We start from the raw sequence: 72089 nt of genomic DNA, 5'->3' as shown, positions 1-72089 counted from the left end.
ACAACGGGAGAATCGCCATTCCGACTAGCTTATGGGATGGAGGCAATGATTCCTGTCGAAATAGATGAAGGGTCACCCAGAGTCATCTTCTACAACGAAGAAGGTAACCCGCAGGCACAAAAAGAAGAACTCGACCTCCTCCCCGAGGTCCGAGAAAGGGCCCGGATCCGAGAAGAAGCCTTAAAACGGCGAACGGCCCTCAGATACAATCAGAAGGTAATAAAACGAAGCTTCTCCACTCACGACCTAATTCTAATCCGAAATGACATCGGAACACAAAAGTCGGGAGAAGGAAAGCTAGCCGCAAACTGGAAAGGACCCTACAAAGTAACAGAAGTCTTAGGAACAGGCTATTATAAGATATCCGACCTAGAAGGCAATGAGCTGCCCAGGGCCTGGCACGCCTGTAATCTAAGACGGTACTACAGCTAGAAAAATTTGACCCGAGGTGTACTCTTTTTCCCCTACAGAGGGTTTTTTAATGAGACACCCGGTCAAGTAAGGCACCCGACCTAGTCAAGGGTAAACACTCTGTAAATATTCTTTCTTTTTTAAATACCAATCAAATCTTATTTTCTTTTGTTCTTCCTCGTGATGAAACAAATCCTGAAAAAGTACCCCGCCAAGGCGCATTAATTTATGCTCGACAAAACGCAAAAAATCATTTGCCAAAAAGACCGCACAAGGTCGGCAAAGATAAAGCGACGAGGTTCAAATTAATGTGAGAAGTTATAAAGTAACTCTGAAAAGGTTCAAAAAACCAAATAAAAAGAGATTACAAAAATAACTTAAAAGGCCGACCAACGACAAGGTCGGACCCAACAAAGGGAAGTACTCGAAACACCCGAGGTCCGAGGAAAAACCCGGATCCAAGAAAGAAGCCTTAAAGCGGCAAAAGTCAAGATTTCGAAAACGCTTACTAAAAAGTTGCTATACAAAAACAACTAAAAAGTACAAGCGAAAAAACGAAATCAAAGGAAGAGGCAAAACTAAGATTTCGAAAACGCTTACTAAAAAGTTGTTATCCAAAAACAACTAAAAAAGTACAAGCGAAGAAACGAAATCGAAGGAAAGAACAACACGGAAGTTTCAAAGCGCTAGCTAAAAAGTTGTTATCCAAAAAACAACTAAAAAGCATAAAAGCGGAATAAAAAGTCAAAGCAAAACACCGCATAATAAGCTAAAAAGTTACTACAAGTAGCTAATAGCAAAAAAGCATCCAAAGCGTTCACAGAAACCATCCAAAAACAAAAGAGCCCACAGGCCGGGCAAAGAACCAAAAATAAAAAGATTACAGAGGATCAAGGTCCTTTCCGGATTCCACATCGGTAGAAGGCTGCGGAGGAAGAACCATAGAAATCGGGACAGCCTTGACAGCACCATCATCTCGGCTTGAAACCTCCACACCAGATCCATCCCCGGCCAAAGGTGAAGTCGGGTCGGCAACCGGAACCTTGGGGTCGGACACCGGAACCTTGGGATCGGACACCGGCACCTCATCCTCATTGGGAGCAGGAACAATCTTTCCCTCCACAACAACGTTATCCGTACTAAGTAAGCTCAGATCCAGGTCAGAAGCAAGAACCCGGACCTGAGCCTTCAAATTCTCGAACATAGCATCCATACCCTTAGCCACATGGCCTTCCAGCTCGTAAAAATCATCCTGAGCAGATTGCAACTTCTCCCTTGTCTCCACAAGCTCGGCATATATACGAGTATAATTCTCCGTCGCCGCCTTCGCCATCTCCTCGGACGCTTTCGCTGCCGCCACAGCCGCGGTAGCTTTAGCTTTCTCCTTCTCCAAAGAGGCCTCCAGCTCCGTAATCCTAGCAGCCTTCAGCTTACTAAACTTCTCGAACTCGGACTGAGCCTTCTCAAGTCGGGAGCTGGTCGCGCCAATGGGGGATTTCTTGAACTCCCGGGCAATAGCAGCATGAAGACTGGCCATCCGAACACAACTCCGCGCCATATACTGAAAATGATGCTCCATAGACACGTCATCAGTAGAGATAAAAGTCTGAGGGAGAATATGCTGTTCAATCCAACCAAGAGCATCGAAATCCTTATCGTTAAAACCCGCAAGCTCTTGAGAGGTCTTCTGCTTCTTGGGAGGAGGACCCGAGAACGGGGGAGGAGAAGAGGTAGCAGGCCCGGAGGTCGGAGGGTCTTGATTTATAGCTCGGAACTGGGGAGTCGGAATAGTCTTCGACCGAGTCTGAACACCCACGGTAGTCTTCTGCGGAGAAGATCGAGCAGAAGCCTCAGCCTCGATATTTCGAGCAGCCACAGACTTCTTCGTCCGACGAAGGAACTTCATGGAATCCGCCTGAGAAGACATCTCTGCAGAAATATAAAGAAAAGGATTACCGCAACAGAAATTCAACCAAAAACAAGCAAAACAACAATATTGAAAAAGAAGAATCTCGGAGAGGTCGGGAAACTACCTAACTCGGAACGGAGAAGGCTTGGATCCCCCAACATTTTCTTCGTATCCAAGTGAGGTGCCCGACCCCATAAACTGCTCACCACACCCACAAAAGCCTGCTCAACCTCATCTAGACTCTCAAAAGTATACTTAGCAGACACTACATTCTCCTGCCAACAAAGAGGAAAAGAAGGCTCCCCACTCTCATCCAGAAAGAAAGGTCGGACGTCCCCAGTAGCCCGGACCTTGAAATAAAAGTTCTTGAAATCATGAAAGGACTCATCATAAAGGGTACAAAACTTCCTTCCCTGGTTAGCCCTAAAAGAGACCCAAGACACCTTCCCCCCACCCGACCCCGGCTTCGTCAACACAAACAAATAGGAAAAAAGAGAAATAGAGGGAGCGACGCCCAAAAACTGACACAAAAGTTGAAACAGCTTTAAAAACGCCCAAGAATTCGGATGGAGCTGCGTAGGGGCAAGGTTACAAGACCACAACACCTCGGACTCCAGATCGGTAAAGGGAAGTCGGACATTCAGCTTAGAGAAAAAACAATCATAAGCATAAAAGAAGAGCTTCTCGGAACTATCTAAAGGCGGAAAGCACACTCTCTCCTCGGATTCCGGGGCTACTAGTTCATAATCCCTCTCAGACTCTCTATTCTCACATATGCTACAGTGCCTACGGAACCTAGCCAAATATTCAGAATCTACCACAGAAGGGACTTTTAGGGGAAGAGGGTCTACCCAACCAAGACCACTTGGAATCTTGGTCGACATCGCTTGAAGAACCTTTCGAGACATGAAACTCTTACCTACAAAGAAGAAGTACAACAGCAAGCAAAAATCACATAAAGCAGACAGTGAAAAACCCGTTCAGCCAAGCAAGAAACAAAGTACCAGAAAAACAAAAAGAGCCCCCCCCCCATATGCAAACAAAGCAATGGCGGCGCCTCTTTTTGGGGCAACCCAGGCATAAAGAAAGAAGAAACAGACAAAGAACCACACAAAAGAACAGAAAGCATATGTGCGCAAAGAAAAAAGACGGGAACAAACCTGGAAGAAAGAAAGAAGACGACGAGCTCCGAAGCAAAGGAGAACGAAACGGCGGCACAGAGGAAACCCCGGAAAGACGCACGGAAAGATTCGGGGAAGAAGAACAAAGAGAAAGAAGAAGCGGTGCTCGAAAAAGAGATGGCGAAAACTTAGAAAAACAGGAAGGAACAGAATAAACGAAGAAAAAGGAAGGGAGCAAATAAATAATGCCTTCACAGAGCCCGAACGGAAGTCGAGGAGAAACGGTAAAAAGCAATAAATGCAGGAACGGCCATTTTTGAATTTTGAAAAACAACTATGCCCGAGCTCGACCTCCCCAAAAAGGACGAACTCGGGCAGGGGCACTGTTCATACCCTGACCGAGCTCCTCCAACTCGGCAAAATCCATGAAAGGTCCGACCTCGTCCCAAAGCCCACGCCTGAGGTCGGACCTCGGACAAATAAAGCCAAGAAGGCCCATCAAAAGGAACGAAGCCCAAAACCTAAAGGCCGAAAAAGCCTAGGAAAGGCGGTTCCGCAAAGATAGAGGTAAAACTCCCAAAAGATAAGATAAGAATATCTTATCCAGGGAAGATCACGACCAACTACTATAAATACACTGGAGCACCCAGGTATGATATACATTCCACATTCTACACATATCTGCTTGGACCCATGCTAACTTAAGCATCGGAGTGTCATTGCAGGTACAACCACCAACCGCCAACACCTCAAGCTCGGGTCCCTGACCCCCACCTCGGGCATCTCCAGACGACCGAGCTACACGTTTCAGGTAACCCCCGGAACAATAAGTGAGAATGATGATGAGTGTCACGGATCATCACATTCATCAAAGTTAAGTGCAACGTATATCTTGGAATAAGAATAAAAGAGAGTTGAATAGAAAGTAATAGTGATTGTATTAAAACTTGAGGTACAGCAGAGCTCCACACCCTTAATCTATGGTATGCAGAAACTCCACTGTTGAAAATACATAAGTGAAAGGTTCAGGCATGGCCGAATGGCCAGCCCCCAAAACGTGATTAATAGTCTCCTAAGATGAAGAATAAAACAAAACTGAGACCAAAGATGTCTAATACAATAGTAACTTATCCTATTTATACTAGACTAGCTACTAGGGTTTACATGAGTAAGTGATTGATGCATAAATCCACTTCCGGGGCCCACTTGGTGTATGTTTGGACTGAGCTTGATCTATCCACGAGCTGAGGCTTCTCTTGGAGTTGAACTCTGAGTTATGACGTGTTTTGGGCGTTCAACTCCGGATCGTGACGTTTTTCTGGCGTTTAACTCCAGACAGCAGCATGTACTTGGCGTTCAACGCCAAGTTACGTCATCAATTTCCGAATAAAGTATGGACTATTATATATTGCTGGAAAGCCCTGGATGTCTACTTTCCAACGCCGTTGAGAGCGCGCCAATTGGAGTTCTGTAGCTCCAGAAAATCCATTTTGAGTGCAGGGAGGTCAGATTCCAACAGCATCAGCAGTCCTTTTGTCAGCCTTTTTCAGAGTTTTGCTCAAATCCCTCAATTTCAGCCAGAATTTACCTGAAATCACAGAAAAACACACAAACTCATAGTAAAGTCCAGAAATGTGAATTTAACATAAATACTAATGAAAACATCCTTAAAAGTAGCTTAAACTTACTAAAAACTACCTAAAAACAATGCCAAAAAGCGTATAAATTATCCGCTCATCACAACACCAAACTTAAATTGTTGCTTGTCCCCAAGCAACTGAAAATCAAATAGGATAAAAAGAAGAGAATATACTATAAATTCCAGAATATCAATGAATATTAATTATAATTAGATGAGCGGGACTTGTAGCTTTTTGCTTCTGAACAGTTTTGGCATCTCACTTTTTCCTTTGAAGTTTAGAATGATTGGCTTCTCTAGGAACTTAGAATTTCGGATAGTGTTATTGATTCTCCTAGTTAAGTATGTTGATTCTTGAACACAGCTACTTATGAGTCTTGGCCGTGGCCCTAAGCACTTTGTTTTCCAGTATTACCACCGGATACATAAATGCCACAGACACATAACTGGGTGAACCTTTTCAGATTGTGACTCAGCTTTGCTAGAGTCCCCAGTTAGTGGTGTCCAGAGCTCTTAAGCACACTCTTTTTTGCTTTGAATCACGACTTTAACCACTTAGTCTCAAGCTTTTTACTTGGACCTTCATGACACAAGCACATGGTTAGGGACAGCTTGATTTAGCCGCTTAGGCCTGGATTTTATTTCCTTGGGCCCTCCTATCCATTGATGCTCAAAGCCTTGGATCCTTTTTACCTTTGCCTTTTGGTTTTAAGGGCTATTGGCTTTTTCTGCTTGCTTTTTCTTTTTCTTTCTATTTTTTCGCCACTTTTTTTTCGCAAGCTTTCTTTTTCACTGCTTTTTCTTGCTTCAAGAATCAATTTCATGATTTTTCAGATCCTCAATAACATTTCTCTTTGTTCATCATTCTTTCAAGAGCCAACAATTTTAACATTCATAACCAACAAGATCAAAAGACATATGCACTGTTCAAGCATTCATTCAGAAAACAAAAGTATTGTCACCACATCAATATAATTAAATTAAATTCAAGGATAAATTCGAAATTCATGTACTTCTTGTTCTTTTGAATTAAAACATTTTTCATTTAAGAGAGGTGAAGGATTAATGGAATTTATTCATAGCTTTAAGGCATAGTTACTACATACTAATGATCATGAAATAAAGACACAAAACATAGATAAACACAACATTAAAAACCGAAAACAGAAAGAAATAAAGAACAAGGAATGAATCCACCTTTAGTGGCGTCTTCTTCTTGAAGGACCAATGATGTTCTTAAGCTCTTCTATGTCCCTTCCTTGCCTTTGTTGCTCCTCCCTCATTGCTCTTTGATCTTCTCTTATTTCTTGGAGAATGATGGAGTGCTCATGATGTTCCACCCTTAATTGTTCCACATTGTGGCTCAAATCTTCTAAGGAGGTGTTGAGTTGCTCCCAATAGTTGTTGGGAGGAAAGTGCATCCCTTGAGGCATCTCAGGGATTTCTTGATGATGAACTTCCTCATGCATCTCTTGAGAACCGTGAGGGATCTCTCTTGCTTGCTCCATCCTCTTCTTGGTGATGGGCTTATCCTCTTCAATGAGGATGTCTCCTTCTATGATAACTCCAGCTGAGTAACATAGATGGCAAATAAGGTGAGGAAAAGCTAGCCGTGCCATAGGTGAGGGCTTGTCGGCTATTTTGTAAATTTCATTGGAGATGACCTCATGAACTTCTACTTCCTCTCCAATCATGATGCCATGAATCATGATGGCCCGATCCACAGTAACTTCAGATCGGTTGCTAGTAGGAATGATGGAGCGTTAAATGAACTCCAACCATCCTCTAGCCACAGGCTTGAGGTCCAGTCTTCTTAGTTGGACTGGCTTGCCTTTGGAGTCTCTCTTCCACTGAGCTCCTTCCACACATATGTCCATAAGGACTTGGTCCAACCTTTGATTAAAGTTGACCCTTCTAGTGTAGGGGCGTTCATCTTCTTGCATCATGGGCAAGTGAAACGCCAACCTCACATTTTCCGGACTAAAATCTAAGTATTTCCCCCAAACCATTGTGAGATAATTCTTTGGACTTGGGTTCATACTTTGATCATGGTTCCTAGTGATCCATGCATTGGCATAGAACTCTTGAACCATTAAGATTCCGACTTGTTGCATGGGGTTGGCTAGGACTTCCCAACCTCTTCTTTGGATTTCATGTCGGATCTCCGGATACTCATTCTTTTTGAGCTTGAAAGGGACCTCAGGGATCACCTTCTTCTTTGCCACAACATCATAGAAGTGGTCTTGATGGCTTTTGGAGATGAATCTTTCCATCTCCCATGACTCGGAGGTGGAAGCTTTTGTCTTCCCTTTTCCTTTTCTAGAGGATACTCCGGCCTTAGGTGCCATTGGTAATGGAAAAACAAAAAAAAGCTTATGCTTTTACCACACCAAACTTAAAATATTGCTCGCCCTCGAGCAAAAGAAGAAAGAAGAGAAGAAGAAGAAGAAGAGAATATGGTAGAGAGGGAGAGGTGAAGGTTCGGCCAAGTGAAGAAGAAGGGGTTGTGTTGTGTGAAAATGAAGTAGAATGGAGGGGTATTTATAGGGAGAGGGGGAAGTGTGGTTTCGGTCATTTAGGGTGGGAATGGGTGGGAAAATGGTTTTGAATTTTGAAGGTAGGTGGGGTGTATGGGGAAGAGTGGATGGATGTGAGTGGTGAATAGGTTGATTGGGAAGAGGAATTGAGGTGATTGGTGAAAGTTGTTGGGAAGTGTGACATGGGGAAGAGTAATCACAAAAACTAGGATTAGGAGGTAAGGTGGGAATATTGTAGGTGGGGATCCTGTGGGGTCCACAGATCCTGAGGTGATCCTGTGGGGTCCACAAGTCCTGAGGTGTCAAGGAATTCCATCCTTGCACCAAATAGGCATGTAAAATGCCTTTGCACACCATTCTGGCGTTTAAACGCCCATTGGTGCACGTTCTGGGCGTTCAACGCCCATGTAAAGCATGTTTCTGGCGTTGAACGCCAGTTTCATGCTTGTTACTGGCGTTCAGCGCCAGTTTTTCCTCTCTGGGCACATTTCTGGCGTTCAGCGCCAGAATGGTGCTCTGTTCTGGCGTTGAACGCCGGCCAGATGCACCTTACTGGCGTTGAACGCCTGCCTGTGCGTCCTCCAGGGTGTGATTTTTTTCTTCTGCTGTTTTTGATTCTGTTTTTAATTTTTTTGATTTTTTCGTGACTCCTCATGATCATGTACCTAATAAAACACAAAATAACAATAAAATAAAAATTAGATAAATAAAATTTGGTTGCCTCCCAACAAGCGCTTCTTTAATGTCAATAGCTTGACAGTGGCTCTCATGGAGCCACAAGGTGTTCAGGTCAATGTTGTATAGTTGCCCACACCAAACTTAGAGTTTGGATATGGGATCTTAACACCAAACTTAGAGTTTGGTTGTGGCCTCCCAACACCAAACTTAGAGTTTGACTGTGGGGGCTCTTCTTGACTCTGAACTGAGAGAAGCTCTTCATGCTTACTCTCTTTTGTCACAGAGGGATGGCCATGTGCTTTAAACACAAGGTAGTCCCCATTCAATTGAAGGACTAATTCACCTCTGTTGACATCTATCACAGCTTCTGCTGTGGCTAGGAAAGGTCTTCCAAGGATGATGCATTCATCCTCTTCCTTCTTAGTGTCTAAGATTATGAAATCAGCAGGGATGTAAAGGCCTTCAACCTTTACCAACACGTCCTCTACTATTCCATAAGCCTGTCTCAATGACTTGTCCGCCAATTGTAATGAGAACAAGGCAGGTTGTACCTCAATGATCCCCAGCTTCTCCATTACAGAGAGTGGCATAAGATTTATCCCTGACCCCAGATCACATAGAGCTTTTTCAAAGCTCATGGTGCCTATGGTGCAAGGTATTAAGAATTTGCCAGGATCTTGTTTCTTTTGAGGTAGAGTTTTCTGAATCCAAGAATCCAGTTCACTAATGAGCAATGGAGGTTTATTTTCCCAAGTCTCATTACCAAACAACTTGGCATTCAGCTTCATAATAGCTCCTAAGTATTGATCAACTTGCTCTCCAGTCATATCTTCATCCTCTTCAGAGGAAGAATAGTCTTCAGAGCTCACGAATGGTAGAAGGAGATTTAATGGAATCTCTATGGGCTCTATATGAGCCTCAGATTCCTTTGGATACTTAATAGGGAACTCCTTCTTGCTTGAGGGACGTCCCAAGAGGTCTTCCTCACTAGGATTTTCGTCCTCGTCCTCCCTTGTGCATTCGGCCACATTGATCACATCAATGGCCTTGCACTCTCCTTTTGGATTCTCTTCTGTATTGCTTGGGAGAATACTGGGAGGAGTTTCAATGACTTTCTTACTCAGCTGGCCCACTTATGCCTACAGATTTCTAATGGAGGATCTTGTTTCACTCATGAAACTGAAAGTGGCCTTTCACAGATCAGAGACTATATTGGCTAAATTAGAAGTATTTTGTTCAGAATTCTCTGTCTGTTGCTGAGAAGATGATGGATATGGCTTGCTATTGTTCAGCCTGTTGCGTCCACCATTGTTAAAGCCTTGTTGAGATTTTTGTTGATCCTTCCATGAGAAATTTGGATGATTTCTCCATGATGAGTTATAGGTGTTTCTATAAGGTTCACCCATGTAATTAACCTCTGCCATGGCAGGGTTCTCAGGATCATAAGCTTCTTCAGAAGCTGCCTCTTTAGTACTGTTGGATGCATGTTGCCATCCATTCAGATTTTGAGAGATCATGTTGACCTGTTGAGTCAACACTTTGTTCTGAGCCAATATGGCATTCAGAGTATCAATTTCAAGAACTCCTTTCTTCTGAGGTATCCCATTATTCACGGAATTCCTCTCAGAAGTGTACATGAATTGGTTGTTTGCAATCATATCAATGAGTTCTTGAGCCTCTTCAGGCGTTTTCTTCAGGTGAATAGATCCACCTGCAGAATGGTCCAATGACATTTTCGAAAATTCAGAGAGACCATAATAGAATATATCTAATATGGTCCATTCTGAAAACATGTCAGATGGACATCTTTTGGTCAGCTGCTTGTATCTTTCACAAGCTTCATAGAGGGATTCACCATCTTTTTGTTTGAAGGTTTGAACATCCACTCTCAGCTTGCTCAGCTTTTGAGGAGGAAAGAATTTATCCAAGAAGGCAGTGACCAGCTTATCCCAGGAGTCCAGGCTATCCTTGGGTTGTGAATCCAACCATATTCTAGCTCTGTCTCTTACAGCAAAAAGGAAAAGCATGAGTCTGTAGACTTCAGGATCAACTCCATTCGTCTTTACAGTCTCACAGATCTGCAAGAACTCAGTTAAGAACTGATAGGGATCTTCAGATGGAAGTCCATAAAACTTGCATTTTTGTTACATTAAAGCAACTAGCTGAGGTTTCAGCTCAAAGTTGTTGGCTCCAATGGCAGGAATGGAGATGCTTCTTCCATCAAACTTGGACGTTGGCTTTGTGAAGTCACCAAGCATTCTCCTTGCATTATTATTATTTTCGGCTGCCATCTCCTTCTCTTGTTCGAAAATTTCTGAAAGGTTGTTTCTGGATTGTTGTAATTTAGTTTCTCTTAATTTTCTCTTCAGAGTCTTTTCAGGTTCTGGATCAATTTCAACAAGAGTGCCTTTTTCCCTGTTCCTGCTCATATGAAAGAGAAGAAAACAAGAAAAGAAAGAGGAATCCTCTATGTCACAGTATAGAGATTCTTTTATGTTAGTAGTAGAAGAAAGGGGTAGAAGAATGAAGAAGGAGATTCGGATTTTTGGATGAAGAGAGGTGAAGAGAAGTGTTAGTAATTAAATAATTAAATAGAAGAAGAAAAGAGAAGGGAGATTTCGAAAATAATTTTGAAAAAGGATTAGTAATTTTCAAAAATTAAATATAAAATAAGATTAAAATTAAAATTTAAAACAATTAAAAATAATTTTTGAAAAAGGGATGAGATATTTTCGAAAATTAGAGAGGGAAAAGTAGTTGGGTGGTTTTGAAAGAGATAAGAAACAAACAAGAAGTTAGTTAGTTGATTGAAAAAGATTTGAAATCAAAATTGAAAAAGATAAGAAGATAGTAAGTTAGATAAGATATTTTGAAATCAAATTTTGAAAAAGATAAAATTTTTGAAAAAGATAAAATAAAAGATAAAAAGATTTAATTCAAAAATTTTAAAATTATTTACTTCACTAACAAGAAACTACAAGATAAGATTCTAGAACTTAAAGATTGAACCTTTCTTAACAAGAAAGTAACAAACTTCAAATTTTTGAACCAATCACATTAATTATTAGTGAATTTTCGAAAATATGATGTAAAGATAAGGAAAAGATTTTGAAAATAATTTGAAAAATATTTTTGAAATTTTCGAAAATTATAAAAAAAATAAAAAGATATGATTTTTGAAAAAGATTTTGAAAAGATAAGATTTTTAAAAATGAAATTTTGACTTGACTTGTAAGAAACAACTAATTTTTAAAAATTTTTGACCAAGTCAACCCAAAATTTCGAAAATTTGGAGGGAAATAAGGAAAAGATATTTTTTTATTTTTGAATTTTTAATTATGAGAGAGAAAAACAACAAAAATACTCAATGCATGAAATTTTTAGATCAAAACAATGAATGCATGCAAGAATGCTATGAATGTCAAGATGAACACCAAGAACACTTTGAAGATCATGATGAACATCAAGTACATATTTTTGAAAAAATTTTTTTTATGCAAATAAAACATGCAAGACACCAAACTTAGAAATCTTTAATGCATGGAAAATATGAATGCAAAGATGCACATGAAAAACAACAAACAACACAAAACAAGAAAACATCAAGATCAAACAAGAAGACTTACCAAGAACAACTTGAAGATCATGAAGAACACCATGAATGCATGAATTTTCGAAAAATGCAAGAAAAAATTTTTAAAGCATGCAATTGACACCAAACTTAAAAATTGACTCAAGATTCAAACAAGAACACAAAATATTTTTGGTTTTTATGATTTTATGATTTTTTTGGATTTTTATTAATTTTTTTTCGAAAATATAGTTTTGAAAAACGAAAAATAAAAGAAAAAAATTTTGAAAAATATTTTTGAAAAGAAAATTACCTAATCTGAGCAACAAGATGAACCGTCAGTTGTCCATGCTCGAACAATCCCCGGCAACGGCGCCAAAAACTTGGTGGACGAAATTGTGACTTATACTTTCACACAACTCGAATAATCCCCGGCAACGGCGCCAAAAACTTGGTGGACGAAATTGTGATCCATATTCTTTTGTATTTGTATGAAATCATTATTATGGCACCAGTTGAATTCACAACTCCGTTCAACTAACCAGCAAGTGTACTGGGTCGTCCAAGTAATAAACCTTACGCGAGTAAGGGTCGATCCCACAGAGATTGTTGGTATGAAGCAAGCTATGGTCACCTTGTAAATCTCAGTCAGGCGGATTAAATAGTTTATGGTTTTCGAAAAGCAATAATAAACAGAAAATAAAGAGGATAGAAATACTTATGTAAATCAAGAGTGGGAATTTTAGATAAGCGTATGGAGATGCTGTGCTCCTCTTGAAACTCTGCTTCACTACTCTCTCTTCCAATCCTTCTTACTCCTTTCCATGGCAAGCTGTGTATAGGGGTTCACCATTCGACGATGGCTACTTTGTATCCTCTCTGGAAAATGGTCCTCTGCGCTGTCACTCGCATGGCTAATCGTCTGGAGGCATCACACTGGCCGAAGGCTACATCCCATCCTCGCAGTGAAAACTACGCTCACGCGCTCTGTCACAGCACGGCTAATCACTGGTTGGTTCCCGCTCCTGCTGGAATAGAATCCCTTGATTCTTTTGCATCTGTCACTAACGCCCAGCAATTGCAAGTCTGAAGCACGTCACAGTCATTCAATACCGGAATCCTACTCGGAATACCACAGACAAGGTTAGACTTTCTGGATTCCCAGGATCCTACTCGGAATACCACAGACAAGGTTAGACTTTCCGGATCCTCATGAATGCCGCCATCTATCTAGCTTATACCACGAAGATTCTGTTGGGGAATCTAAGAGATATGCGCCCGGCCTAAGGTAGAACGGAAGTGGTTGTCAGTCACGCGCGTTCATAAGTGAGAATGATGATGAGTGTCACGGATCATCACATTCATCAAAGTTAAGTGCAACGTATATCTTGGAATAAGAATAAAAGAGAGTTGAATAGAAAGTAATAGTGATTGTATTAAAACTTGAGGTACAGCAGAGCTCCACACCCTTAATCTATGGTATGCAGAAACTCCACTGTTGAAAATACATAAGTGAAAGGTTCAGGCATGGCCGAATGGCCAGCCCCCAAAACGTGATCAATAGTCTCCTAAGATGAAGAATAAAACAAAACTGAGACCAAAGATGTCTAATACAATAGTAACTTATCCTATTTATACTAGACTAGCTACTAGGGTTTACATGAGTAAGTGATTGATGCATAAATCCACTTCCGGGGCCCACTTGGTGTATGTTTGGGCTGAGCTTGATCTATCCACGAGCTGAGGCTTCTCTTGGAGTTGAACTCTGAGTTATGACGTGTTTTGGGCGTTCAACTCCGAATCGTGACGTTTTTCTGGCGTTTAACTCCAGACAGCAGCATGTACTTGGTGTTCAACGCCAAGTTACGTCGTCAATTTCCGAATAAAGTATAGACCATTATATATTGCTGGAAAGCCCTGGATGTCTACTTTCCAACGCCGTTAAAAGCGCGCCAATTGGAGTTCTGTAGCTCCAGAAAATCCATTTTGAGTGCAGGGAGGTCAGATTCCAACAGCATCAGCAGTCCTTTTGTCAGCCTTTTTCAGAGTTTTGCTCAAATCCCTCAATTTCAGCCAGAATTTACCTGAAATCACAGAAAAACACACAAACTCATAGTAAAGTCCAGAAATATGAATTTAACATAAAAACTAACGAAAACATCCCTAAAAGTAGCTTAAACTTACTAAAAACTACCTAAAAACAATGCCAAAAAGCGTATAAATTATCCGCTCATCACTGCCCCGACGCCAGGCAACGCGAACGCGTGGGTCACGCGGACGCGTGACCTGGCAGGAACGCAACCCGCGCGGCCGCGTCACTCTTCTGCGACCTGTATGGACCAGAAAGCGCTGGAAGTGACTTCTAGGTTGCTTTTGACCCAGTTTTTAGCCCAGAACACACAGATTAGAGGCTATAAAGTGGGGAAATGCATGCATTCATAATTATTCACTCATAATTCACAATTTTAGTTTTAGATGTAGTTTTTAGTGAGAGAGGTTCTCTCCTCTCTCTCTTAGGATTATGATTTAGGACTTCTCTTAGCTTGTAAGAGTAACTCTCGATCCAGGTTTTTATGTTCCTTTGTTTTTAAGCTTCCCTTTCACTTTATTTATTTATTCCAGCATTTGAGTTAATTATTTACTTTTATAATTTAATTTATGAATTATTCCATGTCACAGATTATTGTTTGAATTAATGATAATTGAGGTATTTTCAGTTTATGATTGCTTGCTTTTATTTACGTTACCATTGCTTTCGATCTGAAGATATTTTATTCCAGCAATTTACTTTTTCCCCCTTTTGGTCTTGGTTAAGAAATCAGTAACTCAACAGTTATCAAACTCAGCGTAAGTGATAATCGTTATCTTGCTAATTGAACTGAACTTCAATAATCCCAACTTTTTCTTAGGAAATAAATAGGATTCGAAGGTCAAACTAATTAGTCCCTTGACTTATCTTTGCTTCAAAGGTTAACTAAGTAGAATTAAAATACAACTTTCATTATTGTTGAGAGGGATAATTAAGTTGGACTTCTAATTTCTCTCACCTTGCCAAAAGTTGCTTTACAGTATTTATTTATTTTAATTGCCATTTATTTTACATGCCATTTATATTACTTATTCCTCATTCTTGAAACCCCGAATTCACAATCTCCATAGCCAATAATAAGAACATACCTCCTTGCAGTTCCTTGAGAAGACGACCCGAGGTTTGAATACTCGGTTAACAATTTTTAAAGGGGTTTGTTACTTGTGACACCCAAACGTTTGTACGAAAGGATTTCTGTCGGTTTAGAGACTATATCTACAACGCAACTGTTTTTATGAACTTCTTTACTGGCAAAAATCCTAACGTCAACACCTCTAGAAATTAGCTTACGAAACAAATAATATAGTACAAATTATAGCTTTCAATTAATAAAATTCACTGTTCCTTTTAAAAGTTTAAGAGTAGAATTTTGGAGAAATCTTTATAATTTAAAAGTATATTTAATGTGTATTTTAAGAATATTAATCATTATATGTATATTGGTTTTATAATATTTTAATTATAACTAATTTTTCATATTTAGATTTATTGTTAATTTACTATATTTTATTTGAATTTAAATTGTATTCTTAAATATTAAATTTTCAAAAATTAAATGAATCTATTCTGCAAAATAAAAAGGCAAACATTAGTTATGAGAAAAATATAAATCCTAAAGTTACAAAAAATTAAGTGATCATAGTGGTGGTTATTGGTAATATACATTTTCTTTTAAAGGTTGAGGTTCTAGATCTTGTATAGGTACTGTAGGTTGGGGATTGCCATCCATTCTTTGAACGTTATATACATGTATTCTTGATTCTATCTCTAAAAGTTGTCTCATGCTTTGTACATGTAAGTAATGCATCCTTCTAACATAATGAATGCGTTTATTCTTAATAGTTTGTCTAGCGGTTTTTACTGATTTTTTGGTTTTAATTTGTTGTAGAAGCTTTTTGGTTCTGATTATTTTCTTGTCCATCTTTTTTATTTCTACTTTTAATTCCGAAGATTCAGTTATTAGTTCTCTTATTTTTCTATCTATTGCTATTACTCTTGTTTTCATATTTCTTCTAACTAATTTTAAAGATTTAAGCCTTTTATGAAATTCTTTCATATTACAAGAACAATAACTGAGAAAATAAAGAAAAGAAAAGAAAGATAGTAAGCTTACAGAGATGAACTTGTACTTTTATTGCTTGCAAAGTTGATACACTTCTTGAAAATGATTACAAATACTTGGAAAATTTATAAAGTAAGAAGATATAAGAGTAGAGAGATTTCTTGAACTTTCAAGTTTTTGATGATCTTGAATGAGTGAGGCCTTTGGTATTTATAGACCCAAAATGGTGACTATTTGGGTACTATTTGCCGACAGTACTGTTTGCTTTTACTGTTTGCCGACATTTACTGTTTGCTTTTACTGTTTGCCGACATTAACTGTTTGCTTTTACTGTTTGCCGACATTTATTTTTTACTTTTTACTTTTTACTTTTTTACTTTTTACTTTTTTTTTCATGATTGGGCTTTTACATTGATTACATATACAGTAATTTGTTACATTTCAAATGGGTCTTGTGAGTCTTGATAGTAATGAGCTGAGCTGGACTGGACCTCTTCATCTTCTCCAAGAGGCACGGTCTGTATTGCTTGTAAAGAGTTTTGAATATCTTCTTCTGAAGTTGCTGCAGCTAAAGCTGCCATAATTTGTCTCTTTTGTGCTAAGAATTGAGTTTCTTTTTTATACGCTATTTGTTCTTTGGTGGTGCTTGAGGCTGTTGTTGCTGGACGCTTTTGTGATGCTGTTAACCATTGATCAATAGCTGCTCTTCTTAGCAAATTTATATCATATTTGTTCCACCATTTAATTTTTATTACTCTTACTAGATATTGTATGCTTGGAGATTCTTCATATGCTGCTGAATCATATTCCCAGGTCATAATCCAGCTTATTCCCATGGCTGCTATGAATGAAATAAAATTATATTCTTGTAGGAATGATGATTTGCTTTTAAAATATTCATATGCCATACTGGCTTCTTTTGAGAAGAAAGCTTCCATTGGTCCAAAGTTTTGGAACCATGCTTGAAACCATTTAGGAAATTGTAATGATATCCCCTTTCTAAACCAAATGAACCAGGAATGGGGACTTGGTGATAGAAATAAAATATGATTCCAGGCTTCTTGGTAATCATATTAGGTATAGTTCTGAGGTTCAAATTTTAATGAGAAGCTTTTAGACTGATATGGGGGTATTTCCCACTCTTGCAAGGATAATATTTTTATAATTTTTATTTTTGAATAAATAGGCTGCTTAATGTTGGAATCTTTGTAATGTGTTAATTCAATGGATCCGGTGTCTACTAATATGAATTCATAAAATTTTTGGGTTTTTTGTGGGTTAATAGGAATATAATGGAAAGTATTTGGGAAGATGGTCTTGTATAAGGTTTTTCTGTCTTTCTTGAACCACTCTTTTTCAATAGTTAATATCTTCATAGGATTGGGTTTCTCATAATAAGGAAATTGTTCTTTCAAGGGTTGAGTATTATAGAGGTCAGATGGTTGTAATAATGTGAATTTATTATTAGCAGTAATTATAGGGCTCTTAGAAGGTGATGGCGATGATGGTGCTGCTTTTACAACCTGTGACATTGTCATAGGCCTTAATGATAATTGTTTTGCTGGTACAACCGTAATAGGTAATTTTGTTTCTTTTATTTGGTCAAAAGGTTGACCATAATCTTCACTGGAGGCTGCTTTTTGCTCCATTCTTTCCCTGCAAAAATTCTCTAGTAAGAAAGTCAGGGAGTGAATTTAGTTCTCCTTTTATATGTTCAATAGTAAAATCAAAACATGATAAAATAGCTTGCCATCTTGCAAATATTTGTTTTGAGACCAAATTTTTGACATCATTTTCTAAAACATTTGGGGCTGCTTTACAATCAGTTCTTATTAAGAAGGTTTTATTAAATAAATCTTTTTGAAATTTTGAAACACATAATACTATGGCAAGTATTTCTTTTTTAACTGTTGGATAATTCTTTTGAGCTTGAATCCAAATTCCTGAATGATATTTTACTATTTGTTCTTTTGAGCTATTAGGAGGTATTTGTTTAAGAATTCCTCCATATCCTAATTCTGATGCATCTGTTTCTACAATTAGTTTAGCCGAGGGGTTTAGTATACTTATGCAAGGTATTTCTTTTACTGCATTTTTTATTTTTATTATTATAGAAGTCATTTCTTTTGTCCATGGAGGTGGATTTTTTCTTAATCTCTTATAAAGAGGTTCGCAAGTAACTCTTATACCAGGTAAGAATTCTGCTACATAATTTAAACATCCCAAAAATCTTTGTAATTGTTTTTTGTCAGTTATTTCATTTGGAAATTTATCTGCAAATTCAATAGCTCTTTTAATAGGTACTATGGTTCCTTGATAAATTTCATATCCTAAGAACCTTACTTTAGTTGTAAAAATTTTCATTTTCTTTTCTAATAAAACTAATCCCTGCTCTTTTATAATATCCATAAATTTTTCTAGATGATATATGTGTTGTTTTATTCCTTTTGAGTATACTAATACGTCATCAAGATATACTATAGTAAATTCTATATGCGGGTAAAATATATTATTCATTATTTCTTGAAATTCGCTTAGAGCATTTTTTAATCCTTGAGGCATTACATTCCATTCATAATGTCCAAAAGGTACTATAAAAGCTGTTTTATATCTATCTTCCTCTTTTACTGCAATTTGATAATATCCTGATTTTAAATCAAATTTTGAAAAGATATTTGCTTTATTTAATCTTTTAATTAAATCACTTTTATTTGGTAAAGGATATCTAATCCATTTTAATACCTTGTTTAGAGGTTTATAATTGATAACTAATCTTAGAGCACCTCTTTCTATTTCAGATGCTTTCATCACATAGAAGCCTGTACAACTCCAGGGTGATTTTGAAGGCCTTATTAGTCCCTTATCTAGATATTCTTGTATTTCTTTTTTACAGTATTCTAGATACTCTTTGTTCATATGTATCGGTTTTGCTTTTGTTGGTATATCTTTTTCATTAAACCCATCTTCATATGGTAAAGCTATTTCATGTAATTTTCTATGTTGAAAAGCTGTGGGATTTAAACTACATAATTCTTTTTTAATTTTTTCTTCAATTGCTTTTATTTTATCTTGTATTTCTGGAGTTTGTAATTGTTCTTCTATTCTTTTATGTGTAACTTCTTGGTTTAAGTAGTTAATTTGTCTTGTCTTCCTTTCTATAATATTAACTTGACGCGGTAAGTGTTGTAAAATTTTCTCTAGGCTCAAACAATTAATTTGTCTTGCTTCTGTTTCCGTTACACTAACCTGTGTAGATAGGTGTTGTAACATATTAAGTTCATGTTGTTTTGGTCTTGTGAGAAATTCAAAATGGACAGGATGATTGGAGATTCTTGTACAAGTTATCCCGTCGATGTCGACATTAAAGGGATATAATAATAAAGTAAAAGGATTTCCTAATATAACTTGATGAGATATATTTCTTGCTAAAAAGAATGTAGTGGCAAAGCATACCCTATTTTTACAAATTTTTGCTTTAGATAACTTATAGTCTATAGTCATTTTGTCATTTTCTGCCATTAAGACTCTTTCTGTAGTTTTCTCATAATATTTTGTGGGTATTAATCCTTCTTGTATACAATTAACATCAGCTCCTGAATCTACCATAGCTATTAAATCAAATTTTTCTTCTCCTACTATTAAAGTTATCGTAGTGAACCATTTTTGACTTACTAATAATGTTAAAATATTTATATAATTTTCTGTACCTAGGTTAATATAATTCTCGGGAATTGTTATATTACTAGTCCCTTCATTATTTTGCAAAGATTGTTCTTGGATTTTTATTATGTTTTCCCCTTCTATTTTTAATAATCTGTAGTCCATATTAATGTTTTGTTGTTTTAATTCTGAAACTTCTCTTTTTAACTTTTTTATCTCTTCTTTGAGAGAATTAAGGGAAACTTCTTCTTGTGGGTTTTTAAAAACGATTATAAATTTCTTTTATTTCTATTGGTCTTATTTCTTACTTACTTTCTTCTTCTTTCTTAACTAATTCAGCTAACTGTCTTATGAACTCATCTCTTAAGGGAGTATCTTCTAACTTGTCTATTATTTTGACCAGGGTAGAGGTTTGTTCTCTAGTTAAAACATTTACAGTTTTTTCACAGTTTCTACAGTTACATAATCCCATTCCTAAACAATTATTATTATCCTGTTCCTCCTTTCCACTATTTCCTCCTGAGCTCTCTTCTTCTGACATAAAGTCTAACTGTTGTATAAAATAGTCTTCAGTTTCAGAAGAACCCTCATAACTTGATTCTTCTTCTGACTCTGAATTGATTAGTATAGCTGTCAAAGCATGCTTAATTTCTTTATTTTCTATTTTATTTATTTTTTGTTCTGTCGTACACTTATTAGCATAATGTCCTTGTTTTTTACATTTCCAACATGTTACTTGTTTTTTCTTATTAGAAAATTTAGGTTTTCCTTTAGGGGTTTTATGAAATTTTTTATGATATTTATGTTCATAATAAAGGGGTTTGTCTATATTATATTTAGGTTTTTTATAAAAAATTTTCTTTTTACCTTTATGCTGCCCACTAGGTGCTTTTTCAGGAGTTATTCCATATTGATAGCAGAAAGTGCCAAGCTCTCTTTTTCCCGTGATACTTTCTTGTTTTATTTTCTGTTGTATCTTGGTATCTGTGCATACTTCTATACCTGTTTGTACTATTATATTATGCAATTGTCCAAAGGTTAATGAATTATAGGGAATCTGGGTCCCAAACTGTGTTTGTAGTTTTTGTAATACTTTTTCAGAGAATAATTTTGGTAAGGCTGCTACGAATCTTTCTTTCCAGAAAGGCGCATGTGCATCATCTCTTATCATAACTTTTGACATAAAAACATCTTTATACCATCTATAATCAGACATAGTTGGACATCTTAAATTCATTAATTGAGTATGTATCCTATCTTTAAAAATACTGGGATCTCCTACAAAATTTTTAATAATGGTATATATTAATGTGGATGTAGCGTCTGGTGACTGATCTTCTTGTTTAATACTATTAATAATTAATTTTTTTTCTTGGAGGCTGAGAAAATTATCCCACCAACCTTTTAATTGTCCTGTAAATCCTTGGGTTATCATAATTGCTGCTTCTTTATCAGAGGCTTTTCTCATCTTATAGGCAGTTGCAGCCATAGTCATATTACACATTTGATCTAAAATGGCTTGTTCACTTAATCCATCTATATTCCATTCTACTAAGTCTGATCGTGAAAAACTATTTTGTACTAATTGTGTTCGTTCTTCTAGGCCTACATCTACTGGTGATGGTCTAGGATAATAATTTCTGGTTTTAGGATAATCTCTTTTATAGGATATTTTATTTAGTTCTAATTCTTCTTCCTTTTGTAATGTATTAATTGTTAATTTTCATAGACTAATACTTCTAAGTTTTTCTTTTAGTTCTTCAACTTCTGTTTCTACTTTAGATTTTAAGCTAATATTATCTAAACTTTGTAATTTATATATAGGTTTTTCTATGGGTTTTTCTAACTTAATAACTTTTTCCATATTTTCCATTCTTCCTAACTGATTTTTCATTATATCTAACATGGTATTAGTAAAGTTTAATTGCTGATGTAATTTCTTAATATCTCTTTTTTCTATATTTCCATCTGCATTGCTATCTTTATAGGGTGTTGCTTCAACTTCTAAGTCTTTTTCAATTGGTATTTTAATAGTTTCTTTAGGAGGATATTCAGATTCTATTACTGATCCTGAACTTATTTTCCAAACAACAGTTGGTTTTGTTAGAGGACATAATTTTTTATCGGGTTTAGAGTGATAATTAACGTACCAATCAAAGAAGTATAAACTAATTCTATTTTCTTTCATAAAATCATAGAATAGTTCTCTTAGTCTAATAACTTCATTTGCTGAATGGTTGGTAAAATACCAATCTCTTAGTGATTTATTATAATTAGCATTAAAATCTTGTCTTATCCACTCTTTATCAATCTCAAATGGTTCTTACTTTATAATTACTAATAAAACTTGTGATTCTCTTGGATCAAATTCTGAAGGTGATTTATATACAGCAGTGGCTATATGTGGCCTTTTGTTGTCAATTCCTACAATATCATCAATATTTCCTATTGATGAGTTATCTATAGAATTTCTATGACTAATAGTTTCAACATTATCAGGAATTCTTAATGATTGGGATCTATTCATCCTAATTCTAATATCAGGTCCTTCTCTTATTATTTCCCTTATTCTAGTATTTTGTATTTGTGGTTCTTCAGTACCATCAGGTATTATCCATTCTTCAGGCATACGACTTTTTAATTCTTCATGTCTTAATCTTCTAGGTGTTTGTATATTAGATCTTTTTAGATTTGCATGCATGATTATCGTTTCTTCTTTTGAGGATTGTCTTAATGCTTTAAAGTCATAATTAACCTTAGTAATTTTATAATATATTCTATAGATTATTTCGAATGGATCATATTTCTCATTTATAATTGTCTCATCAGATCTTACTTGTAATTTTAATGCTTGCCATGTGTATTCATTTTTTAAATTCATAGCATAATTTGGGTAACAATTAAAGAAAACTGGTCCATCATGACAGTTACTTTCTAATATTCCTATTAATGAGTCACTAAAATTTTGGAATCTGGTATCTCTTAAAGTTAATAATATAGGCAGATTAATTCCTATTCTAAAATTAGGTTTTACTGCTACTTGTATTAATCCTATATGGATGAAGTTATATCCTTTACTACTATGTTCGTTCAATTTATCCTCTTCTAAGATGGTAATAATCTTATTATTACTTGTTCCTGGTTTACAATATTCTAACATGTGGATTTCATAATTTCTTCCTTCCCAGAAGTTTCTCTTTTTATATACTTTATCTTTATCTATTATAGGTATATTCCAATTATGAAAACTTTCTTCTAACTTAGCTATTTCTAATTCATTTTTAGTTCCAGAGGTGGAAGCTTCATCATTATCTGTTTTTATCACTAAAGAATTATTTTTTCCTAGATTTAAACTACTCATCGTTCTCAATAAACTAGCCATTTTATGGTTAGAACTTTGTGAGTTACGGGACCTCCCTCGTTAATCAACGGGTTCACTGCCTTACTAGGACTTACAACCGGGATTACAATCTGGGCTGACCAACGTATTAACAGTTCTCACTGCTACTTCAAAGTTGTAACTATAAAATTTTAACGTTTATCAAGAAGACTTGTTACAAAAATCCAGTTAAAAATAATTTCTTTATAAATGTATATATATATATATATATATATATATTGTTTAACACCACCAAATTTGCCTCCTATATTATCACTTTTAATTGTTGAATTACTTAATTAATTTCATGTAGTTATTAATATTCAGACATTAATATTGTTAAATATTGTACTAAATTGTTTGAAACTTGATTCATGTAATTGATATAATCATTGCGCACTATTGAATTTTAAATTGTTGTTCTCTTGCTAATTGTTTAATGACCTTGTGTTGTGTAAAGTAATAGTCAAATGCCAAGAAAATCTCAGTGCACTGTTAATACTGCAGCCGGACCTGCAGCTGCCCCTAATACTCAAACACACGCTACTCCGATAAGTGATTTACTGCATAACTTAGATCAAATATTCATTTGCCTTTTAGGATAGACTTTTATTCAATATAAGTTGTGGGTATACTGAAATAAATTGGTTGATGTATTAACTACTTTGTTTTTAGCACACGGATGGAACACATGATACGGGTGCAAATACTTCTTGTGTACAGCAACGTGCTAGAGCGCCTCCACCTCCGCATTTTGGCAACGGTGCTCGACAGTCCCGTGTAAAGGCTATACCGTTTAGACCACCGCGCAATGAAGCACGGCTGGCTCCGTCAAGTGACATTGGGGATGATCGAGCTCCTGCGACAAATAAAAACCAGCCTGATTTACATGAAGTTGTAGATGACCAATCAGAAGATGAAGACTATAACCCGGAGGCGGATGAGGTCGAGTCGTTCGATGACCATGTGGACGACTTATTTGCTCCACGTGAAGTTGAACGCCAAGGCCATGCCAACGGCAAAAAAAAGGACACCGATTATTGGGTTGTTGATGTCATAGGTATTATTTTGATGCTTGTCTCTTAGAAAGTGTAATTACTCTTCTCCGTGCATTCTAATTCGCTTACTAAACTAACATTTAAAGTTTGTTCCGTTTGTTAGAAAATGGTGTGACTTGTTGTATGGAGCTGACTGTTAAGGAGGCATTGGCACTTCCTCCTGGAAAGAAGATCGTGCTAAACCATAACAGAGAGTTGCAACAAGTTGGTCAGGCAGCGGGCCTATTGAGCGGGTTTTTGGGGATATTGGTGTCTGATTTTCAACAGTTGCCAATTGGTGAAAAAAGTTGGAAGACAATGAGCAAGGCTTCCAAGGAGCATGCCTTTGACCAGTTTAAGGTAATGTTTACTTTTTTTAATATAGTAAGGCGTTACCGATGCTTAGTTCACAAATGCTTTTTTTGGTATATCTTAAATTGCAGTCCATTATTAAATTACTTAAGCCACAATTAATCCGGTCCTTCGTGTATAGTAATGTAACTAATAGTTGTAGTAATAATAACAATAATAATGATAAAACTTAGAAACTTGAGGAGAATGTTAAAGCTGCTCCTATTGTAAAGAATTAGAGAGTGAGTATCTATAGGTTATGAGGAGAGGTTTATGAAAATGTAGAGGAAGATAAATATGGAACACATTCGCAAGCTGATTCTGTCACCTTCCTAACTTTGAAATTTTGGAATGTATTGTGGTTTTAATTATTTGTTGAGAGATTTATTTAATTATTTGCTACCTACGGGGTTGATGTTTTTATGTGCTGGAATTCTCCATTAGTAGGTGGATTTCTTTGATTTTCTAATTTTTTTGTTTTAGTCTGGTAAAGTAAAAAAGGATAGCGCATGTTGGATTTCCTTTTCTTCACTTATTTGAATTTTGTTGCTGAGAGTTGTTCATGTCTAATGTTGTATCTTTTGATAATATGCAAGTCTGTTTGAGGTGGTTAATTATTATAATTTTTCCTTGTCTTACTATATTAGTATGATCTTCCTCAACCCTCCTAACCAAAAAATACCTTCACATTTCAACTTTGATATTGATGTCCATGCCTGTAGAAAGCTATTGTAAAAGAGATTCAGCCTGATTCTTTTAATATCCTTTGAAAGGTTCCTTTGCCAAAAAGTTCTAACATATTGTATTAGTAACAACACTAATTAAATAATGAAGTGATATATATTTGATCACCACTAAGCTAGTCCATTAAGGGGGGTTCGGTTCATACTTCGAAGGTGATTATTCATGCTTATATTGGAGGTGATTCATGCTAATTATATGCTTATATTGGTTGTAAAACTTGCATTTTGAACTTGGCTTTTAGGATAAAGTTTTCATTCTCCAAATTTCTCAATCAAATTTGTTTGTGTGTTGAGTTGATGAATCATGTATATAGGTTCTTCTGTGATGTGGAATGGATTTTGAGTTAAAGTTAATAGTTAGAATGACGGTGTGAAAACACTGATGTCAATATAGTTATCATGTTTATTGTGTTATCTTATGATGTGAACTAATTGTAGCGAGTCTTCCACTATTAGGACGACGGAAGAGGGATCATAAAGCGGAAAATTGTACAATGGATAGGAAATTCCTGGAGGAACGCAAGAAATCATTTGTTCCATAAGGTTTATGACGAAGAACTGACTTTTGACTAAAACCTCAAGCATAAGCCAGCAGGAATAGATGCAAATAACTGGAAAAAGTTTCTTGAATATCGGTTGAACGAGGACACGAAGGTAACAAATGCTTATTCAATAAATTTCATTGTATTCGATTTTAAATCGTCATGAATTACTACTAAATGTGCTGAATTTATTGTGATAGTGGAAAAATTACTACCAAAAAGTTCATCACCTTATTCTTTTTTGTGTTTCCTGATATTGTACATGCCTGACTTATAAAACCATTAAAAGTATAGTAATTTATCCCGATAACATTTATGTTTGTCGTTTTGTGTGTAGGAGAAGTGTAAAAAAAATGCTGCTAATCGTTCAAAGCAGTTGTACACACATACCGGAGGTTCTAAAAAGATGGCAAGAAAGAGGCACGAAGAAGTAATTAATTTAAATTCGGTTCTAGAATGGTGACGTGTTTCTGGTAACATAGTGTTGTCTGATATATGATTGTGTTGATGATTGTTATAGGAGCTACGATAGGGAAGGCCTATTGGTAGAGGAGAGGGATGGACCATGAGTCATAAAAAAAAGAATGGTTCGTATATGAATGAAGATGCGCATCTGGTTGGGGTAAATCATGTTCTTTACTTTTTCATATTTCTATATTAAAGTAGTACCATTGAATTTAAATTATTGTAAATACGGATCTCACGTTTGCAGGAAGCAATTGAACACATTGAGAGCCAGGACCCCTCCAGCAAGGAATTTTCACATAATGATTCCCTTGTACAAGTACTTGGAAAGGAGCACCCAGGAAGAGTTCGTGGACTCGGTTTTGGTCCATGTCCCAGTCAGTGTTTTTGTAACATTCCACAGCAGTCTGACTATAGTGTACAAATAGAGGAGTATCAGATGGAGATTGAAAAACTTAAGGCAGAGGCAGCAGAACTTAAGGCGGAGTCAGTAGAACTCAAGGCAGCAGCAGCAGAGGAAAAGGCAAAGAGATAGAGAATGGAGGCAGAGGGGAAGGCAAAAATGCAGAGTATGGGAAATTTGTTAAGCTACATGATTCAGCAACAAGGAGGTAGCTTACCACCTGAAATAGCTGCAGATCTGGATTCTTTGAGAAGTGCACCAACCTCATCCCATGCAAGATGATGTACGGGCATCTAATAATTTGAATTATGAATGTTGGAATCTGGATACTCTTTTAATTTTTCAACCTCATAATGACTTTTGAGATATTTATTTTTAGTTTTTCATTTTGGTGACTTTATATGTAGTTTAGTCGCCGATGCACTGAATTCAAATAATTAATATAATGATTCACTTTTGCATATATTTTTGTTTTGTTTCGTGTGTTGTAGTTTGATTGAATGTTATTTATTTAATTAGGTAACACAATTGTGTGGAATAATGTATAAAGAATAAAAGAATTGGGATTTTTTTAGTGTAGCTTCGGGTTTTTATATAAAAAAAGTGTAATTCTACATTTGGCAGGGGTTTTAAATCCGCTGCTAGATCTTTACAGTATATTTCAACTTTTAGGATTTTGCAGCGGTTACCAACCGCTGCCATCCTCAAGCAATCATAATCTAACGATTTTGTAGCGGATATAACCGCTACAAAATTATACCGCTGCAAAATACCATTTAGCAGCGGTTGTTCCAACGGTTGCTATTAACCACTGCAAACGGTTTAGCCGCACGCTATCTTTCAGCGGGTATATCAACCCCGCTGCTATCCGTTTGGTAGCGGTTAAAAACCGCTACTACTCCTATGAATAATCGTTGCTATTTGCCTGATATGGTGTAGTTAGGGGTGGAAAAAGGCCAGGCGGCCTGCCAGGGGCCTGCAGCCTGGCCTGTGTTTGGTCTGGCCTGGCCTCGCCTGTTATAAAATAGGTACAGGCCCAGGCTCTTTTAAAAGCCTTAATACGTTAATAGACCAGGTCTAGGCTTACTAATTAGCCTTATAGGCCTGTCAGGCCTGTCTAGGCCTGTTAAAATATAATTAAATATATAAATAATTATTTATTATTAATAAAATTATGAGATATTTTAAATTTATTATATTTTATTATAAATATTTTTGTATATTTTAAATATGTTAAAAATTTAAATTTTTTTATAAATATTAAATATATGACATATTACATAATACTATTTTTATTAAAAAATAATTTTTTTAAATAATATTTTTATTTTTGTAAAAAAAAATTATCAGGCCTTTTAACAGGCTTCAGGCCAGGCCAGGTTGAATAACAGGCCAGGCCTAGTACTTTATAAAGAGCCTATAACAGGCTGTAGGCCAAGCTCAGGCCAATCAACTGTATGACAGGCCAGGCCTGTTAAGAGTAAAGTCTGGCCTGACCTGGCCTGTTTCCACCCCTAAGTGTAGTGTAAGAATAAATTTAAAATAAAAAATATCTAAACAACTAAACTTACTATAGGAGTAACATCAAATTCAGATTGAGCACTCTGTATTTTAGAGTTCTCCAGAGGCATGTTTTCCTACATGAAAAAAATAATTAGACATAATCATAAACAACTTAAAAGATAACAAAAGAAAATAAATTAAAAGCCATACATCATGAATCTTGTATTTAGATGCAAATAAAGTTATTAATTGTAAATCTTCACATAGCTTCAAAACCGTGATCTTGCATGGTTGAAAAGCATTAATGTCATCTAACTTTACATAAAATTTAAACAAAAATTTCTTCCCTTTAAATAAATTAATCTCATCTGGAATATCATCCTTAGAAGATCTCTAAAAGATATGAAAAAAGACAAAAAAAAATAATAAAATGAATTACATTGTGAAAAGAAATTGATAATCGACGCATAAAACATGAAAATGTAATTAATGAAACCTTAGACAGTTGAGAAGCACGAAGATCTGAACCAGAAGTGCCAAGATAGCGAGAAGCTTCTTTGTCATATATGACAAATGCTGCATTATCAGGTATCATCACATACCCTGACCTAGACACAAAATCTGGATGAAAAAGCTTAATCAATTAGCATGAATATATTCACTTAAATATGATAAATGATGTTTGATAATAATTGAATAATGCAATTTGTTAAGACCTAGGGACATGAATGTTTGGGAAGGAATCACAAAACATGCAGTAATAAGAACTCTCATCCTCTTTCAAAGCACGATAGCACAACTTGCAACTCTTATACCACCATCCATTCTTATTTTCAGCAGAAATAACCGTACCAATAATACAGTAAAATCCACTCTAAAAAAAATATAAATCCATCAATTAAAGTATCAATAATAAATTAATAAAAAAGCTATCTAAAAAATACATAATAACATACATCAGTTAATTCCTTAATCTCACAAATAGGCTTGTAAGGAGTTCTATTCAGCAAATCATCCTCGATAGAGTATGCAGTGTGAGAAGGAATCTGAGTTAATGCATTTCTGGGCTGATCATTGCACATAATAAAACTGAAAACAAATAAAAACTACATTTAAAATCACGAAAATAATAAGTAAAAAATAATAATATAATATAGCTGATACATGTTGAACAATAATAGATTACCTCTGCCGAAAATCATTTACTTCCTTAAAGTCAGGATTAAAGTACAATAAAGAATTATAATTGATGTTTGATACACCCATAGCACCTGATACGAATATAAAAAATTATAATATATACATATGGTGATAATGGTGATAATATCCATTAAAACATATCTAAACAATAACACCAAAATATTACGTACTCTTAAATAAATTAAACTTTGCAAACTGAATAATTAAAATGTATTCAGTAGTTGAATTATCCTGTATGTGCTGAACCAATTGAGTAGCAAACTCTTCCCAAAGAGTACATCTAATGGTCCCTTTTCCCCTGAAGATTAAAGACTCATAATTAAACTGAGTACAAAAATAAAATGATGGAATGCAACACTATTGAATAGGAGAAAATAAAAAATACTTACTGCATGTCATCAAGCTCTACAACAATATAGATTGACTTCTTGCCATTTTTAGAGAATTCAACTATGTCCCCTTTGGCAGTAATAAGACCCATAACATCTACATTTACAATTCAAACATAAAAGAAAATATAATCTACTAAAATATATAGTAAAATAAAAAATATTAAGAAAATTAATATTATAGGGAATGAGTTACCTATCAAGTGAGATTGTGGATTCTGTTGAGAGAGAATGAGTTCATTTGGCACAAAATGAAACATATTAGTAGGGAAATTAATATCCTCCACGTGGCGTAGCTGAGTCTCCCTCTTAAAATATATACGAAGAGAATGAGTAGTGGGTTTATATTTTTTATCATTAATAGCAAGGGAGAAGTTTGATATGGAGTAGAGTCTTCCCTAAATAATGTCGTTCTCAAAAAGCCTTTTATGGGGGTTCCTAATGGAGCACTTGATTCGATGACCCTGAAATATGTTGACTGAAAGCTTAGAGTGACTTGTTCTAAATGTTGTTAAAATTATTTTGCATAATTAAAAAATTTATAAAAACAATAATATCAATTACCAGTTGGTCCATAACAATTAACTCAAGCATTGGTTTCCTGTATTTGTCTTCAACAGCAGATAATGACCATATCTTAATCACTCTAACCTTGATTCGCCAATTCTGCTGGTCAGAGGACACATCAAGATCCTAAAGAATATGGATGGAAGTTGCCATAAGTGGTGAAATGACAAAAATTTATGAAAGAAAAATGATGTATAGAGTAAACAATGTTCAGAAAGTAAGAATAAGCTCTAAATCAGCTATGGACCAACTGGAGATGGAAATAAGATTATTTATAGATACAACTACTGCACTTAAATATCAATAAACCTTAAGATTTAAACAATATATTTAACACAGATACAAAGATAAAAAAATAAAAACAATGTGACACATCATATAAAGGTCACGTTAACAGTGAAAATCAGGGAATTAAACCTCTGAACACATGACCATTTATGACATAGTTGGTCACTATAGCAGAATGACATTACTTCTCTGATAGGAATAAGATATAAAGTAATCATAGCATGAAAAGAAAAAGGAAAAGAACTTAAATTGTTAAAGCTGATAAGGGTAAAAAAAAAGGCAACATCCAGGAGAAAAATTATAACCTGACCACATAGGTAATAACTAAATGTATCATTACAGAACAACAAAAGATATACTCTATCAAAGAAAATGAAGAAATACAACATTAGCAAACGTAAAAAAGCATGCAATTGAGTGTAGCCAATGAGAAAGATATATTCAACTTGTAAGAAAAAATAATGATAACTATGCATTATAAGGTGGAAACAAATCAAAATTTACTGAAAATGTAAACTTTCAAGAATAAATTCATTGGCTCCATAAAAAGAAATTACATTTAAGATATAACTTATGCATAAAGAAAATAGTAAAATTCGTTGCATATAATTTTTTAATAGAAAATTTGAATATTAAAATGGAAATGGAATTCAATTTTAATTAATTCATAATTAATTATGAATCACTTATAGAAAAACATTATGATATGATATGGAGCATACATATGCATGAAGAGGAATGGTAATTCACATTGTGATCATAATTTGAACTTCTAGACTATATAGAAAATTGGGTTCTCTAAACTATTTAACTAAAATTTACTATAATTAACTTGTTTATAGGATCATATGTAAGACAAAAAGCTTTAACAATTCCTATATAAATAGAGTTGGAACATGAGTGAGCTTTCTAAAGCTTTAACTTGTTATGAGGAGTGAGCTTTCTCAAGCTTTGTATAGTCACAAAAAAAATCAAGCTTTGTATAATTCACTGATACTTGGATTATATCATATTTAAAATAGTTGAGTAAATAACACTACAAATAAAATGTTATTATATCTATTTGATATCATGAACATGCATAATACTTAGACCTAAGATAAATACTTGATTATGAAAAACGTGAAATGTACTAATAAAAAAAAGGCAAAACTTCTTATCATTTATGGCACTCAATGTGAAACTATTGGTGAATTGTCTGTTATAGCAGATAAACATTATGTTAAGTTTAGAAATTGCTACTGGTCAGAATCCCAATTGGTTAGAAGTACATCAAAAAAGGTGATGATTAGCATAGAGCAGTGCAAAAATCAGTTGAATTTGAAAATGTTGGGAAGTTCAACAACAGAGCAAGGTAAGATTTATGAATAAATAAATGTCAAAAAAAGATAACATTAATAAATAAAAAAGGATTTAAAAACATTGACGCATAAATATAATGAACTCCAATATGTCATCTAAAAATGTTGTATTAAGATTTTACTCATGTAATAGTAATAGTTAGAGTTATTTGTGATGTGAAAAATATATCAACTATAATAACTGCTATCTAAAAATAAATACACTTTATTAAGAAAAGAAAAAATATAGAGTGAACTTATTAGAGTTCCAACTTGAATTTTATTAAGAAAAGAAAAAATATAGAGTGAACTTATTAGAGTTCCAACTTGAATCTGTAACCAAAATTATTTTATAAAAAAAATTATGTTTCGGATAAAATCAAGGTGAGTTTCTCATAATGAAAAACATAGGGAGCTCAGGAAAAAAACACATAGTTAAATCAAATTAATACAACTGCTGAATTAACATGAAACTGCATTACATGAATAGAAAGTTAAGAACATATTCAACTGGAGAAAAATCATTGGACATTGATAAGAAACAAAATAAACATCTCCAAATGGTTACAAAAAAAGATATATCAACTTCTAGTAAAAATCAAAGGCATATAATATTAATTGACATCGTAGTCTCATCAATGGATGAGACACTAAAACGCAAGACGCTGCCTTCCAGCAGCTTATGATTCCTGCAAAACTTGTGCCATCCTTTTGTGAGAAACACCTCGTTGGGCCTAATATCACGCCATCGAAGCTTCATCCTTATGGACGGACCAGTCAGTTGAATAACATTTACAAAATCTAATTTTCTAGGAAATGCTCTGACAGCAAACCTAGCAGGAAGAAGCTGGAAATATACGAATATGATTAAATCAAAATTTAGCAAAAAAAAATCAATATGCACTAATGATGAGAGTATATAAATGGATAAATGGATAGAAAACAATACCATTGCATAATGTTTAGATTGAAATGGAGATAGGACCTTAACTATTGAATACACAACTGGAGAAACAATCAAGGACGGATGGGGATGGGGATGGGGAGGGGGAGGGGAAGGAGGAGGAAATTCGTGGATTGGGGTTATGTGCAGGAACAAAATCATTGACTGAGTTCAAGATGTCATTGCCAATAGCGAAAGAATAATCATCATGAGAAAGGGGGTGCGTCCTCATAACAGAATGACATCTAGTCTTGTAAAGATCAAGAGAAAAATTAGACTGCTTCTAGTTATGAATAAAAGGAAAATGAAGAGGTTCTTGATGGAATTGTGTTGGGTTATTACTGTAGTTAGCTCTGTCAAAAAGGTTGTCATTGGCAAATGATGGAACATGAGTTGTGTTAAGAATTTGTGGTGTGCTTTAAAGTTGAAGACAAATGTCTAATGGGACTACACTATTATTATCAGATGGAAGGAGGTTTGTAGAGTTAACAGTATAAAATGATTCATTGATGGAATAAGGCTGAGGACTTTTATATGATAAATCTTTAACATGGACAAAGCTTAAGAGAGAAGATTCTTCAGATATATCAATGACACTATCAGACCCTACAATGGGTTTAATATCTAGTGAAACCTTGAAAGGAGGAGATGAAAATTCCTTAAGCTTCATGTTATGATCAATGACTTCATTAATTATGAAGTGGTTAGAACCTACATAAGAAACCTTAAGCCAACCACCAATTTTAAGGCCATAGAAGGATGAAAAATTCCGAAAACCATTAACAATAATGCCCGTCGGGGGCTTTCTCAATAAGAACTTGCAACTCATTGCCAGCACAATCAGTAAACATTAACAATGAAGCGAGCTCATCATGAAATCTCCTGTAAAAATTGCTTGAAAGCTCACCCATGTCCTGATAACAAACATTTGAAAATACAGTACAGGAAATAAGCATTTGATACAAAAAAATAAGGCTCATAATAAATCTTGTTTAATTTAATAAATTTAAATGTTTGAAATAATAAACGATAGCATGAACCAAAATTTATACCATCTCAGAAGAAACCTAAAGAAAAAATGAACGCTCTTGGGTTGTATCAGGAATAAGAGCCATTAGTTAATAGCAGCTAAAGGAAAGATATGTTAAAAGGAATGAAAGTGCTAGAATGAGTTTGAAATTAGAGTATGTGATCAATGTACCATATGTTGAAATATATAGAACACGGTTCAGGATAATTATGAGTGGTATAAACAAACAAAAAAATAATGTTTGATTAGAGGTATAAGGATATAAGGCTTTTAAGTTAAATTAGATGTATGGAAGAAGTAAAAATGACACTGAACAATTTAGTTAAACCAAGTGGATGGCTGAACATCTGAACAAAACAGACATAATGGTTGGCTAGAGGTGAATGAATCATTAGTATCCTGACTGGTGACAGAAAATGATGAGAGATGTGGCAGATGAATTTCGTGTATAATTGAAGATGATGATTTTTCTAAGGAAGCAATGTATAAAGAAAAGTAACACATCATGCATGACCCATCAGATGAGATTTGAAAGTTCAAACTAAATAGAATGTATTAATGCATGCATGATTTCACATAACATAAGAATGTTGTATACATTTAAATGTAATGAAGAATGGCATGTGGTATGAACCCCATAGGAAGGGTTTATGGATTTGCATGTCAACAACATAGGCACCCCATCTGAGAGCCTTGACAGGCTGAAATTCCACTAACTTGAAAGCCTGTATTAGAAGAATAATATTTGATTTACTATGGTTATTATTATTTTTGCTGTTATTATTATTATTTTCTAATATTATTAAAAATTTATTGATTGGGATCAACTAAATTATAATTGCCTTCATATTGCTTTTCGTTTTTACTATTATAACTTTTTCAATTGAAAATAAAACTCTTTAACGTTTCGAAAGAGAAACAACAAACATACATAAATTATTACTCATAAATATCACATTTTCAGATATTTCTAATAAAATTTAACCATTATAATAAATTTTAAAACTAATATTATTTTTCATTTCTTAGTTAAAAAAAATAAAACTTTCTTTCAATAAACCAAACAAATAAACTCACAAAAAAAAAAAAACAAAACAAGGAAATGAAAACACTTCGAAACGAGAGAGAAAAAAAACAAAAATAAATAAAAAGATGAAGAAAAAAAAGAAAAGATACTCTCAATGAATTACTCAAATTCTATATAGAAAAGAAATACACAAATCGTTACTAATGTTTCTAAATAAAAAATTAGAAATTATACAAAAAAGAAATTAGTAGTACTGATTTGTGTGTGTCAAATATTTCCACTACAAATTGAAAATACTGATTTTTTTTATGGACAAAATTTTGTTTGTTCTAAAATCGTTAGTTATGTTTTAGGCCATGTTTTTAATATATATTTGTCACTTTCTCAAATTGTTACTGACAATTTTATTTAGTAATTAACTTCCATATCAATGTATTATACTAAATTTACATAACGTGCTATTAAACAATTAACTTTACAATACTAAAAAAATTGAACCGTTGGCTTGCTAAGTATTTTTGTTTGTTTTTTATTTTGTATGCACCACTTTATTCAATTAAACTCTTTTTTTTTTTTTTAAATTCAGAGTTTAACCATATTATGTTATGACTAATGAAAAAACTTTATATTTAATGAGAAGGTAAGCTAAGGCTTTGTTTGGGTATAGAAAAGAAAATGAGAGGAAAGAAAATGAGTGGAAAGAAAATAGAAGAAAAAGTAGAGTTATTTGTATGTTGTTTTGATTAAAAGAAAATAAATAGAAAGAAAATAGAGAAAAAATTTTCTTTTATTTGGATGAAAAAAAATGAGAAGAAAGAAAATCATAATAGTATAAAATTACATTAATCCCCTTGTATATGTTATATGTAAATTATACTTTATTAATAATAAGAGGAAAATGTATAATTTTATTTCTATTATTCCTATTTCTCTTCATTTTCTTCTCATTTGTGGAAAAAAAATAATTTAGTGGGTCTCACACTATTTTTTTCTTTCCTCTCTATTTTTTCTTCTCATCCAAACAACAAAAAACTTTTTTTTCCATTCATTTTCTTTCCTTCTATTTTCTTTCTCTTCAAAATCCCTCCATCCAAACAATGTGTAAGTCTCCTCAACAATCATACAGTTAAAAGTTTAAAAAAGATTTTTTCTCTTTTTATTAATCCAACTGCCACAAGCAACTAAATATTCCTCTAAACTTTATTAAAAATAAAAAATACAAAAGGAGTCCCACAAATTCTTTCACATGCTTATACACTTATTATCCCTTTACACAAATTGAAACCCCAATTTCCTAAATTTTCCATTTCGTGCCAAAAAAAAGAAAATTGGTTTCATTCATTGAAATTCACGCAACAGAGAACATTCTGCTCTTGCATAATTCCGAATTGGAATGCCTTGCAAATTCTGAATCGAATCAAGGGACTAAGAAGACGAACTTCTTGGTCCCTCTCAGTAGGGTTTTTTATGAGAACAGAAAAACGATAATGAGCGTGAGGAATCACACCCCATTCTTCGGGACTGAAATTCATGCTTCTTTTGATGGTAACAACAGCAGCTTCAGAAAAAGCCAAAGGAACCTCTTTCATTTGGACAGAAGGAACTTCCCAAAAAAGGGTTTCCTTCGTAGGAGTGTTGTTTCTGCAAAACAAGGATTCCCGGTAAGCCAAGCATTTAGGTTTCCTCAATTTTGTCGCCAAAATGTGAACTTGTCGAGTAGGAACCTCGGTTCCACAAGTGGGTCGAGGTTGAATTGCACCAGGGAACCCTTTTTTAGGAGCAAGGTTTTGGTGAATTTTGATTTGAGCAATTTATGGAGTGAGGGGTTAATGTTGTTTAGGGCTTCTGTTTACACTGCAGTTGTATCTGGTGTGTGCATTTTGGCTTGGTATGGTAGGAATAAGGCCAAGGCTTATGTTGAAGCAAACCTCTTGCCTTCGGTTTGTTTGGCGGTTAGTGAGTACATTGAACGTGACCTTCAGTTTGGCAAGGTTAGAAGGATCTCGCCTTTGAGCATTACGTTGGAGTCGTGCTCGTTTGGGCCGCATAAGGAGGAGTTTTCGTGTGGTGAGGCCCCCACGGTGAAGCTTCGGCTTCATCCCTTTGCGAGCTTGAGGAGTGGGAAGTTTGTGGTTGACGCGGTCCTGTCGCAGCCGAGTCTCTTGGTGGTGCAGAAGAAGGACTATACTTGGCTGGGGATCCCTCCACCATCTGAAGATGGCTTGCAGAGACACCTTTCTACTGAAGAAGGGATTGATTATAGGACTAGGACCAGGAGGATTGCACGAGAAGGAGCGGTTGCTCGGTGGACACAAGAGAGGGATGATGCGGCTAGGGAAGCTGCACAGATAGGTTATTTTGTTTCGGAGCCAAATTGTGATGATGTGAAGGAGATTCCTAATAATTTGTTGGAGGCAACAGACTCTAAGTCTTTTTTCTGTACGAATGAGGGGAAGCATGACCATCATTGCATGGACACAGGTGTTGATTATAATACAAAACATGCAGCATTGGAAAAATCATTTGGAGTGAGATCATTTGGATTTTTTTCCAGAATCATAAAAGGGCATCGGAAACACAAATTTAAGAGGAAGCCTAACAAGAAGGATATCTGTGCATCCGGTGTTGCTGTCAAAAGAAGAATTCTTGAACGCAGTGGGTTAGCAGCGCACAAATTCTTCCAAGATCAATCACCTGGGAAGTTTGGGGAGCCTCCATCATCTTCTGGGTGTTTACCTTATACAAACCATGATATGCAGTTAGTTAAAACCGTGGTTGGAAAAAATGAAGAATCTGTTGTTGGTGGAACTGATAACCAAAATGGAACACAGTTCAGAGATTTGGGAATCTGGTCTCCTTCGGCAAATGAAAACATAAATGGTGATTCAGATTATTTAAAATTTGTCCGCGCTCTGAATTTACAGACAAGAGAGAGTAAACATGAAAATTTGCAATCTAGTGAAGACATTGTGGCACCTGTTGATACTGATAATAGTACAGAGAAACATGAAGAGTTCCGACCCCATGCTGCAGACAGTCAAATCAATGATAATGTCACTGGGGTAAAAAAAAGCTTGGTACCGGAGGATTTGGATTCTCTGATGCCCAGGCCTGAATTGGCAACACATTTTCAAGTTCCATTTGAGGCATTGATTGGGAAACTTGGATTGCACTCATTTTTAAGAAATACACAGGAGTCGATGTTTGGTTTCCTTTCTGGTCCCATCGAAAAGTTGAAGTCTGATGTAGGAGTAAAAGTTGAAGATATTGTTGCAGAGCATGTAGATGACGTTGATGCTTTGCAATCTGAGGGCCTCAGTAAGATGCTTCCTGTTACCTTGGATTCTGTTCATTTTAGAGGTGCTACTGTGATGCTGCTTGCATATGGCGATAGGGAAGCTAGGTGAGGCCTGTTCTTATCCATTAGTAATTACTTCACACTTCTTGATCACGTATGATTTTAATATTATGTAATGCTTAATGGAATAAGGCTTTGCTGCCATAATAGTAGTGATGTCTGTTAGATCATTGTATAAATGGTATGACTTTTAACCATCTAAGTGTAAATAATAGCTCTGTTCTTTTGGTGGTGAGATAAGTAATTGGTCTTCAAAAATTGTGATCATGCAGTTGAAAACTTTGGAGCACTCGTTATTGGAGTTTAATTCAGGTGTTAGAAGAGGGCTAGAAATATGAAGAATTGATGTTTCATTTTATCCAATTTTAAACCCTTTGAATTTCTGCTTAAGATGCCCAATTTCCCTCTATCTATCTGTTTTAGATCTTCACTTCTGCTTGCTCCTAAGTGACTCTATAAGATCCTGGTACCAATGTTATCTTTTTCCCCTAAACCAATTATGGTGACATACAAGACTCCTTCAAGCTTTATTAATTCATCTATATGGAATTTCCTTTCCTTTCCCTACATCTGAGGTTCACTTTGTATTTGTCTTTTCTCTGATAAAACTCCTTGTATGCATATTTGTACATGGGTTATGCTTCTGCCAAATCTGGAGATGCACATGAATATAATTACACATGTAATGTAGTTTATATATATAAACAAGATTTTCATTAAGATTATTATAATTTAGCAGCTTAAATATTATTGAATGAATATCTTAACTCTCATTTTTAATATTGAAATGGAGAGTGTAGCTGATGTTTCTGCTTGTTTACTGCAGAATATTGTACTTGTCTCGGTTATAACTTTCGCATCTGTTTGAATATTAAACACTGACTTCTATGTTATAATATATAGTCAACTATAATCATGCTGATTAACTATATATTAGGCTAAAAGTTAACTACTTACTAATAATCAGTAAGTGCTTCTAATCTAACTCCTAATATCACCGTGATTACTCCATTGTTGACTGCAAGTTAGCAGCTACTATTTTTTTATTGCTTGATAAAACAATAAGTATTAGGATAATAAGCCTGGTCCTAAGAGGGTTATAAGTATATCAGACAAGGAAGTATGATGACAGTAAGGAGAGGAGAGCACAGGTGGGCCCGTTACTGCTGATGGCATAACTAGCTAACTATGGGTGTGAGGTGAGGTGAGGTTGTTATATGAGAATGGGATGTGATACACTTCTATATTTAGATGAATTACTGCTCATTGCTACCACTGCTCATCCTTTCTGTCATTTAGTCCTTATTTCCTTCCCTTGATTTAATTCAAGCAAGTTTAATTAAAGTATTTCCCTGTTTTATTGGTGCTGTTACATGTGTATACCAATTCTAATTCTAATATCAACCATATATAATGAGAATTGAGGAAGGGGTTTGGTGCACAAGGTTTTTTCCACAAAAATTCCCTTTATCATATATCATATATGTATTGCTATTTCTATGACTTGAACCAAAAATCTTTTAGTTAAAAACTTAGAATATAAGGTACTTATCATTTTAACCAATTGCACATTTGTTAGTATTACACATAATAAATTCATGTCATGGGGGTTCGGCTATATTTTTATGTTGGTTGCCGAAGACCTAACACAACCCTCCTCCTTTATCCGGGCTTGGGACCGGCTATATTTATTACACATAATAAATAAAATGACGAATTAATAAGCATGTTAATACCTATTAATATACTAGTATCGTTAACAATGATAAGAGATCCTTACCAAAAGTACTGAATTTCTAGCTGTTTTATAAGCTATGTTACTTGTAAAGACACCAAAAAAAAAGTTATGTTACTTGTATGTTGATCTGGATTCTGGGAACTGGTGTGGAAATCTAAAATTGCTTTTGAATGGTAATTAATCTTGTGCTATAAGATATTAACACGGAGATATAAATCTTATCTGTGTATATTCTTTTTAATAATAAGTGAATATAAACTTGAGGCTAGGAGATGAAGTCTGATAAGACGGGTTCTAATAAGAAAGTTTTTGTTGGGAAGAAGGCAAAGGCTGAGGGACAAGAAGGCTAAATCGTAAATTTGGAAGGGACTTAGGCTCGCAAAAGTTGGTTAATTGGGATGGGGAAAAGGGAATAAGTATCTCTTTGTAAGATCAGCTAGCCAGCTAGGGTTGTCAATACTGTTGAGCCAGTTAGCACTTGGATGAATTTGAGAATCCACTCTCAATTGACAGTTCTTACCAATTGTACACACATTTTCTGCATTGAACCCCTTGGCCAAGTTTCTTTATTACAATCTTACACTATTACTTCTTAATCTTTTCTTTCATCTCTGTGCTTGTTTCATCAAAGTCTTGGTGATTGTAAATAATAAAAAGATGCCTTTTTATTGCGAATTGCAGTCTTATTTCAAAAAAGTGACAGTGTGCATGAATATACACTTCTACTTTCAGGGAGATGGAGAATGTCAATGGCCATGTGAAGCTTAATAACCACTACAGCCGTGTAAATGTACAGCTTAGTGGAAATTGTAAGACTTGGAGGTCTGATGTCATATCTGAAGATGGTGGCTGGTTGTCTGCTGATGTTTATGTTGACATTATTGAGCAGAAATGGCATGCTAATTTGAAAATTGACAATTTCTTTGTCCCGGTAAGGTATATAGTGACTTGAAGTTCCAGTATCTTCATGTAATCCTTCTTTATCATTCAAGTTTTGTGGGTTTCTTATTCAAGCCTGGATTGAGTTCATGCAGCTGTTTGAAAGAATCCTAGAAATTCCAGTTGGATGGTCTGAAGGGAGGGCCAGTGGGGAGGTGCTTCTCTAACCTAAATCCAGTTACCTTTGAATTATATTTGGTGTTGTTACATTGTTTTCAGTTTGAGTTTGATTAGGGGAAAGATTAGTAATGGAATTTGGATTAAAATTGTGTTTCAAAATTGTTTTTCATGGATTCATCTACATAGTAGATTATTCAAAATTGCACATTACTACATTGCCTATTGTTCATCAGATTTGACATAACTTCACCTGTTTGATGTATTATTTGCTATGTTTAGGTTCACTTGTGTATGTCAAAGGGTGAAAATTTTCCAAATCTTCATGGACAGCTTGATGTGACGGGGTTGAACTTCCAACTATTGGATGCTCCATCGTGTTTTTCTGTATGTCTTTCTTTCACCCTAACACTGCAGGCTCTGCTTGCAACATATTTGCTATTCTTTTGAATGGGAACTGACCACTGCACTCGCAAAAGTACTCTATATTCAACAACATAGAAATGATATTTGACTGTATATCTTTAAGCACATAAAAACTGTTCTTGGGCATTGATCTGCATCCACCCATTTTAAATATTGCTCGTGTTCATGCATTTGAAATTAAATTATTGAATTTTTGGTTTCCCTTTTTATTTGTATTTTGTGTTGTTGCAGAACATATCAGCAAGTTTGTGTTTTCGTGGTCAAAGAATATTTTTGCACAATGCAAATGGCTGGTTTGGTAGTGTTCCTCTAGAAGCATCAGGAGATTTTGGCATCCATCCCGAAGAAGGAGAATTTCATCTTATGTGTCAGGTATTGAGTGTATTTTTTTTTAATAAATAAATTCTGTGTTTGGTCAAATATCCTTGAAATGTTTAGTACTGAAGGACACAGTTGAGTGTACTTAACTGAGCCATAATTTGGAAAATAAAGTAAACATGTTCAACCTGTATCCTCTGTCGAAAACTGCAGTTGATATTTACTTTGGTAGTTGTCTAACGAGAAAACGTGGTAAACTCTCATTCCAATGTTATTATCTACAGTTCATTTCACGGATTCCTTACATTGTTGGATTAATTCATGGTAGATAGTTTTGGAATTGTTCTCATGTGCCCTACTTCATTTGATCAAAATTCCAGGTTCCTGGTGTTGAAGTAAATGCGTTAATGAGAACTTTCAAGATGAGACCTCTTTTGTTCCCGGTATGCTTTCTTGTGTTTATTGCATTAGTTTAATACTTGAAAGGTTGAGTAAACTGATTATTCTATGATGGTCAATTTTCTTTCTGGAGCTTTTGAGTTTAAATGTGAAATGGTAGCATTGAAGCTCTATGCAAGTTCACCTTTGATTAATTCCTATGATAGTTGTTGAAAGCTGAACTTTCAATAAAGTTTACTTCAGATTTTTCAGAAATCAAAACAACAAAAAGGCTGTCTACTCATTATAAAAGGGATTTTGGAATTTGAGAATTTACAGCACATGACAAACCTACTCTGATTAGTTTCAACTTCATTTCGTGAAAACAAAAATGATATTTGTCTGTGTGATCTTGGTCCTTGAAGTACTCATTTTGTTCTCCATTATTGAGATTTACTGATTGCAGCTAGCTGGATCTGTCACTGCTCTATTTAATTGTCAAGGCCCACTGGATACTCCTGTATTTGTTGGCACTGGAATGGTTTCTAGGACATTCTCTACTTTACATGATACTCCTGAATCTTTAGCATCTGAGGCACTTGCTAAAAGTAAAGAGGCTGGTGCGCTGGCAGCATTTGATCGTATTCCATTTTCGTATGCATCTGCCAATTTTACTTTCAACACTGATAACTGTGTAAGTTGAAGGGGGTAATAATTCTACACAGGTGGTTTGGAGTACAGTCTCATTTTTTAAGTGTTATGTTATCTTATGGTAAGACTTGCAATGCGCATTGCAGGTTGCTGATTTATATGGAATTAGGGCAACCCTTGTGGATGGAGGTGAAATTCGAGGGGCTGGGAATGCATGGTTATGTCCAGAGGTATATAAATACTTTCTAGGGGAACCTGTTTTGTTCTGTTTTTTTTCCTTCCTCCTTGTGGCTTGTGCCATGGGGTATGCTTTCATTAAGCAAGTACTGATCTTTTTTTTTTTCCTTTTTTTAACGTCTTGAAATGCTTGAATGCTTTTGCCATGGTTGTTGGATCCCCAATATACAAACCCACCTTGTGACACATAGCTTTTTGGTATTTATTTATTTCTTTGTTTTTTTTTTTTCCTTTTTTTTTTGTTTTTTGGGAGGGGGGGTGGTTGGGGTGAAAATGAAATACTTGAAAGCATTTACACAGTCGTGTAATTTTGGAACTCCACTATATACACTCACTTTGCAACCTTTTCCCCTTTTCATGGGTAGGGAAAGAAATGTGATGTCGCGAAGGGTGCCAATTTATTCCTTTTCATGGACTTAAAGGGGTGTCTGTGAGTTTTGATTTTGAAGAAGGGGGGAGGGATAGCAGGGCAGCGTAGAGTAGAAACTTGAAGTGCATTTTGAAGTCCTTTTTACTCTACAAACTGTTCTCTTCTCCAAAACTCCAGCTTCCAGCTGCAACCTAAATCTATTCCTCAATCCATTTTGACATAGGAAAATTATAATTATGTACTCACAATCAGGAAATAGTAGGTTTGATAATGTGAATATGATGCAAGAATCAAATTGGGTAAGGGTAAGGTTTACTCTAGCAATTATAGGGACCATGAGCTGCCACTCTGGCCCATTAATAGAGTAAGGACAACAGGGAAGGTTGTTATTCTGAGTTGGATGAGAGAGGAATGGGAGGATGAGTAGCGATTTGCTGTCGTCGGTAGAAGTTATTACATGGTTAGAAGATGGTGATATTTTGGAGAGTGAAGCTTAGGGCCGAAGGGTTTCTCTATGCCAAGGACTTGCTTTTTTGTTTTTGCATTTCCATTGTGAATATTGAGGAATCACAGAGAAGTCCTGGGCAAGTTTTGTCCTAAGACCCCAGTCTAAGGCATACAGCATGCTTACTTTCATCTTCTCTATTGTTAGATACCGTTTCTAACAAAATATCTTTTCCCTTTTTTTTTTAGTTCTAGGAAACCAATTATTTTCAGCCAATATTAGCTAACGTTTTTGAAGTTACTCTTTTATCTTAAATTTTAAACCCGAAATCTTAGATTCTAAACTAAATCCTAAACCTAAATTCTAAAATCCTAACCATAAACCCTCCAAAAAGTGAGTGTTAAAAAAGTAATTTTATAATAAAGAAAAAAGTTTAACTAATGTTGGCTATTTAAAAGTTGGTTCCTTATACTTTTTCTCTGTGTTATTATTACTGCAATTTCTGTCTAGAGTTTGTGCCCATACATTCCATTGTTTTGTTGTCAGGGAGAGGAGGATGAGACAGCCATAGATGTTAACTTATCTGGAAGTTTGGCCTTCGAAAAAATCTTGCTTCGTTACCTTCCCAATTATCACCATCAGATGCCACTCAAATTTGGGGTTTTAAATGGAGAGACAAAACTTTCGGGAGCTTTGTTAAGACCGTAAGTTTACACTTTTTCAGTTTCAATAATTTGTTTTTGTTAACTTATTATATATTTATTTTATTGTTTTTGATTTGGCGTTTTTTCCCCTTCCTTACTGGAGGTATTATACTTGGCTTCTACCAATACGTTTTGTTGATACTTCTTTCCCATTTCTAATGTTATTTCTTCGGTCAGTAGTTTTTTGTAATTTTAGTTTATTTTATTTCAGGAGATTTGATATTAAATGGACTGCACCTAAAGCAGTAGGGTCTTTTAGTGACGCTAGAGGAGATATCATAATCTCACATGATTTCATTACTGTTAATTCTGCTTCTGCTGCATTTGATTTGTATATGAAAGTCCTGACATCCTATTCTGATGATTTTGCCGTTAAGAGAGATGAATTTAATGCACCAAGAGACATTCCATTTACTGTTGATGGAATTGAGCTAGATTTGCGTATGCGTGGGTTTGAATTCTTCAGTTTGGTTTCCACTTATACTTTGGATTTTCCAAGACCTTTGGTTCTGAAATCAACAGGAAGAATCAAGTTTCATGGAAAGGTTTTAAAGCCTAATAGCAATGTTATTGGGCAGAATTTTGAAAATAACAGGCATGATGTGACGATGTTGGAGAAAGGAAGTGCAGATAGCCTTGTTGGTGACATTTCAATATCTGATCTCAAACTGAATCAATTGATGCTTGCACCTCAACTGTCTGGACAGTTGAGAGTTTCGTCAGACTGTATCAAGGTGATGAATAAAACTTCCTTTCGAAAATTTGTTTCATTGAGTTATTACTCATGGTCATGGATTTCTTTTCCTTTGGTTAAATCGGCATTAGTAAAGATTCAACCAAATATAATCTTTGGGGGAAAAGTTCAAAAATTCTTTGTTAAACTATCCACATTGGTTAAGTAATGAGTGACCACTTGTTTAGCAACCTGAATGGTTAATGGATCTTAAATTGGTTTACCAAGAACTATTGTTATTATTATTATTATTCCCTTCAATTTTAAGTTGTGAATTAACTTCTTATATGTTCACATTTCCCATGGTTATATAATATGTGAGGTGTGGCATTGACAGTGTGAAAAAGTTAATTCATGATGTGGCATTGTTTGATTTTATATCAGTTTAGTAAAAGTTTAGGCACAGTGAATTCAAAGTAGATCCAGATGTATTTATTTCATGATGGCTAAAGCAGTGAAATATTTTCCTTCCCCATATTTCATCCAAGTTTTCATGTAACAGTTTTTATTTTTGTCATTTTGTGATAGGTAGAGATCCTTATGTTGTCCATTTTGGTCTGTTATGGGGAGACTATTTTATATTGTCTGGCTTTATACAATACCTAGATATTTCCTAACGCCCTTTTCATATTGGCAAATTTTTCATACAGTTGGATGCATCTGGAAGGCCTGATGAAAGTCTTGCAGTGGAGTTTGTAGGGCCACTACAGCCCAGTAGCGAAGATGGTCTCATAAATGGAAAACTATTGTCCATTTCTCTTCAGAAAGGGCAGTTGAAGGTTAATGCAGGTTTTCAGCCATTTCATTCTGCTAACTTGGAGGTAGCTATATTTTTTAATTTTAGGTTCAGTGTTTGGATCTATGTTCATTTCTGCGCTGTCCTATTTTGGGTCACTATAAGTTTGAGAAAAATTAATTGAAATTTATTATGTTCCTTTTCCTTGCTTATTTGGGGCACACTTCTAGGTACGGCAATTTCCACTTGATGAGTTGGAGCTTGCTTCTCTCCGGGGAACTATACAAAGAGTAAGACATCATATTACCTATTGACCACATTGTTTCCTAACGTCGCCCTCTCTTGTGCCTCCTATGTATATCTGAATCTTAATAGAGTTTGCAATTCGATTGTGAGAAATTCAAGAGGTTTGACCCCGGATTGTTTATAGGGAGTTCATGTAAGAGATGATCTGGTAAACAAGCAAAGATTATTATAGTTAATACACATCCCTAAATCTTAAGCTGCTAGGTGGAGGCCAAGCTAAGGCTATTATTAGTTAGCAGGTATCTGTTGTAGCTTACAGAAAGTAATTCTTTATAATGTGTTTGGTTTTTTAAAGAATTGTTCATGAAGGCTTACTTTCTTTATTTCTAGCTTATAGAAAACTAATGAACTAAAGGGAAGACTTGGAGTAACAATTTAGTTGTCTCCGTTTACCCTGAAGGTCATGGATTAAAGCCATGAAATTGGTGATTGATGCTGCATTAGGTTGGGTGGGACCTTCTCCAGGCCATGCATAACAAAAAAGATATATCTTTTATTGAAAAAGGCTGAAACAATTCAAACATGCTCCCTTATGCAAAAGCCCTAGAAAATTTTAATTAATGTTAGTAGAGCTATTAGGGATGTGAAGGGGAGCCTTGGAGCAACGGTTAAGTTGTCTCTGTGTGACCTCAAGGTCACGGGTTCAAGCTGTGGAAACAGTCATTGATGTAATTGTTAGGTTAGGCTGTGTACATTACACCTTTTGGCAGCGTTAATGTGGGATACTTGTGCACCGGACTGTCATTTTTTTAGAGCTATTAGGGATGTGGGTGTAAAATATATATGACATAAAAATTTTGCTATACAAATCAAACCGTGGCTTTCTTTTAGAGAAAGGTCAGCAGAATATAAGGGAACATAGTAGTATAGATGTCTCTAACATGAAGCATTGCAAGATGTGCATAGAGGAGAGATGCACAGGCATCATGAAAGTTTGAATAAATAATTTTGATGCATAAAAAAATTGTTTACCATCAGTCTTTTACCGCCTCACTTTTCTTGATTTCACCTCTCCCCTTCTGCTTGGTTCTGTTTGAGTGATAACCTGCTCAAGGGCTTATTGAATGGTTATGTCATAAAAGGAGTATATGATGTTTTACTGTTTTTCAGCTGGTACCTTATTTGCTTTCAGGCAGAAATCCAGCTTAATCTTCAAAAGAGAAGAGGACATGGCATTCTCTCTGTACTTCGGCCAAAATTCAGTGGTGTACTTGGTGAAGCCCTAGATGTGGCAGCTAGGTGGAGTGGAGATGTTGTAAGTGCCTAATTTCATCTTATTTCCTGCACCTGAAGAGTTAAGATTTGTCTTGAATATATGCAGGTGTCAGCATGTGTGTGTGTTTACTATTTGTGAGTGAAATGATCAATATTTATCTTTGCAACTTTCTAGACTAGTTGATTACCTTTGTGTATTCAGGTTGTAATAACATAAGGAAATTGCAATTTTGTTTCCTTTAAATAATCAAAACTTTATGATTGCCGTATAGAATTTCCCAAAAAGAGGTGTACATGGTTGATTTTCTATACTGTTCAGTGACTTTCACTGTAATGACTAATGAGCCCAAAGCTTGTCAGATCTAGGGTGTCAATTTTTTTTATGGTGCACAATTATGTTTAATACTGATCGTAAATGGATGCACTGTTGTTCAGATCACCATTGAAAAAGCTGCTTTGGAACAAAGCTACAGTCATTATGAACTTCAAGGTGAATATGTGTTACCTGGCTCCCGAGATCGTAACCCTGTTGACATAAAAGGGGATCGCTTTATAAAAAAGCTCATGTCTGGCCATCTTGGTAGCTTTATATCCTCAATGGGCAGGTGGAGAATGAAACTTGAAGTTCCAAGAGCTGAGGTTGCTGAGATGCTTCCTCTTGCGAGGCTTCTTTCTAGAAGTACTGACCCTGCCGTTCTTTCGAGATCAAAGGTATTAAACCTTATGTTGTGAGGTTCCTTACAGTCATAAGTAGCTATTGCAGTGTATTTCAGTTGATTGAGATATTTTCTCCAAGAGCAATTTTCTCTAAAATCAGGGAGGAATTAATAATAGTAATAATAATCTAGTAACTAGGTAAGATAAGACAAATTAGGTAATTCATACATGGTTTGTTTTTCTCCTTTTGGATTGCACTTGAATTAACTAGAACAATTGAAAGAATGCACAAAAAGGTGGCCAATTGCATGGGGTCCCCACCTTTGGTAGGATCTAAGGAAGAGAGATGAATGCTGTCTTATCTCCACAAATGAAGGTAGCAACATATACTGTAAGTGAGAGAATTTGATAATTCATGTATCTGGTTCATGTTTATCAAGTTAAGCTTTTGAAATAAGTGGTTTCATGACATAGTATTAGAACTTCTTTGACCAAAAGGTTGAGTTTGATTCTTGTTGCCCCCAAAAGAAAATAGTTTCATCATAAGACAAAAGGCCTATGCAAAATTTACGCAAATCTAGAAGAGGCTCTTGTGTGAAAGGACGTCTTATAGATATAACCATTCATGTGCCTCCTCCTATCAAGTTAAGCTTTTGGGACTAGTGATTTTCATAACAAAATGACTAACACTTGTTTGACTTAAAGACTAGTGTCTGCTAAAAGAAAAAAGGATCCCAGTATATGGGGTGTCTTCATCTGAAAACCTGTAGTTCATCCTATATAGTTTATTTTTTAAAAAAGATTACTGATTTCCATGTCATGCTACATCTATGCAGGATTTTTTTATTCAAGGTTTGCAGACGGTGGGATTATATTCTGCGAATCTTCAACAGTTGCTCGAGGTAATGCCAATGGATCATTATATTTTATCTTTGTTCCAAAATATTATGTTTATTTCTTTAATTCAAAATATTAATCTTTGTAATAAACTATGACTTGCAGCTAATAAGGGGGCATCATGTTCCATCACAAGATGTGGTTCTTGAAGATTTAAGCCTGCCAGGTTTATCAGAACTCAAAGGTCGCTGGCGTGGCTCTCTTGATGCAAGTGGTGGAGGGAATGGAGACACCCTGGTAAAAATTACTATTGTCTGTATTCCTGGAGTTTGGCGTAAATCATCTTATTTTAAAGATCCGCTTTCTTCTATTTCATTTCAGGCAGAATTTGACTTTCATGGGGAGGATTGGGAGTGGGGAGAGTACAAAACTCAGCGTGTTTTAGCCATTGGTGCATACAGTAATGATGATGGTCTGCACCTGGAAAAAATTTTCATCCAAAAGGACAATGCCACCGTTCATGCTGATGGAACTTTGTTAGGGCCCAAAACAAACCTTCATTTTGCTGTTTTAAATTTTCCTGTTAGTCTGGTCCCAACTGTAGTTCAGGTAATTGAATCTACAGCAATGGATCTTGTTCATTCTCTGCGGCAACTGCTAGCCCCAATTAGGGGTATATTGCATATGGAAGGAGATCTTAGAGGAAGTTTAGCAAAACCAGAATGTGATGTGCAAGTAAGGCTCCTGGATGGTGCTGTTGGTGGAATCGATCTTGGAAGGGCTGAAATTGTTGCTTCTCTAACCTCGACAAGTCGTTTTGTATTCAATGCAAAACTTGAACCTATAATCCAAAATGGTCATGTTCTAGTTCAAGGAAGTATTCCTGTTGCTTTTGTGCAAAATAACACGTTACAGCAAGATGTAGAGCTAGATAAAAGTGGGTTTAATTGGGTTCCTGAATGGGTGAAGGAGAGGAATAGAGGGACTGGTGATGATGCCAATGACAAAAAAGCTTCCAGAGACCGAAATGAAGAAGATTGGAATAGTCAAATAACAGAAAGCCTAAAAGGTTTAAATTGGCAAATCTTAGATGCTGGAGAAGTTAGGGTTGATGCTGATATAAAAGATGGTGGAATGATGTTGGTAACTGCTTTATCTCCTTATGCCAATTGGCTTCATGGCAATGCTGATGTGATGCTTGAGGTCGGTGGTATCAATATAACTCAGTTGTTTTCTTTCTTCTCTCTTCTTCTCTAATTTTTCCCATATGAATTGAATTAATAGGTCCGAGGCACAGTTGATCAACCGGTGCTTAATGGATATGCATCATTCCACAGGGCATCTATTTCTTCACCGGTGTTGCGGAAGCCACTTACGAACTTTGGTGGCACAGTTAATGTGAGATCAAACAGATTATCCATTGCTTCACTGGAGAGTAGGGTAAGCAGAAAAGGGAAGCTGTTTGTAAAAGGGAACCTTCCTCTCAGAACTAGTGAAGCAGCCCTCAATGACAAGATCGAGTTGAAGTGTGAAGCTCTGGAAGTTCGTGCAAAAAATATCTTAAGGTTGCTTTCTTCTCCTGGCATAAGGGTTCTTAAGATATATCTTGGCTTATTGATGGGTTTATACAGCTTTATGTGACCGTTAAATCTTGGTATATATCATGATTCTTATCAAAACATCTACTTCTGTTAGTGGTCAGGTTGATTCCCAGGTGCAAATAACTGGCTCTATGTTGCAACCAAACATATCTGGGAATATTAAACTTAGTCAGGGAGAAGCATATTTGCCACATGATAAGGGTGATAAGGGTGGTGGTGCTGCTTCGAATAGATTTCCATCAAATCAGCCTCCTCTACCTGCTGGTGGTGTTAGTCGAGCATTTGCTTCAAGATATGTTTCACGGTTTTTCAGCTCAAAACCTGCTACTTTGACAACCCAAATTTCACAATCTGGTAGCTCTGGTAGTAATTTACTTGTGCATCTGTTCATGAACTTGATCTTCTTTTTCCTTATAAATCTACTGTTGAATGTTTTACATGAGAATCTACTCCCTTATTACTGTAAATGTAACCCTTTCCAGATAATTAGAGTTGCCTCTTCGATATCTATATTGATACATATAGGATCTAATGTCTTCATGCATATGAGAAACACACCTTAGAATTATTCTAAATCATGCTTGTGCAATCCACTTTTCCTTAAATAATGATTTTGAAGGTTTAATATTTTCTCTTCAAAGTCATTATAAATTAGGATTATCAGGTGCAACTAGCATACAACAGTATAAATGTAATATAGTTCTTATTAGAGAAACTATACCCTATTCCAAAGATAGATAAAGATCGGTGTTTGAAATTCTCCTTGTACCACAATTCAGAAAAAAGGAGGACAACTCATCAACAGCTTGTGCTCCTAAGTCCTAACTGCTGCTAAAACCTCAAACCCTATTTGATGAAAATTCCATCTTGAGTGATAAAACCTAAAGTGCAAAAACAACCTACTCCATAATATCCTAGCAAACTTAAAGTGCACAAAAGGTTGCCGGCTCATTGTAAATTACAAAACTCTAGTAGCATAACACAATTATCAAGTGATATAAGGCCTTCTGAGGCACATACATTTGCAATAAAATATTTCTGGTTTTGTAATGGAAAAATATTCATTCGCGTATATGTTACAGATTTTTTCTTTTTAGGAAGGAATATGGAGCTAAGCCGCTTTGTTGTATTATAGAAAGCAATCAGTCAATTGAGAAAAAACACATGCTAATTCTCTTCAAGTCTGGTAATGTGACCCTTCTGAATTTAAAAATAGCTACTAGCCAAGCATATACTCAAGTCACTTCATAGCAGATAACCAGTGTCAGCACAAAACTGCCCTTGAAATTCCTGGCATTTTTAGTCAGGCAAAGTCACCAAAATTTCTCTGTACATAGTTCATTTGCAATGAATCATTGTGTTAGTTCTTTCAATTATTGTAGTATAACCCTCCAAAAGATGTTAGTAAACTGGTTTTTTTCCCCTGTTATCATGATACTTATACAGCTTCAGGGGTGGCAGGATCAAACCTTTTTTTTTTATTAATTAGTGGGCTCATGATGTTATATTTTTCAGAATGACTGCCATTGTACATATTATGATATTTTTATTTTGGGAAATGGCAGTTAAGAAGACAAGTCAAGTTGAAAAGGACATGGAGCAGGTGCAGATAAATCCAAATATAGAAGTCTATCTTAGTGATTTGAAACTTGTGCTTGGACCAGAGTTGAAGATAGTTTACCCGTTAATCCTGAGTTTTGCTGTAAGTGGAGAGCTTGAGTTGAATGGTCTTGCCCATCCCAAATGTATAAAACCTAGAGGCATACTCGCCTTTGAGAATGGTGAAGTTGATCTAGTTGCAACACAGGTTAGTGTAATCAAATATTTTATGCCACTGCCCTGTTTCTAGCAGATCAGATTTTATTTATAACTTTGTTAAACCATTGTTCATGCTCATAACGTCTGTTACTAATCAGGTGAGGTTGAAAAGGGAACACCTGAATGTCGCAAAGTTTGAGCCTGAGTACGGACTTGATCCTATGCTAGATTTAGCCTTGGTTGGATCTGAGTGGCAATTTAGAATTCAAGGTCGAGCTAGCCATTGGCAGGACAAGCTAGTGGTGACCTCAACGCATTCTGTGGAACAGGATGCACTGTCGCCTACTGAGGTAAAAAGCCATTGCTGCACCCATGTTATTGTGATGAATTTGGAGCTGAACTGTAACTTGTATTGCTACTTTCAAAATCAACACATAAAGGGTCCCCATGTACACTGGTGTTTTTCAAGAATTTCACTTTGATATGCAAAACAAGACATTTCTAAGTTTTTACTCTGATTTAGCTGCTCTCTGTTTGGACTTTGGACTTAATTTTTCAAGCTTTCAAACTTAGTAATCATTTTGTTTCCTTGTTCTTTCGTCTCTGACTAAAATTTGATTCTTTTTCCTCCCGGCTTTGTAAGTTCACTTCAGTCTGTCCCAGCAACATAATTTATTAATCAAATACAAGAAAGCCTCAAGGGTAAGAAAATAGTTAAGCTAGTTTCAAACGATTACTGAAAGAATGAAATCTCATAAAAGTATTGGGTTAGCATGTTATTTTGTTATGCAAACTGAAGTACAAAATCACTTATTTCATACCTTATGCCTCATTCAATGGCCTTTCATTAAGTGGTCTTGTCCTGTTAGTGTTGGAGAAGCATCTTAAACCGGTTGAACTCTGAAATCCCCAGTTGAAACAACGCAGGGATCTTATATCTTTTCTGTCTCTTTTCAACAGTCACATTCTTTTGATCACATAAATTCTCTATGGAATCAGTTAATAGCTTCGATGAATTTAAATACCTGATTTGATTATTAGGGAACATGATCTTACTAACTGTTTCATGCAGGCTGCCAGAAGATTTGAGAGTCAGTTAGCAGAATCAATTTTGGAAGGCAACGGCCAACTTGCATTTGAAAAACTTGCAACTGCTACTCTTGAAAAGTTGATGCCACGAATAGAAGGGAAGGGAGAGTTTGGCCAGGCTAGGTGGAGGGTAGTTTATGCGCCTCAGATCCCTAGCTTGGTTTCTGCCGATACTGCAGTTGATCCTCTTTCGTTACTTACGAGCAATATATCGTTCGGTACAGAAGTCGAAGTCCAGCTAGGGAAACGCCTTCAGGTAGTCATGATAAAACTAGTTTTCTTTTGAAAATTTACTTCCGATGAAATTGGTTGCTAACTTGCTATTACTTTCAACGATTTCTCTCATCAGTCTGTTTACATATTGAGGGAAGATATGAGATGTATATTTGTAATACTTGATAAATAAATCAGCAGATGAAAATGGTCTCTTCTGATCATGGTCATGAAAGTTTTCATAATAAGAATTCTTTGATAAAAATAGTTGAAAGTTTAGGGATTAGGTTTGAGCATTGTTGTCTGGCTCAGTAATCACTACTAAACTTCATAATTTATTTATTTACATCACGTTATTTTATTCTCTGTGGGATACATCACGGTATTCAAAATCTTTTCAATATTAGAAACTGAATATTCTTGTTTGGTTGCTCCGATAATTCCTGCACTGAAGTCTACTTTGGTTTCAGGCTTCAATCGTTAGGCAGATGAAGGAATCCGAGATGGCAATGCAGTGGACCTTGAGTTATCAGCTAACGAGTCGCTTGCGCGTGCTCCTACAATCTGCGCCATCAAAACGTCTCCTTTTTGAGTATTCTGCCACTTCCCAGGATTAACTGCAACAAGATCTATGGAAGAATTGATCTTGCAGTTTGTGAATACAATTCAAATAAAATTCACACGTTTCAAACGGGTTGAGAAAGAGGAGGGAGGGGGTTTAGAGTGACTATTTGTATGTGTAACAAAAAAAGGGGAGGGGGGGATTCTAAGTGTACATCCATATTTATTCTTTTGCTCAGATTGAGCTTTGTTAATAGGTAGGTGCTGAATTCTAGACTAATTCCAGTCTTGTTTTTGTACAGAAATTCGAAAGGTAATGAAAGAAAATGATTAAAATGTAGATGACTGATGAATTATGAAATTCAATAGGTATCAGTAGCACTTCTCTGCGATATTGTTTTTCTTCTCAACTTGTGCATTACTAGATGATACTTTAGTACTACTGGTATTGCTACTTGGATGCTTCAACCAAGCTGTTAACAAGAATTATATTCATTTAGAAGCTTTTAATAATATAATGATAAAATTTGAAAATTAATTATATTAATGCGTGTAAAACTGAAAACATTATGTAAAAACGAAAAATTGTATACATCTATAAATAAATAAACGTGAAAGAATAATTTTTATTTATTTTTTCATTATTTAAGTATTATGGATATATATTGTTTTTCTCTTGTACTAAAGATGTCATAAAATGCAAAAAATAAATTCATATATTTGTGATTATTTTCTAAGTAAATATTTAAAAACAAAATAAAGACAAACATGTTATATTGTAAGTTTATATGTAATATAGTATTTATTATATAATTAATTTTATTTAATAAGATAAGATTTTGTTGTTATTATTTTTGTATAGTATTTATTGTATATTTTAAAATTAACCTAAATAATTATGTCAAAGAAATTTTATCAAACAATTTAAAATTACTCTATTTTTTTACACTAAAAATAATTTTATTTATATATTCTTTTTCCGTCACGCAAGTTTCAATCTAGTTAACTATAATTTCACTAAGGACAACAAAAGGTCAGTCAACTTCAGTCAATAAGTGCCACAGGCCACAGCCAAATAAGCTCACTTACTATCTTTTTTTTTTTAAATGATTTTTTACATTTTCTCACAGTTTCTCCTTCTTTTCAACAACATAATTTCATCCACTACACGTCTACCAGCCATCCACCATCGCCAGCAACCGCTTTCTCGTTGTCAACTCAGACATCTTAAATTCTAAATATTAAATAGTAAATCCTAAAATTATTAATTATTAATTTTAGTTTTTAAATTTTAAATTGATTTTTATTTTTTTTCACCCTTAAATATTCTTTTTACTTGAGTTTTTAAATATTTTTAGTTTCAAATATTTCTTTCTAATTGTTGGATAATTTTTAAATTAATTGAATTAATTAATATTGGTTTCTTAAACTTCTTTCAGTAAATATTAATTTAAAGAGTAATACTACACATTCAAAATTTTTTATCAATTAAATCTAGTCAAGTTAAATAATAAAAATTTAAAATAATATTAGTTAAATTAATTTTATTGTTAGACCAATTTAATTAAATTTAGTTAACAAAAAGACTTGATGTATAACATTATTCTAATTTAAAATTCCCACTAGTAATATATTAAAATTATAAAATATGTAAGATACACTTCACCGCAATAGTATCTAAAATATACACTTTCCGCACTATCCCCTAAACCATTTGGTGAGCTATTTGGGGGGGGGGGGGGGGGGGGGGGACCTTGTTGATTTGATTGATCAACTGTCACATATTCATCAAATCACATTATACAGAGTAGCAAGAAAGTTCTTAATCATATTCTATCATCTTTGCCGTAACTATCATTTACTATATAGCTAAAGAAAAAAAGAGAATGGATGGCATCATGGCAGCTTCCATAAGTTTTTTTTTTTTCTTTTTCGGTTGGACCATAAGTATTTGTTTGAGTGGAGTGGAGAGCACACGTTTCCACTGTCCACTAGCTGGAATCCAATCCAATCCTATTGCTACGAAATTCAAAATAGAGAAAATAATTGTCAATTAAAAAACTGTTGAGAGTGGTGGCCAGACTTGTGCACTACAACTTGTTAATCAGGAATCTGCTTTCTAAGAGATTGCACATAATAACTACTCCCACTATAAAATACTATACGCAAAAATTTATGTATGTGGTTTTTTTGTTAGATCTTCAAAAAGATGTTTGTTGACTTTGGACTAATTAGTTTTTGAAAAAAAATCTAAGATAGTAAACGGTGGATATGTATGTTCTTCTGTCAATGAATAGTGCAAAATAAAATCGAATCGTCTATATATTTTGTTATTTACAGTGGTACATGTCTCGTTATTATTACTTTAGTAGGAATCATTTATTATCTTTTGAGTCTGCTCTCTATTTATCACAAATCCTATCAAAACAAGTGAAGTTTCGTTTCAAAAATTGTTATCTACATGACTATCTTTCATAGATAGACATGTCAGAGTAATTAATAGTATATTTAAGCATCACCGTTAAGTTTTAGTTGATGAATTGATAGAAGGACATCATGTGTTTACTGATTGCTCTCGGAGGACCAAAATATTATTTTTTTTCTTTAGGAACTAATTACTCAATAAAATAATATTCAGTCATGCAAATGTGAAAGATTGGAAGACTGGTTTGGGATTAGATTCCAGTTCAATTTGCATATGGAATTATGGATGCCAAGAAATAAAACCTTGTTAAAATAGCGTATGACTAGAAATATTGTATTTTCTAACATTTATTAAAATAATAATAATAAAAAAACATATGTATGTGTGTCCCTGTAACCTTATACTTTAAACCTCTATGAAGCATTACAGAGTCACAATTTCATCTACCATAACACTATGCATTGCCATTGAAATGAGAACTCTGGACTAGAATTCCATTTATATCATTTAATAATTGATAAATAAAGTTTTGATGCAAGAATGTTACTTATACATGCAGCATGAAACTATCTCTATCTGCCTTCATTGGTCATTAGCTGGGAAAACACTTGACTACTACTTACATCTGAATAATCTCTCACAATTGTTCTGTTGCTGGAAGAATTTCCAGGAGCAATTGTTGTAGTCACATTCACTGATTCGTCGGCACTGATACCGGCTCGCAGCTCCCTTTGTTGTCTACTTTCTTGAAGCTGAAGTGCATATTCCAAATTCCATAAGACATCACCCATAGTTGGCCTATCAACACCATACTCTGCCAAACATTTCTCGGCCGTTTCGCCAAATTTCTTCAATGACCTCGGTTCAATCTGCCCTGCAATGCGAGGGTCAACAATATGCTCTAGCATACCCTTCTCAAGATACTCTAAGGCCCATTCTGCTAAATTCACTTGTTCCCGGGTCAATTGCGGATCAACTGCTGGTCTAGCACAAAGAACCTCAAAGAGTACAACCCCAAACGAATAAACATCCGATTTATCGGTTAGCTGCTGCCTCCTGAAGTACTCAGGATCAAGATAACCAAAACTACCTTTCACACCAGTACTCACATGTGTTTCATTGATACAAGGTCCAGATCTTGAAAGGCCAAAGTCAGCAACCTTGGCCACATAGTTTTCATCAAGCAAAATGTTGGTCGATTTAATGTCGCGGTGGATGATTCCTTGAGCAAACCCAGTGTGAAGATAGTGGAGGCCTCTCGCAGCGCCAATGCATATCTCTAGACGCTGCTTCCACGAGAGAGGTGGCAAGCCGGACGAGCCGTATAAATGCCTTTTAAGGGGACCTTTCTCAACATACTCATAGACAAGTATCATCTCCGAATTCTCTTCACAAAAACCAACCAGCGAAACGAGGTGATGATGGCGAATTTTGGACAAAACAGTTATCTCGGTATGAAATTCCGGAAGTCCCTGTCTTGACCCAGGCATGCCTCTCTTAACAGCAACCTTAACATTGTCTCTGAGTACTCCTTTGTAAACCATACCAAACCCACCAGACCCTATCACCAAACTTTTATCGAAATCATTCGTCGCGAATTGTATATCTGCAAAGGGGATCTTCAAGCCAGTGTATCCATTAGAACCAGGTTCAGACATTCTACTGTTGGAACTCCCTCCATACATTTGTAAAGGTGTCCATCCAACGCTTTCGACGGCTCCTCGCTTTGGTTTCTTCTTCCTGCATCTGATAGCAAGTAGAAAAGCAGCTACAACTAAACACAAGACAACAATTCCTCCAGAGACTGAACCAATCCAAATCCACAATCTTTTCTTCCAATGTGCAGCACTGGAATCGATAACATTGACCATCTTCAGTATCTCTGCTCCATTCAATATGGCATTCATCCTTATAGAACTGCTAAGATCAGAAGGACCAACACTTATTTGAATAATACCGGAATCATCCGAGTCAGTGACAAAATCCACATAGTATGGAGAAGCAAGCATGTGGAACGTAAGGGACGACAAATCAAGATCCTTAATTGCAGTGTAGCCATTGATATACACATCAAAGTAGAGCAAATTAAGCGCAGGGCTAACGAAATCGCAGAAATGCAACCTCACAAGGTGAGGAACACCACCGGTATCCACAGAAAAATTCCAAGTTATGTTGAACCTCGAAGCTAAACTCGAGTTCTCCCTATTCATCTGCTGAGCAGTCATGTAAACATTATCAGGGGCAATCTCTGGTGTTGCCCCTCCCTTCTGGTAATTTGGTGTGTGATCAGTAAATGCAGACTTAGCTGCATGCTTGAAAACAAGAAAACCCTCATCAGGGATCCAAGTCCTCCAAAGGGTATCATTAAATGGTGTTATTTTCAAACCACCAACATTGATTCTATGAACAGTTTCTAAAACCTGAGATGAAAGGTTCTTGAACTCTTCCACCCCAGAAGCACCAACAAACCTAGCTCCATAATCTGTAACCAAATCTTCAGGAGCAGAAAAAACCTCTAAACCATTCACAAATCCAAATCCTGAGTTGCTACCCCCACCAGTAGCAACAGGCCTAAACAAAATTTCAACAAATTCTGATTCTATCTTCAAGATAAACTCTTTAACCATGACACTATTATTAACTTGCTGGAAATACCTTAAAAGTGAGACCCCATTAACAAAGACACTGAATTTAGCATGCTTGAGGTCAAAACTCGGAGCTTTAAAAGTGTAGAAATGGAAACGCACAAAGTTGGTGCCGTTTCTCTTCATGTTGAACCTGTACCTTGCGTTGGTGGTGAAGACTCTTGCTGTGTGATACAAAAGAGGCAAATTTGGAGGTGGGTTTTGGAGTTTGAGTGGGATAGAGTTTTCTGAAGAGAGAAAGGTGGAACCTTGTTCTTCAGCAATGAAGGGTCTGTTGAAGAGTGAAGCATTGGTGTTTGAGCCACAGTTGATAAGGTAGTTATCTATGGGAGTAAAGGTAGAAACTGAGAAGGAAGGGATGAAAAGAAGAAGAAGAAGAAGGATGAAAGGCTTTGGTATTTCCATTGGAAGAAGAAAGGTTTGGATTATTGGAGTGCATTGAAGAGTGTGTGAGGGTAATAATATGGCTAAGGAAGAAAGAGTGATGCCATGTGGAGACAGAGGATTCAAAAAGAGCGAGAAAACAAAAACTTTGCCAACTAGAAGACAACTATGGAGGGAAGAGTGATTGTGACTTTAGTTGTAGTGAAAGATTTGGTAATGAAGAAAAAAATGTGATAGATACTTAGATAGTACATAAATTGAATTTCTGTCACTCAACTACTCAAGTCAAAGGGATTGGCAGATTGTCCCTCTTCAACCGTTTTCATCGCCTTGTGTGAATTTGCTCGTCATAAGTGTTAGGGTCCGCAATTTTTGTGATTGATAATAATTAAATAATTATCAATAATATTTTTATTGGTGTGAAATTTCATCCAATTTAATAAAGTTGTTGATTTTTTAGACTTTTTCTTTTCTCACATATCTTATAGGAAAGTTTTGAAATATACTGATGTTGCAATCATCTTGATTTTAATTAACAGGATAAAGTATATTTTTTTGTCTTAAAAATTTGATAAAAATTTTAAAAATAATTTTAAATTTTATTTTATTTTAATTTTATCTCAAAAAATTTTTTATTTGCATCAAATATGGTGACCTATTTGCATCAAATATACCCTAATGGTTAATTTTTCAAAAAATTTAAAATCAATTCAATAACAATTTCATAAAAACAATCATCAACACAAGCAAATTAAACATAATTTTCATACATTGTTAGATCGATCTTAAATATTTTGAAAATTTAGTGATCAAGGGTATATTTATTTGATGCAAATTGAAAACTTATGAAATAAAATTAAAACAAAATAAAATTTAGGGATATTTTTAGAACTTTTATCAAACTTCAAAAACAAAAAATATATTTTTCTCTAATCAATATATATATATATATATTATTTTACATGTACATATTCATGGCTAATTATAATACTATTATAATAAACAGAATATTTAATATTATACATTATTATTATTATGTGATATAAATTATAGACGTATTATAAAATTAACAAAATTTATTTTTTTGAGGTTTTAAAAAAGTGAATTATAATTTAGAATTACATAGAATGTGATATTTTTAAAGAGAAAAATAATATGAAAAAATGTGGATACAGGAATATAAAGATACAATAAAAAAATTTAATTGGAACAAATTTACTATCACTTTGAAATTTTAAAAGTAATTTTAGTATTTGTATTACTTTGTGCAATACGTGATTAGTATCATTTTTCTACCTATATATTTTATTTATTATAACTGTATTTTGAATCTAAAATTTAAGTTTTACTTTATAAAATATAAAAGTAGTACAAACAAGAAAAAATAAATAGTTGCAATAATACGAATTAAATGCGATTTAAGATACATATGAAAATATTATCTTCTCAATTTTTAAAAAGTATATTTCACTCGCTTTTCTTTTATCTTTTATTTTAAGTAAATGCACATTTATTAGAAAACGTGAAACAAAGAATAATCATAAACAATATTAATAAATAATATTTAATTTAATTAACAATGAGGAGAAAGAGATTAGTTGAAAAATTCTAAAGGGATTTATTAATTAAAAATTTAATTGATAATTTAACGACAAATAGTGTATAAAAAAAATCTGAGTGAAAGAAATTATGGAACAAACATAAGGGGAAAAAGACTAAAGTGATGATAAAAATGAACCAATCAAGTATACACTGCACATATATGATATGATTTAATCTCTTTATTTTAAAATAACCCAGAAACAAAAAGTACACGTATTAATATAAAAGTGAATTTTAGTAACATTAATTAGTGTAATTACCCGTGTCATGTACGTGATAAAATTAAAATTATAATTTTAAATTATTTTGTTAAAATTAATTTAAATTATAATAATTTGATTAATAAAAATGTAGTGAGTTATATATTATTTTTTTTAATTTAGTGTTAATTGTATTAATTTTAAAATAATTATTAATTGAATTTAGTAATCTATTTTCTTCAATAAATCAGACATATATACTAAATGTGACTATAAATAATCTAGTAATACTTAAATTCACCAACAAATTATTATATGTGTAAGAACATATCAAAATCAGCTGAAAATGAATAATAAATTATTAGAGAATTCTAATGTAAAAAGTTCTCCAATAAACAATAAATAATTTAAACCCACTAAATAACAACTCAATACTACCCTTTAATGTCTGTAAAATATATACCTGAAATAATACTATATCAATATTAGTATACAAAATTATATGATTAACATAATTATAAAATTGTTTATCAGGAGAATAAAATAATACGAATTTTTATGATGATTCTAATATTCTCAAGCTATAAATGTACAATAAGAATGCATTGCCCATTAGCACCTAGAATTTGTCAATTTTTAAAATTGATAGTAATAAATTTTAATAAATTAATAAATTTAATTAAGAGATTTCGTTATTACCTTTTCATTATAAACTCTCAAAAAATTCTCTATACCACATTCATCGTGCAGTTATCTTTTAAGTATCCGTGATCTTGCAACAGTACTCGTAGATCATCTTTACTCGTTACTCTTGCCTTTATTTTCTAAACTTTTTTCATTACATAATCTACCATAGGTAATACTGTTGATAGAATCGTAGGCCATTAGATATGAAAAATAATAAATAGAAAAAGAACTATATCTGAGGTACGAATTTTTTAAATGATAAATAATTATTACAATTCAAGATTACTCCTTTGAGTGTGTGTAGGTAAAAATTATGTTATTATCTTTTATTAACCTTTATGATTAATTCAATGGAGATACTTGCTCAGTATATATGTTATTTACATTAATTATGTGCCAACATTTTTAGGAAAGAACTAAAAGAAGAGATATATAAATATATATAATATTATTGCTCTATAGGAAGCAGATATAAATTGTTACGTTCTTTTTTATTATATTATACAAGTTAAAATTATAGTATCATTTATTATTAATTATAGATACTTACTACAATTATATCAAATTTAATTATGACTCTAAATAAATAAAATAGATAACAATTAATATTATTTTTTTCTTTTTAACATTCAATATTTACTGTAAATATAAAAAATAAAATAATTAATGAATAAAAATATGAATAAAAAATAAAATATAATAATTAAAATTTAATTTATTAACTAATTAATCTTGTGTCTATACAACATTATTATTATTATTATTATTATTATTATTATTATTATTATTATTATTATTATTATTATTATTATTATTATTATTATTATTATTGTTATTGTTATTCACTAATTAAAGTAGAAGATAAAGAACTATATAATTAATGAACCATTATTAGAATGAGTGAGAATTATATCATGAATTATTGTGGATACAACTATCTACTAATAAAATTATAGATACAACTATCTAGTAATAAAATTATTGCAAATGAATGAGAATTAAAACTATATCAATTAATATAATTAGAATGAATAAAAATATTGATAATTGATAATTAGTTTAATTAGCATTGAATATTGATTTGATATAATTATAATAAAGATATTTTCGTAAAATAATATAATTATACATTATTTATGAGCTAATTGTAATATAATTAAAGTAAATTCATTTGAAAAAAAAATTATGTGTAATCTTCATAAATTACATTAATTTCTTTATTTATGTATACGTAAGTATTAATTTTGTTAAATAATTCTAAATATTTTTTATTTATACATACATATATATTAATTATATATAAAAATATTTAAATCAATATATTAAATATTTTTGATATAATTATTTTCTTTTATATATATATATATATATATATTATTCTACAATGCGTGCAATAAGCTTTTATGTTTGATATCGTTATATAGTCTCTAATTCCAGTTCCATTCATACGCAAATTGTATACAATTTTTTTAATAGAGAAATTTTAATTTTTAGTGGAGATACTTACTATAATTAAGTAAAAATTATGTTATTATCTTTTATTAACCTTTATGATTAATTCAATAGAGATAATTATTCAGTATATATGTTTTATATCTACATTAATTATGTGCTAATATTTATAGGAAAAAGCTAAAAGAAGAGACATATATATATATATTATTGCTATATAGAAAGCAAATATAAATTGTTACATTCTTTTTTATTATATTATACAACTTAAAATTATAGTATCATGTTACTATTAATTATAAATACTTGCTACAATTATATAAAATTTAATTATAAATCTAAATAAATAAAATAGATAACAATTAATATTATTCTATTTACATTCAATATTTACTGTAAATATAAAAAATAAAATAATTAATAAATAAAAATATGAGTAAAAAATAAAATATAATAATTAAAATTCAATTTGTGAAGTAATTAATCTTGTGTTCATACTATTTGTTAACTAATTAAAATGTTATTATTATTATTGTTGTTGTTGTCCACTAATTAAAGTAGAAGATAAAGATCCATATAATTAACGAGCCATTTTTAAGATTAAGATGGGTGAGAATTATAGCATAAATTATTATGAATAGAACTATTTACTAATAAAATTGTGGATATAGAATTAATTATTTTAGATACAACGATCTACTAATAAAATTATTGAAGATAAATGAGAATTAGAACTATATCAATTAATATAATTAGAATGAATAAAAGTATTGATGATTGATAATTAGTTTAATAATGCATTAAATATTGATTTGACATAATTATAATAAAGATATTTTTTTAAAATAATATAATTATATATTATTCATGAGCTAATTGTAATATAATTAGAATAAATTCATTTGAAAGAAAAAAATTCATGTGTAATCTTCATAAATTATAGTAGTTTTTTTATTTATATATATATATATTAATATATATATATATATATATATAATTTCACAATGTGTGCAATAAGCTTTTATATTTGATATCCATATATAGCCTCTAATCCCAGCCCTATTCATACACAAACTGTATACAAATTTTTTAATAGAGCAATTTTAATTTTTCGTTTTATTTTCTTTCACGTACATTTTTTCCTTTAAATAGTGATATTTTAATTTTTTTTCTTTTTTGTTTTAAGTACACTTTCATTAAAAATTGCATTACTAATCTAAAATATAAAAAGAGAGAAAAAAGGTGATACACATATTCAAGAAAAAAAATAAACTTAAATATAAGAAAAAATAAATCTTATATTAAAATATTTAAAAATAACATATCTAATAAAAATAGTCGTAATATATAAATTGAGGCAATAATTTAAATTTAAATTAATGTAAAATAAATTTAATCAAATACCAATATTAGAACTGAATTACTTAAATAATATTTAATTTATTCTAGTCCTTGAGCACGTATAGAATTCGTGCAAATTCAGACCATCCTCTTGTTAAATAAGCTTCATCATCCGCTATCCATGCAATATGGCAAGGTATAGAATTGACACACCGAGAAACTAAACTGACTCTTATTCCCCTCAATGGCATTGCATTGATGCAAAAGAAGGTCGGTAATTTCTGAAAAAAAAATCGCAAATGTTATAAAATTATTTTAATAACGAAAAACTTAAAATAAGAAATTTTAAATATATTACCAATCCTTAAAATTGCATATCCGAATTTGACACGAATTTAGCAAAACTGAACTTAAATTGAGGGAATTCAATCTCATTACGTGCTCAACTTCGAAGATCTCCGGGCAAACGTAGAAAGCATGGAGGTGATGGAACTTGAACTTGGCCTACAAAACTTCGTGAAAACAATTCCTTTATAAAAAATCGAGTTCTTCCTAAGAAAACTAATTTTACCCACATTCCATTAGGTTGGTAATAATATGTGAGTAGATCCAACTATCATTTTGTAAAATAGAGTTTACTGCCTCTTTCTTGGACGCTTACATCCATGTAGTTAGAACCCGAATCAGGGAATACAACTAGATGAGGTATTTTATGGATGTGATGTATTGTGAACGATTGCGGTAAAAGATAATCGCATTGGAATATTAGACGAAAAGAATAAGTTGGAGTAAGAACAATCATTAAATTATCAAAAGAATAATATAATAAAATGAGCATATAAAAAATACTATACAAAATTATAAATTGTACCTTAAAAGAATCAAATTCGATGAAAAACGAAGAATACATTCTATGAAGTAGTAAAAGAAGAATACTAAATTTAAAGAAAATGAGTTGACTCTCAGATCTAGGCTCATGTATCACAAAAAAAATTCTATATATAGACTTTATTAAAAAAAATATATAAATTAGTTATTATTAAGGTAATTTTTTATTATTTATGTTAGTTATAGATCATATATTTGTTTTGTTAAAATTATATGATTTTATCATATCATATCATGATTAGAATCATTGTTTTTTTTTTTTATCATGAATAGAGTAACTGGAGCCAACTTCATATCATTATGATGCCTTATTATTATTATTATTATTATTATTATTATTATTATTATTATTATTATTATTATTATTATTATTATTATTATTATTATTATTACCTCTGCCCAGGCGCTTCAGCAGCCGTTGAATCTTTGTTGCAGATCGCACGCTCCATAAGCCTCCACGTGTCGCGCTGCAGCCCTCCCGGCAACCCGCCCGCATGCGACCCAGTCCAACCCGCGTTCCAGCTCAGTGCCAGCGTGTCTCCTCCCTCCATTCAGACGTCGCCACGTGTCATCTTTTGGCTGACGTGGCGCTGAAGTGTCATCTTTTGGCAGACAAGTGGGACCCTCCTTAAGATTTTTTGGTGAGCTCTTTCCGATTCTGCCCTTTTTTTTTCGTTTTTGGCCCCAAATTTGCAGTTTTTACCCCTTTTTTTCCTTTGTTCCTGTTATTATGGAGAAATCGGATGTTTTTCAACCTATTCCTGTTATCCTTAATGGCTCCAACTATGCTCATTGGGTTGAAGCTATGTGAGGATTTCTTAAAGGGCAGAAATTATGGCGATACGTGACTAGTGATATTATTTGTCCTGTTAAGTAAACTGTGACTGACAAATCTCAAGATGGGACCTCCAAATCCAAGGAGGATGTTGAAAAGGACTTTGCAGAGAAGTTGGAAGATTGGGATAGTAAAACACATCAGATTATCACCTGGTTCTACAACACTTCTACTCCCGGCATTCATTTACAGTTTGGACATTTTGAAACTCCTATTGAGGTATGGGATCATTTGGCCAAACGTTACATTATTTATGATCTCTCTCATTAGTACCAACTGCTAAAGGAGCTTCATAGTCTTAAGAAAGAACGTGGCCAAGCGGTTTTTGATTTTCTTGCTCAGATGGAAATTATTTGGGATCAATTGACCTCTTGTGAGCATGTTCTTAAAAATCCCACTGATGCTAAGGCATATGAGGATTATAGGAACCGGACATGTCTCATACAGTTTCTTATGGCACTTACTGATGATTATGAGCTGGTCAGGGCTTCTCTTCTTCATCAGAATCCCTTGCCTAGTCTTGAAGATGCTCTTCCTCGTCTTAAGTATGAAAAAATGGCACTTGGGTTTGACTCGTTCTAAGAGTGAAACAGCCTTTGCTGCCACCGACAGAAAGAGCAAAATCTGTCGAAATTATAACCGTCCTGGGCATTCCTTCTCCGACTATCCCTCTATTGAATGTCGTAAGTGCAAACAAAAAGGTCACATTGGGTCCAATTGCCTGAAACTATTCTGCCATTATTGTAAGATCTCGGGTCACCTGATTACTACCTGTCCTATTAGACCACCACATTCGGATCAGAACAAGTATCAACCTCGTCCCAACAACTTTCTGCATGTGCCTACTTCTACTGTTGCTGCTGCTACTGAGTCCACCCCTTCTACCTCTCTCAACATTCCTTCTATCTCTCCATCAGACATTGAATCTCTTCTTAAGCAACTTCTCTCTTTTTCTGGTAATACCCCTGCTGCTCTTTCCACCCCTCCAGGTAATTCTAAATGGTATTTTGATTCTAGTTGTTTTAGTCATATTTCTCCTTTGCGTCATCTTTTCTCGTCATTGTCTACCACTTGCACATTTTGTCAACACCGCTAATGGTTCCCTCCTGCATGCAACACATCAAGGGTTTATTTCACAGTCCAATATTCATCTTCCTGATACTTATTTTATTCCAAAATTAAATTTTAATCTTATCTCTGTTGGTCAACTTGTTAAACTTGGTTTTGATGTCACTTTCTCTATTTTTGGTTGTCGCGTGCAGGATCGTCAGATGGGAAAGAGCATCGGGACTGGTTATAAGGTTGGATGGTTGTTTGAGCTTGAGAACCTTCATATTCCCTCTACGTCAAATCACTGTGCTATTTCTTTTCCTTCTACTCTTCACTTGTAGCACCGTCATCTTGCCCATAGCTCCTTAGGAAAATTACGTCCTCTTATGTCTACAGGTATTTTAGGTCAAGTTCAAAATGAGTCTTTTGATTGTATTTCTTGTCAAACTGCGAAACAACCTGTCTTATCCTTTTATAATAATTCCTCTATTGCTTTCTCTCCTTTTGATCTTATTCATTCTGATGTTTGGGACCCGCTCCCACCACTTCTATGGGAGGGGCTTGATACTTTGTGGTCTTTATTGATGATTATTCACGTTTTACTTAGGTTTATTTGATGACTAATCATCATGAGCTGCCTCATATTTATATTAACTTTGCCACTATGATTCGAACTCAGTTTTCAAAGGTCATTAAAATCTTCAGACGGGATAATACTATGGAATATCATGGCTCCAAACTTTTAAATTTTCTCGCTGAATAGGCTAGTTTGTCTGAGTTTTCTTGTCCTGGTACCTCTCAACAAAATGGCAGAGCTGAGCGTAAACACCGACATATTCTTGATTCTGTTCGTGCGATGCTTATTTCTTTTTCCTATCTTGAGCGTGCTTGCAGTGAAGCTGTTCTCACTAATGTTCATGTTATCAATAGACTCTTTCTTCTGTTCTTGGTAACACTAATCCCTTGAGCGTCTCTATCATACTCCTCCCGATTACAATTCTCTTCGTGTTTTTAGTTGTGTTTGTTTTGTCCTTCTTCAGCCTCATGAATACAATAAGCTTGAACCTCGGGCTCGCATGTGTTATTTTCTTGGTTATGGTTATGAACATAAGGGTTATCTTTTTTGGTATCCTATCTCTCGACGCATTCGTATATCTCGTCATGTTGTCTTTTGGGAGCATTACATGTTCTCTAGTTTTTCCTCTTTTGAGTCCATTCCTTCTACTCCGTCACCGTTTTTTACTAACCTTGATGTTGATCTTTTTCCTAGGGATGATACTACACGGTCCACCTCAAGCCCACCCCTCGAGGCCCCTCCTCTTCCGTCTTCTCCATCTCCCGATGCTTCTAGATTGGACGACACTCCTACTCTTACTGTCATGCCTCCTTCCTCCACCCATTCTTATAGGGTAAGAAACCCACCTCCTCATCTTATTGATTATCACTATTTTTCTATTATTCTTCATCAGCATGAACTTTGGCCATTCCGAGAAGCCTCTACCAATCCAAATCGGTAGCAAGCAATGCAAGAAGAAATTTAGGCACTTGAAAAAGCACACACTTGAGATTTGGTTGATCCTCCTTCTGATCAAGAAGTTGTGGGTAGTAGATGGGTATACAAGACCAAGATTCGCTCTAATGGTTCTACTAATCGTTATAAGGTATAACACCCTAATTAGTCTAAGCTTTACCTTGTGTCATAAAGCAAAGGTTAATAAGAGATTACGATAGTTCTAAGCTCATACATATAATAGATATACATATATATAGAAAGAATAGTATAATCTAGAAGCCCGATGAATAATATAGCTCAAAAATAGAATTAAAAAATGCAAAACGTACTAACGAAGTTTCAAGATTAAAGCACAAGATACAGATGAAATATAACAATAGATAATAGTATAATAGCGTAGGAATCTAGTCATGGCTCGCAGAGTTTAAGCCAGCTAGCTATATACGGACCAACAGAACCAGACAGTCAAAACAGCTTATACAAATTTTGTTCTCTCATATACAAGCCTCTAGGCAAAGCAAAATACAAAAGTGAGAGACATATACATAATAAATAAAAAGACTCCAAAAAGTATCCAGATCCACCGCTCCTGTCACCAATAAAATAACTCACCGTGGTGGGGTGCGACCTGCATCTGAAAACAAGAACAGAAATATGGCATGAGAACCGGAGGTTCTCAGTATGGTAACAATGCCCAGTGATGTAGGATATAAGACCCCGGGACGCCAAAGGCATCCAAGACTCCATATCCATCACAAGATTCAAACTTAAAGCATTCTAAAACAAATAAGTATACTTATATAAATCTTAACATAAATAAACAGGGTACTCTATCTTGAGAAATTTCTAATCTAATTAAACACCACTATCCCACAGCCTTTTCCAACCTATCCTCCGTGCGATCCCATCGCCACCGCCTTCCGAACCTCCTCAATCCCATTAGAAAATCACAATTAATTACAATGCAAGTGAATCACAAGTAAAAGCATATAAGACAAGTAGATCAAGTAAGCAATTAGGCATGTTAATCAATTAGGCATACAATTACAAGTCGGTAAAGCATACAAACAGATAGAAAATGCACATGATGAATGCCTGTCCTACTGGCTGTGATATCACATTGTTGGTTCAAATGCCAATCCGACACATCTCCATGGAGATGTTGCCCTTCGGAATCATTATATGGGAACCCCCGAGATATAGTGCTCTGATCACTATCCAGAGTTTTGCGCCTGTACGCTCTATAGATCCGAAGGGATGCGAGCGGGATACTATTGCCACCGACCTCACATCTAATGCAAGCGGGATTAACCACCGTCCTTATGCCACCACCGCTACCTCGACAGGCGGGATTAACCACCGTCCCTGCTGGACACATAGCGTATCATAATCTCAGCATAAATCAATGCTTCGGTGGTTTTTAGAAAATATTTTCAATATCACATGGATCCATCCTTTCATTTAGATTCCTTGACTCATTTCCACCACTGTCAATTCATATTTCCATTCCACTTCTCACTCTGCCAACCTAACCTCAGTACACCAGAAACATAAGCCTCCATTTTCTGAATTCTCCAAATAATGTCATCTAAAACCCTTAAATATTTTCCCATTTTTCAAGTATCCAAAAATAGGCCCAAGAGTCTTAAAATGGTGTTAGAGAAGCTTACAACCTTGTTGGGAAGGTAGAATAGTTGAAAACAAAGCGAAATTTGAGAAACAGGGCATGTGCGTCTGCACAGGGGGAGTGCGTGCGCACGCCCAGGAAGATTCTTAAAAGTGTGTGTACGCACAGGTGTGTGCGTACGCACAAGTGTCAAAGTTTACAAAAATTTGTCCACTCGCACAACCTGTGCCAGCGCCCCCAACAGGTCTGTGCGTACGCACAGGTTGCAATTTTTCATTGGTGTGTGCGTGCACAAGCTGTGCTAGCACTGCAAGCAGATTGCTTGCCTCTGCATGTGCATCCTCACAGGTCTGTGCGTGCACACAGGTCAAGATTTTCGCAGAAGTGTGCGTGCGCACCAGGCTATGCGTGCGCACATACCAGAAAACACAAAATTCTGAAACTTTGCAAAATTACAAATTTTCATCACCAACTTTGAATGATCATAACTTTCTCTACAAAATTCCAAATTTCACAAACTTTATATCGATTTAAAGGGTTTTCAAAGATCTTTAATTATAGATAAGTTTCATCAGATTTTGAAAACTGAGGCAATAGTTATGATTAGACAAAGTTCACTAAAACCGACTTTTACCCAATATCACAATATTCTCAATTCCTTTATAAACACAACCAAAACCAAACCAAACCAAACCCTTCCAAACTCCAATTCTCATCAAAATCCACACTCTATGTGCTTACCACATATTCCTTCACCCTTCCTCATCCTCAATCTCAACATTAACATATCATATATAATCAAACCTCATTAACATTTTTCCAACTACCTTACCAATCAATCAACACCAATATCATATTTATCAACAAAATTTACTCTTCAACTTCACAATGCCTTCCTCCTCATCATATCATCATCAATTATCAAAATAAACTCAAAAATCATCATTTCATCATACGTCAACATATAATAACATCCAACAACTCGTCAACCATTCAAATCCAATCCTATTCTATGGGTCACTAGCCTAAGTGTACATGAATATTATATACTACATAGAGAAAACCAAAACCATACCTTGGCCGATTTCCAATATGTCCAAAACTCAAAATTGGGCACCAAATGAGCTTTCTAACCACAATCCAAGCTTCCAACAATCACCAACAAGCTC

General features: G+C 34.4%; 2 protein-coding genes across 2 annotated transcripts; one reads left to right on the top strand and one right to left on the bottom strand.

Moving 5' to 3' along the window:
* The first annotated feature begins 36150 nt into the window (after positions 1–36150).
* Positions 36151–54611, top strand: LOC130950494 (protein TIC236, chloroplastic). The gene is made up of 23 exons (XM_057879007.1): positions 36151–38287; positions 40713–40911; positions 41015–41074; positions 41319–41423; positions 41694–41834; positions 42161–42223; positions 42625–42852; positions 42956–43039; positions 44408–44565; positions 44777–45299; positions 45949–46119; positions 46265–46324; positions 47473–47595; positions 47991–48266; positions 49049–49114; positions 49215–49346; positions 49431–50252; positions 50334–50614; positions 50745–51013; positions 52216–52457; positions 52567–52758; positions 53481–53753; positions 54181–54611. Exons 1-23 carry the CDS (start codon positions 36372–36374, stop codon positions 54325–54327), a joined length of 6531 nt encoding a protein of 2176 aa, XP_057734990.1. The 5' UTR covers positions 36151–36371; the 3' UTR covers positions 54328–54611.
* A 2376-nt stretch (positions 54612–56987) lies between these two features.
* On the bottom strand, positions 56988–59814 carry LOC130951412 (probable receptor-like protein kinase At5g24010). The gene has a single exon (XM_057880058.1). It carries the CDS (start codon positions 59744–59746, stop codon positions 57269–57271), a length of 2478 nt encoding a protein of 825 aa, XP_057736041.1. The 5' UTR covers positions 59747–59814; the 3' UTR covers positions 56988–57268.
* Positions 59815–72089: the final 12275 nt, after the last annotated feature.

The sequence above is a fragment of the Arachis stenosperma genome, chromosome 9 (assembly GCF_014773155.1).
Source record: "Arachis stenosperma cultivar V10309 chromosome 9, arast.V10309.gnm1.PFL2, whole genome shotgun sequence".
Classification (NCBI taxonomy): domain Eukaryota; kingdom Viridiplantae; phylum Streptophyta; class Magnoliopsida; order Fabales; family Fabaceae; genus Arachis; species Arachis stenosperma.
This window is presented reverse-complemented; position numbering and strand designations above follow the sequence as displayed.

What these genes read in the sequence shown, in the direction of transcription:
- LOC130950494 (XM_057879007.1), top strand. Translation starts at nt 36,372, where the DNA reads ATGAGCGTGAGGAATCACACCCCATTCTTCGGGACTGAAATTCATGCT. An exon ending in TGAGACCTCTTTTGTTCCCG is followed by an intron (nt 42,224 to 42,624) that starts GTATGCTTTCTT and finishes TACTGATTGCAG; the next exon opens with CTAGCTGGATCTGTCACTGC. An exon ending in TTCACAATCTGGTAGCTCTG is followed by an intron (nt 51,014 to 52,215) that starts GTAGTAATTTAC and finishes GGGAAATGGCAG; the next exon opens with TTAAGAAGACAAGTCAAGTT.
- LOC130951412 (XM_057880058.1), bottom strand. Translation starts at nt 59,746, where the DNA reads ATGGAAATACCAAAGCCTTTCATCCTTCTTCTTCTTCTTCTTTTCATC.